This window comes from Cupressus sempervirens, chromosome 6 (assembly GCF_028749045.1).
Source record: "Cupressus sempervirens isolate cs-2001-9-10 chromosome 6, ASM2874904v1, whole genome shotgun sequence".
NCBI classification, from domain to species: Eukaryota; Viridiplantae; Streptophyta; class Pinopsida; order Cupressales; family Cupressaceae; genus Cupressus; species Cupressus sempervirens.
In genome coordinates, this window is record NC_143123.1 from 458,806,266 (window position 1) to 458,878,354 (window position 72,089).

Consider the following 72,089-nt stretch of genomic DNA (forward strand, 5'->3'; position numbering starts at 1 on the left):
CTGTTGGTTGTGGAGAGATTGGGAGACTATTGGAGACTTCTTATGAGAATTGTTCTTGCAGTTTATTAGTTCATGTGTTGTGGATGTCCTTGAGACTACATGGATTCACTTCTTTGAGATGTTGTAAGTGGATTGGTTATAGATTTGACATTATCTTTTGTAGTGGGAGATACTTGGTATATATGTGGTAGGTATTGATCTTGAGGCTTATGATTTTAGGTTACAGATTGGATATGTTGATGATGTGAGATGCAATTGGTATATCTTTGGAGATATATATAGTTGGATGGGTTTTGCACTTTCTTTGGGTGTTATTTCAGTTATGGATATTTTGACAACTATAGATATATGTAATTACCTTTGGATCAAGTTTTTTGTGCTTGGCATTTTAGTTGGTACAAAATTTTATGATATTCTAATGTGACAAGTTGGGTGGCTTTCTCTTTGGATGGCTTTTATGTATGTTTGGTGGCAGTGGCATAATAGAAGGTGAGATCATTCATGTTTTAGATGCTGGATACTTTGATTTTGTTGTGGGTATCAGGATGGAGCACTTTGTGTACTTTGATCCATGATAGTGGATGTGCTAGGAGGGATTTTTCCCTTGTTCATTTATGTGGCTATAGATTGACCCTATGTAATGTATACAAAAAGTGAGAGATTGTTGAGATCATGGGTGTTGCACACATTACATAATATTGTTATATTGTATTATTTTATTTTACTATGTAATGTTGCACCTAGATGGATGTGCAACATATAAAGATTCCCATGGGATATACTTGATGAGTTGTATCATAACATTGTGATAATATTTCATTATTTATTGGGGAAAAGAATTAAATTTTAAATATTAAATGTGGGGTCAATGGGTTAGGTAGCAAATGATTTTAACACATGTTTTATGTAATATCACTTGGTAGTTTTTGTGGAACTTGCTACTATATAAGAAACCAAAAGGGTAGTTGTTGCATGTGACAAGAGAAGAAGGCAAAAAGAAATAGTCAAGTAGGACAAGGCTTAATAGGTTATCCAAGTGATCATTTGTGAAGGTTGGAAGCTGATGTAGGAGCATCTAGAGGTATAAGGGCAATCCTGTGTCACCCAAAAAAATATACTTAGACTTAGTTTCTGTTTCATGTGTTTTCATTTTTGGATACTCATTTGGGTCAAATAAAGGTTCCAACTCTCAGAGTTCCACTATCAGTGTTCGTGTCAATCCCAAAAAAATAGGAGTATGTAATTGAGCCATCATTTTGGTAAAATAGGAGGTGTAAATTGGCTAGATGAATGTAATTTTAATTTAGAGCATTCCAAAAAAAGAATCAAGTCAAAAGGCCCCATGGTTTGAAAGTTATTACAGTTTTTCGGGTTGTGGAGACCTCCTAAGAATGCTTCAAATTCAGGTTAGGGGCATTAAATGACCTTGAAAAGGGCCAAAAAATGGGGGATGAGTGAAGCTGGTCCATAGGGCTATAGAGCGCTTCGAGAGCTTTTCAAAAATGTAAATGGTTCGTCAATCGGAGCTACAGTTCAAAATTTATGCCTCCCAAAAGTTTGGTTACCATTTCTGGATTCTTCTAGATTTGCGCCGACTTCTAACGTAGCTTCTGGAGCCTTCTATTTGGTCAATGGATGCCTACTAGCACCTTCTAGAATGTATTCCTAGTCCTTAAGCCTTCGAGGTCTATTTAAGGAGATTCCTGGCATTGTAAAAGGCAGTTCGGAGTGGAGTTTGAGAGGAGGTACTGACAGGAGAAATTATCTCCAGATTTATGCTATTGTAAGCCCTTAGGGCATGTTTTGAAGTTTATTTTCTCTGTACTATTTGTACTAGCTTATTTTCTCAGTTAATATAATTTCCCCTTTTCTGTTGTATCCATTCTGTTCTTGGGTTGTGTCCCCATCAGAAGCATGGCATGGGATGTATGGATTCATGCTTGTTAACATGGACTACTTGTTTATGGCTATGGATTTTGAAGGATTCCATGGTTGTATTGCAATGGTATTTCTTTTGAATAATACATGGTGATGGATTCTTTTGGAGGTTGGGTTTTTCCCTCAATTAGGGTTTTCCAAGGTATATCTTGTGTCACAATTTTGTGGGTATGTTATATATTCTCTTGCATGTGGATTTTAGTCACATATTTATTTCAAATCTATTATGAGTTATGTTGAAATAGTTATATTATTTTTTGCAAGTTTCCTTACATTATGTTTCAATGGTAATATGAATGTTGTAATGAAACTAATGTGTTAATGAATATTGCTATGTCATAATTCATGAATTTACATCTCATTAATAGAATGAATGAATTTTAGATGTTAACAGGCAATTTAGATGTTGGGGGGGGGGTGTGGGGGGTGTGGGGGGGTTGGGGGTACAAATGAGTTTCCACCTTTACATGGTTGGCCATAATTAGAAGAGAATATTAAACTATTCGTGAAACCAAGTGTAGCTCAACATTAACCTATGATTGCATGAGTATTAACTATGTGAATCTCTTAGTTTCAGGCAGAATGGTGCCATAGTCAAACTCATTTATTTACCAAATTTACTTGTAGTGTATGAAGTATTCGAAAGAATGGATTTCTATGGGATTGCCTCAGATTATTCCTCTCTAAGGTATTATATTATTTCTATTTATCTACAATTGTGTTTGATTGAATTTGATAACTTTTGTTGTAAATCAGGAGACATCAAGAAGAATTTGAATAGTGAAAACAAATGATATTAGATCATTCTAAAGTATACATTGATTCATGAACTATTCTCATTATTTTTTTTGAGTGTGTGGATATGTTGAATAATATTATAGGGAGGAAATAGAGGATCCTAAAGTCTGGTAAAATATTTGTCTTCAAAACATGGTCAAATTAGCAAAGGAGGCCACCACAATACACCATGTACTTAAACCTATCTTTCTTTTTTTTGAGAGTAGGAAACATTACTCCCTTCATAATGGACTCTCTTTGTGTGTTCTATATGACATGCAATGCTTAATGGAGAAAATAGATAATATTTATATTTTAGTTACTATTTCCAAATGCCAAGTTCACCTTTTCATTTTAATATTTTATGATTTTTCATGCTTTTCAATTGGTCAATTTTTAGACCATTCTACTCATTTTCTATTGTCCATGCTCATTAAACATCTTTATCACAAGAATGGGGTACATCAACCTCAAATGCAAATTAATATGAGAAAGAGGAACCTCAAAGCAAGAGACCAGTAAGGAAGACAGGCATCTCCCATTGAAACACCAATAGGTGGAGTGGACATGACATTGCAAGGACCAAGGAAAGGAGCTCTTGTGACACCATCAACAACAAGAAGAGGAACTCAAACTATGATATAAGAAACTGGAACCATCACAATGGGTTCTTGAATCACACAATCTTCTATAGAATGTTGTGAGTTATTAATCATGATTTTAAGATCATACTCGCAATATGTTATTATACATTATTTAGAGGCAAGGGACTCTTGGAAAAAACTCCAAAAAATACATTCATTGCTCACTGATTTTAGGGGATACTTATATAATACTATGTATTAAATATTTTCTATTGAAATCATCTATTATAAAAAAAAACATTTTTTAAAAGTTCATGACTTAAAATTGGATTCTATATCTTCTGAATTGAAACATGTATGATGAATAATGTAGTACACCTTACATAAAAAGGAAAATATAATGATAGAAAGAGAATTTTTATTAACATTATTTTAGGGATTTATATTAATGCAATTGAATTAGATTCTTAGTACATTGATTTTTTAGTACCTCAGATATATTTAGTTTTATATTGGAAAAATGGTGTGATTGTCTTATTCATAGACTAGACTTGCTTCATAACACATTGGAGTTGTATAGACATGGAAGGATTTCAATATCTATTGTAAAGTTTTCATGCAAGATCATATTTTAATGTGTCATAAAAGAGATTCATAGTAATTTAATATTGTTTGTGTTTCCATTGAATATGATTACACCATTCATTTTTTGGTTATAACATTCACATTATTTGCTTAGTTTAACTAAGTCAAATAACTAACTTTGCACTACTCTACTTCTCTGTTCTTTGTTCAATTATTAGTAAGCAATGGAATATATCTACAGCAAGGAAACTTTTAAACTATTTATGAGAAAATCAAGAGAGCATTATGATCAGAACAATTGTATTTACATTTTAGTTCTACAACTCCTTGAAATATGTTATATGCTAATATGAACATTTAAAAATTCCCACTTATCAACAACTTGATGTCTGTGGTCACCTAACCACCATTTGCAATAATTTTTTTTGAAAAATGTGTAGACTACATCACAAAAGAAAATGGCACCTTAAGAATGACTTAATCCTCCAAGTAAATCATTGAACTTAAATCACAAAGACCAAAGTTGATTTGAAAAATAAAACTATTTTACTTAACCGATTCAACCATATGTAGAAGTGAAGCTTGTCATCACACAAAAATCTACTTTCTAGACAACAAAAAAAATCTCACTAGTAACATGTTAGTTTCTTGTACACCATCGTCATCATTTAAATCAACATCGATGCATTCATTAGTCTCTTCTTCAAGAGGTTTAACAAAAATAGAAATACCACATACTTCAAACAATAATTAATCTATCACTCATGCAAAATCAACATGGACATAGATAACCTCAGTTACACCCCAACCTTACACATATATATCAGCTCCATCCTCACCTCATCTACATGCATTCATTTATATCAGTTCCACTCACCTTCTCCATAAGCATACAATTCACTAGAAATTTCACCAAATAAAAATTATCTTCAAGTCTTGAAACTCACAAGGTTGTAAAACAAAGCAGACCCAATTTTGCCCCAACTTAGAGACTCCAAAATAGCTCAAAATACTCAAAATTATTACCTCAATATTGGCCAAGTTTCCAATATGGCCTCACTACAATTTCATCCATAGGACATTCAAAAACTCACCCACAAATGAATAACTTAGCTTTGATTACATCTCATGGGTTTTTGAAGTGTAAAATTAGTAATAGTATGTCACCTTTGTATGTATGCATTCATTAAATTCTTGAAAGCATTTGTTGGAGTAGTGTAGCACCTTGCTGGTCCATATAAGATGATTCAAGTTTTTTTTGCAACTTAGTCAATCTATTTGATTGTGAGCCTTCTAAAAGTCATACATTGACTTGTTAAGTTTTTATTAAAATGTTTCATATATAGATATTAGCGAGATCCTTGTCAAAATATAAAGATGGGTTAAACTCAACCACACCCTTATATAAACTCACATATCAATGGGTGTCAAATAACTTGATATGGAATTAATTATGTAACTAACTATTTATTAGATGGTTATAGTCATTTCCCCACCTTTGAGCTAATATTTGAATGGCATAGACCCTATAGTTTGAAGAGATTTCAAACTTCATAGAACTTGGGATTTTGCTAGCCCCTCAAAATTATTACAAGTATTTAAATGAGTTCACAAACATATCCTCATAAAAGAAATTAGAATCTAAAACAATTTTAAATGCTTATAGACATTACTAATTGCACAAAATAAATTTTAAATGGATAAATAACTTTTTATTTAGGCACACTAAAATGATAGTAAAAAAATATAAAATATGTAGGGGTCCAACATTGAAACCTATATCTTGTTATTAATTGATGAGATAATAAATTGAAAAACCATATCACAACTGCTTGTGAAGATTCAATTTAATAAGACTAAGCACTTCCATAGCTGACAAATGTATGTTTCAACATATGTTTCTCTGATAACCTACCAATATTAATGGAATCAAGTTGAGAGATAGATAACACATGACAACCATTGTGGTTGGGGTTGCTAGACTCACTTATGAAGCCTCCAAATGTCAAAATTTTCTAAAGAATCACTTGAAGATCAAGTCAAGAAAGGGGTTGAATAGATCAAAGACAAACTTTACTGACATACATGTCTCACAAAGTGGTTAATCATCACTTGGCAGCATTTTGGGACCTACCACATAGAATGAACAATGAATATCAAATATTTGTGTGATGTATGCTTGCTACTTAGGGAACATACAACTTTCCATTCGTATTAAGTTTTTTACATAGTTTCTTGAGAGTTGCAGGTGAGTGTTGCATTGCATTTAGCTTCATGTCCGTTGACATGGCCTGCAAAAATATAAAATCATAACAAAATAAAGTTTATCAGGGGAAGAAAATAATATAGAAAGCCAAAACATCCATGCCCATCCACTTTCCCAATCTCTTCTTTATTTAATATTTCAGCAAGACATGGCAATTGTGACAACCTAATCCAACAAAATGTTGTTGTGCTAACAACACTATCATCATATACCTATCCATTGCAATAGATAAATCCATCAGATTGTCATTGCACCCATGGTGATGACATGAAGAAATAGAAGTCTTATTGGCTCTTTTTGTGAACATGTGTCTATAACATACTGAACTTTATCATCTTTTAGTATAAATGTTTTGAACTTTTGATGTATAAAGTATGGACATAGGGCATAAAAATGATAATCAGAGTTATATCTAAAAACAGGTTCATTTTGTGGTAAAAATCTTTCTTCATGAATGTTTGATATGGGTAGATCTTCTTGCAGTTGAAGAGATTGCAAAAACTGTTAGTTGAATAATTAATGCCTTTTCTTTATAAACTAATAAACATAAATAAATATTCACGAGAAGTCTTGTGTGTATTAAATGTTGATCATAGGAATACAAGCTGAGCAAGAGTTAATAAAAAAAAATTACAAAGGAATAGTGCTAAGGCATTGATGGTACTAAAGAGAAGCATTATGACACCATTGCAGCTAGAAGACTTGGCAGCAAAGTTAGAAGGGACTTGATAAAGTGGTTGAGCAAGGAAGCGAGCATCAAAGTGATCAGTTAAACATGCAAGCATGATACCTAGATTCTCACAAGCTATTTAAAGTCAAATAAAAGACAAGATCTAGCATTTTCTATGATCTATATTTATGGGGAATTTAAGGGATAACTAATATCTTTACAATTGCATGCTTGTAGCCTTAAGTTGTAACTAACTTTCCTTCATGAGGAAGTCATAATTTTAGGAGTTTGTTTTTTTTCCTTCCTTCTAAATAAGACCTCATCTATATCTATGAGGTTAACTAGTGAGTAGACAGATAGCGTTGATAGAAATCTTATTATTTTTCCCAAGTTTTAGATTACAGTAAAAGTAGGTTTTGAAGGGACCCTGAAACCTTTTAACAAAAAATAGAAAGATAAAGCAAGACAGCCCAACTCAGAAAAAACCTACAACAAATTGAAGAACAGTATCAAAATCAAGTTTTACAGGGACCTAAAACCACTAGAAAAGTCCAAAAACAAACTAACCCAAGTTTTATAGGGACCTGGAACCACAAACAGTCTAAACTATAAAAAACCAGAAACCAAGACCAGAGTCCCCAACTAGCGACCAATACCAAATAGGCACCAAACTAGAGAACCCACCCTAGTGCCACTATTGTGGCTCTAGGATCAATTTAGCTACTTCCATACAAATTGTAGCAGTCTCTTGAATGGAAACAACATCCATAGTAGCAGTAACTTTCATAGAACTCTACCTCGAGCTCTTCCTTGTTCTTTTGCTCGGACCCTTAGCCGAAATGATATCTTCATTCGCCCTTTTGCTAAGGCTAGAAGTGGCTTCCCAAATACTCAAGGTGACCTGTTCCATCTTAGTGCTACTCTCCTTGATTAACATTGTGAGTTTCTACTCATAGTTGTTAAGTTTGTTAGGGATGTCTCCCATCTGTCCTTCCATATGACTAAGTTTAGCATTAATAGTATCTAGGTTATGTTGCAGAATTTCCACCTTTTTCTTCAAACCCATTATTTCATTGTAGATCCAAGAATCAACCTTGAGACTAGTGTCAACTTTCTCCTTAGTAGAATGTAGGAAGGTAAGAATGGTATACCTCTGCATAGCGTCACAATCATCTTTAGCAGTCTCATGTGGGGGCGAGTAGACATTGTCATTAATATCCTCCATTTCCGTTTGATCCTCCTTTCGACCCTCGGCATAGTCCTCAGGATGAGCAGAGTCCTTCCTTTTTTGTTCCTCTATCCCCTTAATAAGAGAATTAGTAATAGCCATATGGTCCTCCTTATTCTTCTCAACAGGATTCCCAACAGTGTTATCTTCCACTTCATTACCCCCACTAGAAATAACCTGATTACCCTCATTATTAGATTTACTCTGTTCAAAATTAGCTTCACTATTTTTTTCCTCTTTTCCTTTTTCATTATTATCTTCAGTCTTCAGATACTCGTCCAAGTTAGAACTTAACTCTCCAGTTTCAGTATCATCCTCATCCTTAGGTTTCCAATTCTCATAGCTTTTCGAATTATCAGTCTCAGACTCCTCATCCTCAAGAACTTGAGAGGCAGAGGGTTTCAAATTCAAGGCATTTTCTTTACCTTTAATAGAGTCACCCTTCTTACTCTTAATGGGCTCTTTCTTCTTGTCCTTAGAGGAAGTAGAGGCAATGTGCTTAGTTTTACAATATCCCTCAATAAGAAGGATCAGACCTTCATGAAGAATGGGTCTGGATTCCTTTTTCTTATGGGCTTCTAAACTATTAAGTAAAGAAAATTGCAAAAAGAAGGGGAAAGATATTCTATCTTTATATCTGAAATGATTTAAAAAAACAAAATGACATTTATGAACTCTTTTATTTCTTCCATCAAGTATGAAATACTCACGGATGCAGTAGAGGACATCCCTCCAGATCTCCTTTATCTGGTTCACATCAAAGAAATCGCCATTCTTTTCCAAAAGCTTCTCCTCTTCTTCCATTTTAAGAAACTTTTTGTAGGCAGCATTTGAAGTACTAGTTTGCTTAGTGAATTTTATGCCCACTGTAGGAAGCCTCATGATCTCAGCAATAAACTCCTCTATAAGTTTCAGAGTCACACCATGGAGAGTGACTTTGTCATTGGACCAGTTCTTAAAGAAAGCCATAGTGATATGTGGCTTAAAACCATTGAGTCGCTCCATGTAACGAGTCACTTTTCCTTTCTGCAAAATTTTCCAAACATCCTTGTGAGCCTTCCATGCCTCACAGTTTTTTGGTTCTTGTTTGCACAGTTCACCCCCCATCAGCAGAGAATAGTAAACACATTCAAACTAGAAAACCCAGACGCATAGAAAGAGAGGGTTAGAAAGAAATCTATTTTTCTTCCCACCAAAAGAGACACCTTTGTTTGGAGAAATGTGTGAACACCACATCGCATTCATTTGAGTGTACTTCATAGGGGATGAAAATTTGGCAATAATTTGATCACTCCACGAAATCATTAACTTTCCAATCTTTTAAAATCTTACCCACCTACACATGAATAGCTTCATAATGAATAATTGCTTTGAGATCAACTTGATTAGTTAATTCATCAGTCCACCTCACCATTTGCCCCGTTAGGACAGCATAGTTGGCAACCCAATCAGCAGCACCATTGGCCTCCCAAAAGGTATGAGATATGACAACTTTTTCAAATTTTTGAATAAGGTATTTAATCTCCTTGATAGTGGTCTCGATCGACCATGAGATAGCACTTTTATTATTAAGGATATTAATAATATTTAAAGAGTCACCTTCCAACCATAATTTTGGACATCCCAAATCCACTGCAATTTTCATAGTATAAAAGGCCGTCGTAGCTTCAGCAATGTGACTATTAGTCTGACCTATAGGGATAGCTATAGCATCTTTAACTATTCCCATATGATCTCTCAACACACCTCCACAACCTACCCTCCCCATATTTCCCTTAGTAGCTCCATCAAAGTTTCCTTTAATCCAACCATTCAGAGGGGAACTCTAAGTGACATTCAATCTTGGGTTATCAGTTTGAGTCTTAGGGTTTCTAGGAAACATAGGATTATCAATAGGAAAGGTTTGATCAGATATTTTCAGAGATCTAAAATTCTCCTTACAAGCTCTAATAATATTCTGACCAAGCACCCATCTAGGAACCTCTCTATTTCTAAAAATTCTATTATTCCTTTCTTTCCAAATACCCCAGCAGAGATGAGGCAAAGTAATTTTCCATAGAAATTGAACATTAGAATTCTTAGACAGTCATTTCCAGCTTTTAAAAAAAGATTCCACATTTTTATGATGAACCCAAGTCAAGTTCCAATACATTAGGATCTCAGTCCAAACCATCTGGGAATAAGAGCAGTTCAGAAACAGGTGGTCTCTATCTTCAAAACCATTCTTACATAAAATACACCTATTCACCAAATTTATACCTCTTTTCTACAAGTTATCAAGGGTCAAAATTTTATTTTGAAGCATGACCCAAAAGAAGAAATTAATTTTAGGAATGAGACCCTTAATCCAAGCCTGAGACCACAAGGGATGATTTTCCTTCTCCTTAGAAGCAAAGAGAGAAGAGACCTTGTATTGCCCACTAGGATCAGCATACCAAATAATCTCATCCTCAAAAGAAGGGTGGAGAGAAACAACATTGAGAGATAATTGGATGTGATAGAAACTTTGATCAATGTCCTTCAAGTTAACCCAGGAATCATTCTGTCAATAATGACTAACAAGAGTGCCATATCTTTGCTTGCATAAGTCAACTTGATTCAGATCTTGAACATCTTCAATCAGGGGGTGATCCTTAAGCCAGACATCTTCCCAAAAACTCACCCTAGACCCAATATTAATTTTCCAAGAGCACCCTTCTCCAAGCATTTTCTTAGTACCCTGCACAGCTCCCCAAATTGAGGAGGGATGAATAACATTAGCAGAGGAGAAGAAATCAGGAAGAGAAACATAATTAGGGAGGTACTTGTGTTTCCAAATGGTACTCCATTCTTTCTTCTCATGGAACACACACCATCCTTGTCTAGCTAGAAGAGCTTGATTCATGCTTCTGATTTTTCGGATACCCAGACCACCTTCCCTGACCAGTTTACAAACATGATCCCAGGCAATTAAAGGTATTCTCTTTTTTTCCTCTGAACCAGTCCATAAAAAATCCCTCTGAATTTTATCAATAGGCTCAGCAAATTTAGTGGGGATTTTGAAGAGACTTAAGGAAAAAGTTGGTATACTTTGGAGAGAAGCTCTAAGAAGAATTAGTTTACTAGCCTGGCTTAAAAGGTTTCCTTTCCAACCTACCAACTTCTTGCTGAATTTTTTAATGAGGTCTTCCCAGAAGGAATCCGGAACCTTCAAGCCTAAAGGAAGACCCAGATAGGAAGAAGGGAGAGAACCAATAGAACATCCAAGGATTTTGGCAATTTTATGTTGTCTAAGAATGGGGGTATTGAGAAAAAACACAACACTTTTATTCCAGTTAACCAGTTGACCAGAAGCTGAGGAAAAAAGATTTAAAGCTTGCTTCAAATTTTTTGATTCCTTGACTTCGGATTTCCCCATAAAAATGGTATAATCAACAAATTGGCCATGAGAAAAAATAAGAGGATGGGAAGAGGGTTGCAAACCCTTAATGACTCCTCTACACACTAGATCCCCAATGTACCTCCCCAAACAATCAACCATTATAACAAATAGGATGGGGGAAAGAGGGTCCCCTTGTCTCAATCGCGAGAGGGATTAAAAAAAGGAGAAGAGCTACCATTAACCAGGAAAAAAATAGAAGAAGAAGAGACTAACTGATGAATCAGTCCAACAACCTTCTTATCAAAGCCAAAGGCAAGCAAAATATTAGAGAGGAAAGACCAATCAACTCTATCATAAGCCTTAGCAATGTCCACTTTCATTACAAATTCTTGATTGTTAGAACAAGATAAGGAATGAATATTCTCATGAGCTGAAATAACAAAGTTGAGGATTTGTCTACCTGGAGTGAAGCCATTTTGTTGGTCAGCAATGAGCAAAGAGGTCACTAGAAGCAGTCTTGAAGTAAGAACTTTGGAGATAATTTTATATAGAGAGTTACAAAGACTGATCGGCCTAAACTAGTCAGGCGAGTCAGCTACAATTTTCTTAGGGATCAGGCACAGGAAGGTGGAATTAACTTCCTTCAACATTTTTTTTGCCCCAAAGAATTCCTTCACCACATCACAAACATCTTTTCCTACAAGTTTCCAAAATTTTTGAAAGAAAAACTTGGGAAAGCCATCAGGACCAAGAGCTTTATCTCCTCCTAGAGAACAAACAGCTTTGAAAATTTCATCATTCTTAGGAATTGAGCTTAACAATTTGTTCTGATCCTTAGAAACTAGATTGGGGATCACTCTAAGAAACTCAGCCTGATGTTCCAAATTGATGAAGGGATCCACTGCCATTAGCCCTGAGAAAAAATTCACCATTTTGTCCATGATGTCCTTATCCTCCTTAATCTTCAAATCTCCCTTTATAAGATGTGAAATGTGAGATTTGAATCTATGCTTTAGTGTGGGAAGATGGAAAAATTTGGTATTTTTATCTCCTTCAGTCAGCCATATCTATCTAGATCTTTGCCTCCAGTAGATCTCCTCTTTTGTAATGATGTCATGGTATTGAGAAAGCTTATCATTTTCTTCTAAAAGAAGGTCAGGGGTGTATCCCTCCTTCTAAATTTTATCCTGAATATTTTGGATCGCCTCTTTCAAAATAGAATTATTCTCAAAGATGTCCCCAAAGCAATTTTTGTTCCAAATTTTAACTTTCTTTTTGACATTTTTAAGTTTAGAAGTCACTCTAAAGAGAGCAGTACCATCAATTTTGATATTCCACCATTCTTCCATTTTTCTTTCAAACTGAGGGTGCTTCATCCACATTTTTTCAAATCTAAAAGGAAAATTCCTCTTCGAACTAAACTTGATAGCAGAGAAGATAAGAGGGAAATGATTAGAACCAATTTCTGGTGGGCTTCCAGTTTGTAGATGAAATCTTTAGACCAATCTAGAGAGATAAGAGCATGATCAAGCCTAGCCTAAATACAATCATTACCAACTCTCTTATTACTCCAAGTGAACTGAATGCCATGAAGATCCATATCCAATAGGCCATCTTTGTTAATAAACTCCCTTAGGTCCATTCTTCCTTCAAGCTAGGTAACATTACCTCCCATTTTTTCATGATCATAAAGAGGGACATTAAAGTCTCCCATGATTATCCATTGTCCAGAGTAATCTATACTTTTAAAGTTGGATATAGAATCCCAAACCTTCTTCCTTTTGCTTTTCATGTTCGGTGCATATATATTCACAATATACCAGTCCACATTTTGATCAACACTGGTAATTTTAGCAATTATAAAGTATTTATTGGCACTCAAAATTGTCCCAATAAAGCAATTTTTTTTCCATAGCATCAGGGTTCCCCCTGAAGCACCTTCTAAACTACTAGCATTTAAAGAGTAATTTTTAAAAGCTTTTATTTGCTCTGCTTTCTCTTTATTCATCTTTGTTTCCTGTAGCAGAAGAAAATCAGGTTTTTGTTCTCTAACAAAATTCCTAACAACATCTAGTTTATGATAACTGTTCAACCCCCTAATATTCTAGGTAATAATTTTCATTTCCATTTTTTAGGGTTATAATCTAGAATAGTTGCTTGACAACCATCAGCAATATTCTGCAAGCTTTCTATCTCCCTAGTTTTCTTAGAAGATTTCCTTTCATGTCCATTCGGGGACCCAACGTCTGGTTTCAACTTGGACTGCTGATCTAATTTTTTACCAAATTTTACTAGGGTCAAGCCTTTGGGATTCACTTTAGTATGTGAATCAAGTTTACTACTTTGAGTCTCGACCCCCTTTATATTATTCTTTTTTTTAGCCCTTTTCCTTGAGTTTAGTTTAAGTTGTGAGAGACCTCCATCTTCTTTGATAGCTTCTAGGACAGGAAGGTCCTTTATAAAAGTATCCTATGAAAAAATAGGGTCAAAAGCCTACAACTCCTTGGACTGAGTTGGTTTTTCCTCACTATGGGCTCCTGATTCAGCCAAGAATTCTCCTTCCTCAAGCTCAAACTTCTCATCCAGATCACCCCATTTATCCTCCATCTTTCGATAGAGAACAATATTCTTTGATAAGTCCAACATCTCATCTATTCCTTGTTTAGGTAAAATGGGATCAAGTTGTAAGCCAATCACTTCTTTTTTAGAGTTATTTTTCTTTGTATCAGACATGAGCCTAGCCCCATCCTCAAGAAGAGGCTTAGAACCAGTATCCACAATTGGTGGTGGAACTTTTGCATTCTCAGACTCTTTCTTCTCTGTGGGCTGGACATGTTTAGGTTTCCAAACCTTCTTTTGTTGAAACTTAGTCTTATTTGCTACCTTCTCAGTACTGAAGAGATTTTTTCTCTTGGAAGGATAGTTTTTAACTAAATGACCCTGCTTCTTGCAAGCATAACAAGCATTAGGAAGATCTTCAAAAAAGATTTCTTGGGTTTTCTTACCAAGCTTAGAAATTAATTCCACTTTGTCTGGGAGTTGATTCAGATCTGCCACCTTCACATACAGTCTAGCATTGTGGAGTTTGGATCTGGTCGCAGTAGCATTATCTAGAGCCACCAGTTCACCAAAAGGCTGGCAATACCCTTAAAAATGTCCTCATGCCAGAATTCAAGAGGAAGACCGGGAAGTCTAGCCCAAATAGGGGTAGTAAGGAAGAAGGAGTCAGATAAAACCATATTAGGCTCCCAGTTTTTGATAGTAAGAGAACTTTTTCCAAAAGGCCAAGGGCCTCCACAAAGAGCCATTTACATATCTTCCTTACAGTTAAAGTTAAACAAAAAGAAACCATTCAGCATGGGAGCAATATACACTTCTCGACGAATAGCCCATTTCCTCTTAATCATTATCCTTAGAGAATCAATATCTGGTCTTGCCCCCAGAAATTTTCCCACCAGCATAAAATCCATGGAGGAAACAGAGAAATCCACTAAGAGATCAGGGATAAAAACCTAGAACTCACCTTTCTCCCAACTAGTTTTCGAAGTCACCGGCGGGAAAGAAGATTTTCTAGTAGGTTTCCTACCGAAAAGTGAAGACCAAATCTTCTGATCTGAGGACCCTGTCTTCTCTCCAATAGAGGAATAAACTTTATTTGATTCCACATTATCTTTCTTTTCCTCTTTATCCTGACCCAACACACGAGATACAAAGGCAGAATCCAAGGGCAGATCACGGACCCCACAAAAAGTGTCTGAAACATGTCCAAACAAAATATCATTCACAAAAGACATGGAACTCAACCCAACAATCTTCCTAGGCCCCCCCACAGTTCCTACAAGGTCTATACCTCCAGCTAGGTTCTCCCCAACCAGTTTCCTACCTGAAAATGAGCCTGCTAATTCAAAAACTATAAGAGCGTCCATCCATCCCTCTTTTCCCCAATGCCCTATCAATTTTCAGAGTGTTTCCATTGTTTTTCCCAAGTTATTGTAATACTGCATATTTGAATGAATACATGACTTTGCTGAGTTTCTACACTTTTATTTGAGCTTATCTTTCCTTCATTCTTCCATGGGGGCCAACGCAAAAGGTGGAGTTTACTTTAATAAGTAGGAGTTAGACTCAATTTTCTAAGTAAAGATTCAAATTTCTATTCCTTTAGCCACTGGAAATAGAACTAGTCACTGTTCTTGCAGCAGTAGGTGCATAGATGTATGGTTAAATAATTAGAGTTTCCTTCCAAGTACTTGATAGTTGTCTTTCCTTTGGATAAAGTATATTTCCTTAATGGTTATTGCATTCAAGGTAGTAGTGACTTTTAGTGAAAACTAGAGCATATACTTTGCAGACATCATCTCAAGTTCACACTCCCGGATTGACATTTAATGAAAATCAGCATAGTACTTTGGTAATAAGGGATGTCCAATCCTATAACTAAAAAGGTTTTATATTGATTAGACACATGGAATTGATGTTGGATGTTGTCACACATGGGACACCCCTATAAAATTGTAAGATATCATACTTGCAATGATTATCCATCACAATTATGACATCATGACACTGGACTCTTGGCCTTGCATTCTTCTAAATTGTGATGAATTTTGGCATCACAGTAAGGAGATATGAGTTTTTCATCACAATTTCAACTCCAAAAGTTTAATGCCCATTGGATGGAAGCCAATTCTTGATATTATCACTTGGGTAATGGGTGTTTGTCACAATTGCAATGTCCTACCATCACAAATCAAGTCCAAATGTAGTAGTGAAATCTTTGTAAGCAACATATAAAAGAAAACTTATTACTCCTTCCAACCTTGGAACTAGCACAAATGTCTCTCCTTAGTAAACTTCTTCTTGTTGTTAATATCCCATACAAACTAATTTTCATTCTTCTTTCAGACTTCACCTTTCTCATTTAACTTGTTTCTAAGTTCCCACTTTGTTCCAATCACTCTCTTATCCTTTGGCATTGGTACCAATGTCAATTTCTTGCTCTTATGTACTTGATTTGAATCTCCTTATTTATTTCTTTAAACCAATCTTCATTATTTAGAGCATCTTTACCTATTATTGGCTCAAACTCACATAGTAAACATGTATCATTTTTCAACTTATTTCTTATTATGACTTCATAATCTTTGCCTCCAATGATTTGATTTGGTGTATGGTGTCTTCTAACAAATTTACTATGATAGGTTTAGATTTTCTTCCTTCTTATGGTATATCAGTTGGTCCTACTTTATCATCTTCTTTAGGTATCTCTAGCTATGAATCATCATTATCTATCTATTGTTTGGTTTTCTCTCTCTAACATTTGACTTCTTCTCTGTGTGACTTTGGCTCCTACAGCGTGATGCTCGGTAGAGATTTTTTGTTGAACCTCAGTAATGCTCGGTTGCTAATACTCAACAACCTCTTTCTCTAGGTCAAGTAAAGTACTAGGTTTTCCTTCATATAGGTAGAAGAATTTTATGTAATCTTTATGTTCTTTTTTGTATTCCTCTTTATTCTTTTTTGTAAATTCATCAACTCAAATGTTCGCACTTTCCACATTTTTGTTAGTGTTAGTATTCAAACAATTGTATGCCTTGGTTTTAGTGGAATATCTTAGGAATATGATATCACTTGGTCCTTCTTAAAAATATTATTTAGGTATCTTTGGATATAACTTGACATTATCTATCTAGTGTTTGGTTTCCACTTTCTAACATATGGCTTCTTTGTGTGACTTGACTCCTATAGTATGATGATTGGTATCATATTGATGCTTAATAGATTTTTTTGTTAAGCCTTTGTAATGCTTGGCTTTTGATCCTTGACAACCTCTTTTTCTAGTTAAAGTAATATACTAGGTCCTCCTTCATAGATGTAGAAAAATTTTATGTAATCTTCAAGTTCTTTCTTGTTTTCCTCTTCATTCTTTTTTGCAAATTCATCAACTCTAACATTTTCACTTTCCACAATTTTGCGTGTGTTAGTATTCAGACCCTTGTATGCCTTTCTTTCAGGCCCATTTGGTTGTAGGAATTGGGCAGGAATAGGAAAAGTTAAATACATGCATTCCCCAATTTGATGTTTGTTTGAAAAATACAAAATTGGAATTAGAATTCGCCTATCCTAATTTGACCCCAAAATGAGCATAGTAGAATTCCTAAAAAAAGATTTTAGTTTTGATCTTATACTCATTAAAATATCTTGGTTTAATTTAAAGAATTAAATTAATAATATACAATATAATATGGCCTTTGAATTTCAATGAATTTTGAATGTTGTAGCATATCTTTCACTTATAAAGTCAATTTAATTATTAAAATTTTGAAACAAAACTTATTCCAATTCTTATTTAAACTGTTGCAACCAAACATAGAATATGCATATTTCAACTCCTATACCAGGTCAATAAAACAAGTCCAAATGATATTCTAGAACTTATTTGAAGAATGCACAAATATCAAAAGGGAGCTTATTCCAGCATATATGAATACCACATTCAGTAATTCTTGTAGCCAAATGGGCCCTTAGTGGAATATCCTAGGAATATACCTTCATCACTCTTTGCATAAAGTTTTACTTTTCTTACATTTTTCAATATGTAACACTTTGTTCCAAAGTCTTTAAATAGTTGTCATTAGATGTATAGCCATACCAATGTTCAAAAAGAATTTTTTTTTGTACCTTTCTCAACTTGAACTTGATTCAGTGTATAAACATGAGTACTTACTACTTCCCTTTGATACTTTTGTGAAAAATTCTTCTATGTCATCAATGTTCTTGCACAATCCATCATTGATCTATTCCTTCTTTTAGCTATCACATTTTGGGATGGAGTCCATGGTGAACTCATTTGTCTCTTGATTCCTTTGTCATTGGAGAATGTATTGAACTTGTCTAACATGAATTCACCTCCTCTATCTTATCTCAAGCACTTAAAGACTCTTACCTATTTCCTTTTCAACTCTAGCCAACTACCACTTAAAAAATTGAAATACATCAATTTTTTCTTTAAGAAATATTATAGTCATCATTCTAAAAAAATCATTAAAAAAAGGAATAAATTGTTTTTTTTCATAATAGGACCATTTAAACTTGTATGAACCAACTCCAAAATATCATCACAATAATAGGTCTTGCTCTTAAAACTAGACTTTGTCATTTTCCCCATTTGACATTGTTTTCACATTACTTTATTAGGTTTTCTCAAGTTTGGTGATCCTCTTACTCTTTTCATTTTACTAATTCTTACCAAATTATCAAAATTCACATGAAATAGCTTCTTATGCCATACACAAACAACATCAAATTGGGAAAGTAGACAAGTATCTTTAGATAGGTCTAGGTAGAAAAAGTTACCTCTTGTTTTCTCTCCACTTCCAATTAGTTCACCAATAGCATTATAAATATTTTGCCTTCTTCTTGAAATTCAAATTGGTAGCCTAAATTGTTCAACTATGCCACACTCAACAAGTTATATTTCAAACCATCATCCCAATCTGCATTGTCAAATCTTATCTTTTCATTCAATATAATTGATTTGTTACCTTTCACATAACATGGTGCATCTTTTCCAAACTTAACACTACTTCCATTATAATGTTCTATGTAATGCCCTAGCCAAAGATCCTTGGAATAAGGATTCAATACAAGTCAAGATATATATATATATATATATATATATATATATTTCTTCTTACAAGTATGAATGCACATGACAACATCATATGTGGATCAAAAAGATCACAATGAAAGACTTTACCAACAATCCCAACAAACAACGAATCTCCAAATGTGACTGCATAACTAACACACACAAATAGAGAAATGAAACCAAGGATGACCACTATACAAGGAATCTTAGATCTATCAAAGCATGGGAAATTAAGTAAACTCAAAGGGTACTTGAAACACCAAACTATGTTCCCCAAAAAATAGTGAAGGTAGCCCCTATTTTTTTCATGAGGAAAAACAATTGACAGATTTTTATGCAAGGATGTACAACAAGCCACGTGAGGGTCTTACCAATCATATGAGGACTTTCTTGGCCTAGCAACCAAAACACCCCATACTAGCTTTGGGTTTCACGCAAGGATGCACTATAAATCATGTGAGAAAACCCAAAACACCACATGAGCTTTTGCATTCTCATGCAAGAAAGTGAAATTTTACGTGAGGATACAAAAATAGCAAGCTAGAAAACATAAAGATAAAAAGATAGAAAATAAATTTCCTACACACCAGGGAGTATTGGATACATAATTGAGGCATAGCCACTTGAAAAAAATAATTGAAAGACAAAAAATGCATCTAACCATCTAACATAGCAATGAAGGGAAATAACTAAAAGAAACATCACTACATATAGAAGAAACAATGCAATGTACTAAAATAACAAACTAAGTGTGTGGTTCCTTCCAACCATAATAGCATCATGAGACCTTGAAGGTCTTATCCATACCCTACACATAACATCCAAAACTACCAAATAGATAGTCAGAGCTATCTTATGAGGATGTCACTACTAAAGCATAATAACATCACAAGGACAAGCAATCTAACATGCTAATCCAATATCCAATAGATAATCCAACTAAGAAAATCACATCATCTAATCATATGTTAAGCATCATAATAAGGGACTGCATCAAATAAAATAACATCATCTAAACATGATATCCAAGCATTCCAATAAGAGCATAAACCACAATAAAGCATACTTTAGAACCCAAAGTACCAAGTGAAAACATCCCACAACAATTGCATCAGGACAAAAGACCATCTCTGTACACTAGTCCCTAATAGTCATATGGGTAGCTATGCCTCCCAACCATGTAAAACCTCTAGGTCCACTCTTCTCATGCTTATGGAGATAATGATCTAACCACAAACATGCATAAAGCACAATGTCTATGGCTAACACTCATGCCAAATAGTAATGATTACAGAAACCAAGATTAGAGAAAATGTAAGTACTATAGGTCCTAGTCAAACACTCAATTGGCTACTAAGTAGGGGTTGACATCATGGGGAGTCACTTGGCATAAATAACCCCAACCTTAGATCAAGCAATTCAGCTCCTCAACAAAAGGTTCTCAGACATAACAATCTATTATCCACTCATACATTTTATTTAGTTATCACTTGATTAAAGCTCCCTCTACCAACCTATGGTGCCATGATCACCAAGCTATGATATAGAAGCCCCCTCCATATGGTACCCTACCCTACCCATGCTCATCTAATGATGAGTGCCCATAGGTATGCATATTCTCAACCAAACCCCAATGATCATAACTCTGAGAAGAACAACAAAAGATTAGGCCTTAGAAGTCACCTGACAAATGTATACATACATACTCATGTGTGGTGCACCACCATCATGAAGATCATAACACAAGGACTAGATGAGAACACAAAAAAATATCAATAAACTAAAAACAAACTTGGAAGGATAGATTCTACATGAATCCCAAGAAACAACAAAACCATGCATCATAAAACTCACTCAATCGAACACAAAGTTTGGAGTACTAATGTGACATGCATCCCAGTGAAAAAAAATAGTGCAAAAATGGCCTGACTAAAATCTTATAGATAATCCAAGTCCACAACTTACATCATGCCAAGAAAACTTGAGAAAACTAGGTAGCACACAAATTGGGTTAAAAACCCCCAAAATTAGAAAACTGTAAATTAAAACCCATTTGGTCTTTGGGTACAAAAGTCATGAAAATCCAATAAAATATGGATTTGGAGTCTATACGCAAAAAAAAAACAAGCATAATGGTGCAAAACCCCAAACCCTCATCTTGAAAAATAGGGAAATTCTCATACTCACCCAACCAGGTAGAGCTAGTATACAAAAATAGAGGGGAGCACTAGTTCTTAGCCTCATAAAAAATGGATACCAAAAAAAAAAAGTAGAAATAGACCCAAAATAATAAAATGGGAGAGCCCTACCTCATAGCCAAAAGGGAAAAATGAGATCTAAACCATAAAATAAAAATCCTACACAAGTAGTAAAAAATTATTGCAATCCAAGGTCTCCTCAAGCTGGATCTAACGAGATTGATCTTGTAATAATCCCACACCTATATCTCCCACAATGAACAAAATAATAATTCCTCATGATGAGGATTTTGGGTTTTACTCAAACTTTCTAATTCAAAAGTGAGAAATCTGAATTAAATTCCTTTTTGGATACTTATTAACTTTTTGAGTGAATAATTAGCCAACCTAGTTAAACCCTAAATCAATCCAAATGAAATTAGGTTATTCTAAGTAATTGGAATTCATCTATGGCAAAGGTGCCAAAAATTAAAATTAATTAAAATAAATCCTAAAAACTCCAAAATCATAGAATTTCCTTAACAACCTTTGTGACAATGCAAACCTCTAAATAATAAGACATGTTCATAGGTCTAGTCACATAATCCAAATGAGTCCAGATTTAATCAAATCACTGGAAGGTTCAATTCAAACATTTAAAAAGATACATTGACCATACATGGACAATATTGGTAAATATGAACAGCCAAATTACTAAGTCCATGTGTTATTTTGATGCAAAGCATCTTACAAATAAACCAATCAGTGGGATACATGTTGATCCCTCAAAATCTATGAAATAATTTCATTATATAGAGGCATCTCATGAGGCAAAACAAAGCATTTTCCAACACAAAAACATCAATTCTTCTCCATTCAAATATCCTAAGTTATATCTATGATTCCTTTATTCATAACTTTTAATATTTAATATTTATTTCCAAACCCTTTGGAATAATTGTTCCAAATTATCCCTTTTAACTCATATCAAAATCTGATACCCATCTAATAAACCAATTACAAGTTATCGTATTTCTATCAAGACTCATTTTCTTTGTCATTAACTAGAAATAAAACTGGTAACCCTTCCTAGGGCATCAAATAACTCACTGAAAATGACTCCAAATGAAACCATACCAATTTCATATTGATCCTATATAAATCTAGTTTCATACTCTATAATCCATTAATTCATCCAATACATAAATCATTCTATAAGATCAAATATTTGTCTGCACCTTCAATGGAGATCCTTAAAAAGAAATCTTTACTCAACTACACATAACTTACAGAAATCTAAATGAAAATGACTCAAAAAAATTGTAAACTCAAACTAGTTTACATATATTTTCAATGAATATAAATATATTTCCTATTTCAACTAAATGTGTTTGTATTAAACATTTCAATTTGATTGTAGTTGCACATCCTCAAATCTACAATTTTCAAGCTTTGCCAAAACTTGCATAGCTTTTTCATTTCTACATGAAATAAATCCAAACCAAAGAAAAAAGAAATTTTGTTCACTAATACATCCACATATTAAAAAAATTATATGGTTTCCAGGTTGTACATGGCCGTACAATACCTAGAACCAACACTAAAACTGAAAAACCAATCAAAACAACAACTCAGAATATGACCAAAATTATTTCAATGTGTATCTCTTCCTTTAATAAATTCTTTCATTTGACCATACATCCATTTTTATATATTTTTTGGTTGGTTATAACTTCCAAACCAACCCATTACTTTCTTTTAACCCTTTTGCATTTTTGACAATATTTTATGCACTTTATGCATTTTTACATTACAACTTTCACATAAACCCAATCTAGACAAAAATTATGACTCAAATGAATTTAGAAGGATAAAAATAGATCCATTCACCTTTTAAATAAACATTTTTACATTATTGATCATATTAAAACCTCCTTTTACAATTTTGAGAACCGTTTACAAATGGTTTCATATCCTTTACACCTTGACCAAATACAACATAAATGACTCAAATGGATTTAAATTTCTCAAATGAGGAATCTTAACCTTCTAATTTTATTTTAATTTAGGTGCTCTTGCACCATACTCCCAACATTGAAAAGTTACCAAGTCTCATAGAAACATGGAACCAGTAGCGTACAAAAAAAAGTCAGATCAAAAGTCTTCACCTTTTTCTTCATTCAACTTATTTTCCTCTTCATACCTCTATCTTCATCATATCTTCCTTTAAGGACATAGGATTTCTCTCAAAACAACCTTCTCAAATACTCCTATCACTGGAGCACTAATGGCTACAACTTTCATAGTGCCTTATCAATTAGAAATCCACCTTTACCATGTTGCTTCAAACTCACCAAAACCAACTCTCCATGTGCCTCACCTAGGAGTCCTCCTCTTTCCCTCCCTCCTTGGTCTCTTGGCTTTCATTAGACCTTCCCATGGCCCTTGATAAAACTTCCATATCTATCAAATCAACAACAAAAAATATTTCTTATGCAGAACGATGGATGAGAACCTATAACCAAAAAATCATCAACAAATCAAAACCAAATCTTCAAGGTCCTAGTTTGAATTGCCTCATTTGGCACTCTACCCACACATTCAAGATCTTCAAGCTCTAATACCAATCTGATGTAGAGCATCTTACAAATAAACCAATCTATGGGATACATATTGATCCCTTCAAAATATATGATATAATTTCAATATAGAGAGGCATCTCATGAGGCAAAACAAAGCATTTTCCAACACAAAAACATTAATTCTTCTCCATTCACATATCTTTATTTCTATATATGATTCCTTTATCCATAACTTCTAATCCTTAATGTTTCTTTAAAAAACCTTTTAAGGAATTGTTCCAAATTATTCCTTTTAACTCATATCCAAATATAATATCCATCCAATAAACCAATTACAAGTTATGATCTTTGTATCAAGACCCATTTTCTCTATCATAAACTAGAAATAAAATTGGTAACCCTTCCTAGGGCATCAAATAACTTGCTGAAAATGATTTAAAATGAAACCAAACCAATTTTATATTGATACTATATAAATCTAGTTTCATACTTTGTAATCCCTTAATTTATCCAATACACAAATCATTTTATAAGATCAAATCTTTGTTTGCACCTTCAATGGAGATCCTTAAAAAGTAGTATATACTCAATTGACATAACTTACACAAATTTTAATGAAAATGATTCAAACCAATTGAAAACACAAGCCATTTTACATATCTTTCCAATGAATACAAATAAAGTTCATGTTTCAACCAAATGTGTCCATACCAAACATTGCAATCTGACTATAGTTGGGCATCCTCAAATATGCAATTTTCAAGCTTTGCCAAAACTTACATAACTTTTTCATTTCTATATTAAATAAATCCAAACCAAATCCAAAAGAAATTTTATTCACTAATATATCCACATATACAAATTTTACATGGTTTTCAGGCTATACATAGTCATACAAGACTTGGAACCAACACTAAAAATGAAAAACCAATCAAAATAACAACTTAGAATATTACAAAATTTGTTTCGAAATGTATCTCTTCCTTTCATTAATTTTTTGGTTCAACCATAAATCCATTTTTATATATTTTTTGGTTGGTTGTAACTTCCAAACCACCCTTTAAACCAACCCATTACATTCTTTTAACCCTTTTGCTTTTTTGACAACATTGTATGCACTTTATGCACTTTTACATTACAACTTTCATATAAATCCAACCTAGACCAAAATGATCACTTAAATGACTTTAGATGGATACCAATAGATCCATTGACCTTTTAAATAAATATTTTGACATTATTGATCATATTAAGACCTCCTTTTACAATTTTGACAACTTGTTATAAATAGTTTCATAGCCTTTACTTCTTGACCCAAATAAAATGGATTTAAATATCTCAAATGAGGAATCTTAACCTTATCATGTGATTTTACTTTAGGTGCTCCTGCACCACACTACCAGGGATATAAATCATGCACACTAAAATACATGATCAAGTGCAATTGCATATAACAACTTAGCCAAAGCAATAAATGCATTAAATCACCTAATTTAACCATTAATTGAATTATACTAAAATAATATATTTACATCACTCATGTTTCCACATAACATAATGAAGAAAGAATGAAGTAAATAACCATAGCATTAAATCCATCACATAACATAATTAGAGATATGTCCAAATACTAGATAACTAGATATCATCATAAAAACATATTGTCATCTCAAAATGGCATCATCATGCAAATATGATCAACTAAACAACATAGTATTCTAAGATCTATGATATTGAAATCAAAGTATAATACCTAACCCTCAGGTCATCTCAAATGTAAAACATAATATGAATAACAAATATCTCTTGGATCCATATATAACAAGGTAACTATCTGCAACACCTAACTAATGAAATCCAAAATGGACAATCCATCTCTAATTATTTATGCATTTAATACTGGTTGATTAGACAACATGAAAGGGCACTAAAAATACATAAGTGAACACAGCCTTTTACATGACTAACTACTTCTACAGGAACCTAGTCCAATGTAGCAAGATAATAGTATACAATGCAAACTCTACATACATCTCAAGGTAATCACAAAATCACATCATGATACAATATTGATCTTGGTAACCACTAGCACAAACCTCAATGAACCATCTAACACATCATAATATCATAAATCATCCATAAGCATAATCAAAGCAACTGATATAGTAATGTAAATCCAATCACCTCAAAGGTGTAGATCACTCATAGTCCCAATCACAATCACTCACCAAGCAAGATCATTGAGGTTGCATCCATTAGGATGACTTATGGAAATCAAATGGGAGAGGCTCTATATTCTAGCTTTATAAACTTACTTGTATCACCAGTCATATGATGTGAACAACCACTATCAATTACCAATCTTTCATTCTTATTCACATGTAAAATTAAAGTAGTTTTTTCATCCTCATAGGATTCATCTTTCATTACAACATAAACAACGTATTCATCATTTTCATTAGTATCACTATTAGAACCATATTCTTTAGCAATGTAACAATATTTATTATCTTTTCTTTTATAGTCTTTGTTATCTTTTTTGTCTCTATTGTTTCACCTTCCTTATCACTTATTGTCTTTAATTTCCTCTTTCCCATCTCTATAAGGGCATATTATAGCATTATGACCAACTTTGTTACATGTAAGTTAGATAATAGGAAGTTTACCTTTTCATTTTCCTTTTACCCTTGGTATCCTTCTTTCCAATAATATTTCTAACTCATCAAGGGCATCATCTAGTTCACTATCACTATCCACATGCCTATTAATTTTCTTTCTTTTAGATCCATCAAGGGTTATTTGAGACTTGAAAGAGCATTCAATATAAGGTGTATAGTTATCAAAAATTGTCAATTTAAATGTAGTAAGTCTACCAATTAGTCTATCCAAGGTTAGATCATTACCAAGTATACATCTCAATTCTTGAATTGTAGATACTCTAATTACAAAGATATGAAGTAAAATTCTCAAAACCTTTCTTATCATAGTCTCATTATATATGTCTACTCCAACTCCTCTAATAGCATTAAAAACCTCCTTGGCTATGACATAATATACTACAATAGTCTCTTCTTCTATCATTATCATGTCATCAAACTTGCCTCTCAAACTTTTTTCTTTAGCCATTAACACATTTTTGTCTCCTCTATGGATTTGTGCCAACTTATCCTACATTTTCTCTACACTAGTGTAATATTTTACATCATCAAATTCAACATATCATAGGCAAGATTCCAGATCTATCATCATTTCATTGTACTCCTATCTCTCCTTCATTTTTTTAATAGTCATGGTTCTAAGTACTTCAATATATTAATTTTACAAGTAATAAAATACATAATCTCCAACTTGTTGAGCGGTCGCTTTGCACAATGCTTAATAGTCAAAATCCTTTCAAATCTCTCTCTTGAAAAGTTGATCAATGACCAACTCCAAAGTTTTGGATGGTTATTTTTCAACCTATTGGGTAACTAAATTGAATATAAATGTGTATGTTCACAAGGAAGCCTTTTTTGTTACATCAAACCAATCTACAAACTTGTTTCTAAAATGTAACAACAAAAGAGATCTATTTTTGTATTTTTGGTTTTATGATGAATGCAGTTTATCAATGCAACTATATGAGTTTCTATTTTAACCAAGTGTTTGAAAATAAAATAACAATGATAGAGTATCAAGATATTAAAGAAAATTAATTAATGGGAAACTCCTAATGGACATACATCAAAGTAACAATAAGTCTGCAAATCAAATTATCAAAAGGATCCGGTAGGAAACCTATGAAATTAGGAGAAGTGCTTCCTCAACTCCATTGATGCAATCATTGATGGGAACTTCAATAATAAGCTAAAGATGGTTGATATTTCATCAAATCATGAGGCCATAGAAAGTGTAGTCACATGAGACAAAATGTTGTGCAAGAACAGAAATGATCCTTCCTCTAATTTGTGACAATAGCAAAATTTGTTAACATAAGGCAAACACTAGATCTAAAATATCACATATTCATAAAAATGCAATAAAACCATTTTCTCCATTATTATTCATGAACATGCATTCACAAAAATAACACACTCTAATAAGAAAAATTAGACTCAGAATAAGAGTACCTATAGTATTTATTATTGCATCAAAATAATAGCCTAGAGTACATATTACATCCATGTATTTGAAACAAATCCTCTCCTCCCTTTGTGTTAGGAGTGAGATCTCTTCTAATTCATAATCATGCTAAAATCTAATAAAACAAATCTATTTACATACAAAATGTGTCTCTAAATGGTGCTAAGTAGGTCTCCACTCTTGTTTATATCAATTAATTGGTACATGAGCCTGTACATGACTAAAAAGAATGAAAAAATGAGAAGATAAGAAGATAGAAGACATGAAATGATCTTGGAGTCATTGAGAGCTCTAAAAATGGAAGCTCAACCTTCTCTAGTTGTGTCTAGGAGTTGAACCACCATCAAAATGCATTTTTAATGCATGGAATGCTCTAAAATAGCAACCAACAGTTAGTTGATGATGCACTACTTCTTCAAAACTATCAGCCCACCTCCCAAAAAAATTTTACCTTCACACTTGCACACCTACATGATAGGAACCAAAAATCCAAAAATTCTTCCAAGTGTCAATACTAAATTTCCAGCATCTGGGTTTCTTCCCCTTTATACCAAAATGATGTTTGGATGTTTTCTTTTGACCTTCTCTATTATCTTCATCACTTCATTTTCCTCCAATAAATCCAATGTATCATACTTATTTTTAACTACTTGCTAGTAGTTACTTCTATTCGTGAATCCGCAAAATCCTCAAGCTTGGTATCTAGTTCCAATAATGCTTCTTTAGGTTTAAATCCTTGTCATATATCATCTTCTAATGAAGAATTTTAAAATTTATCTTTGAATTATTGAAGCACTATTTACACTAAGGAAAGCTTGGTTTTTTACTCATCTTCAAAAATCTGATGGCTAGCAGCATTGTAAAGCTTATCTACTTCCAGAAATTACTCTTGAGATTTATTCTTAATTAGTTGAATACATTCATGTAATCCCTCCATAACTTTATTCCCTAGTGATATCTTTTCTATCCAATCATCTCACCTATCCAACTCCTTTTTTGAGTATATCTCCATTAGTATCTCATACCTTTTCCCTTTTATATATCTTAGTGCTTGCAAATCATTGGCTCATGTATGTACTTTATCCATTAGCCAAAAATCTTGGTTTATAATAGAAACCAACTTTTTGGCATTAGTCTAGATGTTATGTAATAGGTTCAAATTTCCTTTTATTATTTGTACTCCCTTCTCCTCAAAATTATGACACCATTTCAAACAAGCATCTAAAAATGAATCAATATGTGGTCATGCTTACTTCCTTTCTAGTTCAGCTCCAAGAGTGATCTCAAGATTACCTAGGTCTATTAGTCCAACCACTTCATTCAAGTATCCTCTCAATAGCTTTTTTTTTTTTGTAGCATTATTAGCTCTAACTCATCCCCATCCATATATTTTAACACTTTCTTGAGGCCTGTGGTAAACAAGACCTTTGTTGTATCTACTATGGGCTTTCCCAATATGACCTCCTTCATCTAATTATCTTTTGGAGTCAATTATTTGGTGTCAAGATAAGGAGATGGAATGGTGATATTTGCTACAAAGTCTTGATCTTGATTCTTCATTATGATGGTAAGTGTTCTAGAATCACCCTTAGGTGGTTTAGGCTTCTTTATTGCGTGTATTAGTTCCATCATTCTCTCCTCTTTAGTTAGTTCCATCTGCTTATTCTTCCAAACAATGACCTTCTTCTTCAACCATGATGATATTTTCGCCATTGGTGAAATAGAGAGTTTGAAGTAGTTGGTTTTGAAGTAGGCTCCTTTCCCTTACTACTCCTCTCTAGAGTCTTCCCATGTCAAGGAAGATCTTCAAAGAGAGATTATATGTTATATTGGGCTAAGGACCTAGCCTCTTTATCTGGAGGATCTTGTTTATTTTCTTCTTCTATTTATCCTTCTTTGGATACTTCATCAACATGCAATTGTTCATATTCTCCTTCCTTTATATTTTGACTCTTTATTTCTACTTGGATTATCGAAGGAGGTGGACCTACAAATCCTTTATCCATTATCACTTTAATGCCATGTATTGGTGGTAGAGAAATGCCAACAAGTCCTTCAAGTAGAGGAGGTAATTGATTCAAATCCTCTCCCAATGACTCATTCCTAGGAGTGTCCCTTATTTTATCTACTATCATCTTAGTGCCTATGGGCATAAAATAAAAACTTGAGAGGTCAAAAATGTCTACTCCCTTTCCCTACATTTCTTTAATTCATTTATGTTGATTTTCTTCCAAGGTCTCAACATAGATGGAATCCTTAGGTAGAGATGGAGGTGTTTGAGTATATGTTCTCCTTCTCTCTTCTTTAACCACAATAGCTAAGGGATTTCTTTTATTCAAGGAGACAAACTCAATTTTTTCCCCTTCTTCCTCATCCTCCATGTTAGGGATAGTTTTTGGCACCTATGGAGAGGAATTGCTCTTCTTCTTTATTTTTCTCCTCTTTAATCCTATGACTATTACTTCTATTTCACCTCACTTGGGAACCAATGAGAGAGTCTCCTTCCTCTATGACTAAAGGAGGTGTAACTAATTCCTATTCTAGTAGTTCCTATTGTTTTTAGTGTTGTTTCTCAAGCTGAGCTTGTTCTAATATTTTTTGGGCTCCTACTTGTGCAATAGGGTCTTCTTGAGCCTCAACCAGTTTCTTTCTTATCCTAAGGGCTTACTTTTTCTTTTTACCCTTTCCTTTTCTAATCTCAAAACACTCAATCTCCATACCCAACCTCTTGCTTGTGTTGGTGTACCATTTTTGGCCTCACTAGTCATTTGGCATGGTAGGTTGGTATAGTGACTTTTTTCAATTTCTTCTCTTTGTTCGAGCTCTAGCTTGAAGAGGTGTGGCTTGGGGAACTGTGTCCATTCAAAATATTTTTGGGATCCATTACCTCATGAGTTTGACCACATGTCAATGATCCATATCATCATTCTCCTCACCCCCAATTTCTACATTCATGATGGGCCTATCATAGATCTTATGCCTCTTGTAAAAGGGTTCCATCATCTTAGGGAAATCTTTGTCCCAAGCCTTTATGGGTATCTCCATGTTTAGTGCTTTTTCTACTAGGTATAGACAAATTATACAACAATCCCTAATATACCGCATTCATCCAATAATCTTCCAATATTTCCTCATGTACAAATTTATTCACCACTAGATGTTGGACCATCCCAGTATTATCAAAAAATATGCGAATGCAGCTTCATAATCCTCTAGAGGATATTGATCCCATTCTTAATGGGTAAAAGTACAAAGTAATGTCACCTTTTAGGATGTCTTTTTAGAATGACTGAATTTGAGTATTTATATTCAAAAATTAATTTTGTTCAAACATATGATCTAGATAAATTCATTCTAGCTAAATTATATATGGTCTAACACTATTCCATTTGGAAAATCTATTAAATTCATTTTTTATACTAGTTTGTATCCAATTTCTAAAGAAATAAAATTATTTCAGAAAATTAGCATTTCAATAAGTCTTTCTATTTTTTATGATATTTGTTTACTATCATATAAACATCATTTTATAGAGCTCAAAGTCAAGAATAATTTGATATAGAGTTTATAGTTTTTTAATTAGATATAATATATTGTAATTAAAAATTCTACAAGGATGTATTTTAACACTAAAAAATATGTTGATTTTTAGAAAGAAAAAATATTAAATCATATCAAAAATAATTAAAATTTATATGACATTCTAGAGGAGAGAGTCCTCTTATAGAATGTATCATTTTTCTTTTGGTTAGAATAGATTTTTTTTGGAAAATGTGGTGGGGGATGAAAACTATCAATTTCAGGTGTGTTGAAATTTGAATCATTATAAAAGAGAAACTATAGATCAAAAGCCTATTTTTATTTTTTATTATTCTAGTTATATATGTTATCTATAACATAGTCTAAGTTCACATGGAAATAAGTTTATTTCCATATAGTTTTGTGGTGGGAACTAATCCCTAATTTTCAATGTTTTTCAACAACTAAAAAATTATCTATAAAAACTAGAAAAATATATCAATTATTATTCCAACTAATTTTTAAAAATTATATTCCCAAAATTCATCCATTTCTACACATTTCATTAGTTTACTTCATTTGAAAATTCTAAATAATCATAATATTGGTTTTATGTCATTGAAGGTGAATAGTTATACTTTTGTTAGCCTTTTCCTTTAGAAAAGGGTGACACAAGTTTGTGTTTTTATCCTAATCAAATGCAGGAAAATCTTGCTTCTTCTTTACTTCAAATGCCCCTATGGTGATCGGCAATACCCACATTTTCTTATTTTTTTTATCACTCTGTCATATGTGGAAGTGAAATGGTGAGCTATCTCAAACAATATAAGCATGTCTGAAGGATATCATGGGAGCTTCTTGGGACACAAAAGAGTACTAGCTACCTAGAGATAGGTGAAGATCTTAAACTAGATGTAGTAGGAACCAACTTTTGTTATTGATGTTCAAGTCTGTACTGACATCCTTTTTCCATAATCCCCCTGAATAAACCTAATGATGGAGAATATGAAACCATCATTTACCACCTTGTTCCTCAATTTTTAGTGGAAGCTTCTTCTTCATAGGATATGTGTATACCACATAAGGCCAAGAATTTGCATCTTGCATGCTTCCCTTTCTAATAACCCTGGGTAGTCCATGGTCATTGCTGCTAATAGATATCCCATATAAGAAGTCATGAAAAATGTTGATCATTCTTGACTGAGATTAGTTTCTCATCTAGGTTGTTACTAAGGATAGTGGCCCAATCAGTAGGCATCTTAGCTATCGTGATGGTCTCAATAAAGTTTATCATCCATATCTCTAAGTGTCTTTTCATGGGAAGCACCGTCGATCTACTCAAGAGAAAAATTATGTATCTGATATCATCTATCATATACCCCCATGTCATATCCACTTTTATTTCTCTTTAGCCCACGAGTTTCCTATCAATTAGGTGCTTAAATTGCACCAACTCCTTGACCTCTATCACATTCTCCCTATATCATTTGTAGCTTCATAAGATATTTGACGATATTGATCTTCCCCAGGTAGGTGGAAAACCTTCTCAAAGGTATGTGTTCTGAGATCAAGGACTATCTCTCTTGTCATGCTCTTTACAAGCTTCTCCTCTAGCACATAATATTGGGCTAGTATTATGATTAGCTTAGAGGAATGAATTGATGTAGAGTGTGAAGAAATGTTCACTAACCCACTCCATATCAAAGTTGATACCATAGCTGATTTTTCTCTGGGCTTATTTCATAGGGTGAGGAAAACATTCTAGTCAATGTGTCCCAAATAATTATCTCAAATCTTCATGTTTTCATCCTAGAATCAAGATTTCCTTAGGTCTCCTTAGTATTTGAAAGCCACAAGCTTGTGTGCTATATTTTCCACCATAGATGATGATATTTCCATTACATCTATAGAAGGGGAGAACATTAGTATTCTGATATCAAAAGACATTAATGACATTAAGTCGAGACCTAGACTGACAAAAAACTAAGAAAAAACCAAATAGAACTTAGTAAACATCCCCTTAGTGCCTTATATGCACACCTAGCACACCTAACACACCTATATAGGTGCCCAAGGTGCACTAGTGCACTTCAAAATTCCTCTTTAATCATAATGGGTGTAGTTGCACATATGTCCACATGTGCATAGTTACACACATGTGATGTGGAGTTATTTATATTTTTTAAGGGGGAATTGTTTGATCAATTTAGGTATGGACATGTGCACCTTATGAGGGTGCACAGATGGGCATATGCACATATTCACACCTCCAAGGTTTTCCTTAACCTTAGGCTAGAGTGCAGAGGGTTATCAAAGAAGCAAGCTAGCTGAATTACATGACCAACAAGGGTGCAACTGTGTGATCAAATAGGTGTGCACCTTAGAGGGTTCATGCATGTGCATATGTGCATGTGAACCTCCTTAGAGAGAGGTAATTTGGAATTTGTGCATGTGTGCAGGTGCATACTTTATACACTTAGGGCCTGATAGCTTTATTTTGTTTCCCCATCTCCATACTCGACACTACCTGATCAAGGATTGAGGTTCAACCCAAACCTAGAGGAGGGTCCTAAATGACTAAGGTGCCTAATTGGGTCCCATGTAGGGGGCTTTGAAACTAGGTAGTCCCCATTTTGTGACTCAAAATGGGGTGTGTGTTGTGGGACCACAATAAATAGCCCTAACAAAAGGGAAGAAATGACAAAGGCATTTCTTCATCATCAAGCATTCTTCTAACATGTTTCAAGTGACAACTAGATTCAAAAATTTTCAAGCTACTTCCAAGTCCTTTGGAAGTTGAAACTTCAAAATCTCAAAATTTCTTGTTGATGTCTCAAGGTGCAATCTACCATGAGTATTTAGAAACTTGAAAATAACATTTTTCTTTAATGGCATAGAGATTGAAAATCCTCGCAAACCTATTTATCCATCACTATCAAACCAAATGAGAGAATATATTCTAAGGTCTATTGGTGAGTTATCAATTCCTTTTTTGTGAGTGTTTGGTAATCTTATTTAACTTTATTCTAGGATCTCATGTGTTTCCACCTTATTCTTCTTTGAAGTCTTTTTGTTCATTCTATAAAATAGGATAGCCATTTAGAAACACATATCCCTATATTTGATTACCTTTTACAATTATCTGGAATCTTTAAATGTAACACCTTTGTGATTCTCTTTTTCTTTCTTTTCTACCTTGACCACATTTACATTGTTTGGCCAAGGCATTGGTGTTCTTTTCTAGATCAATACTTAGTTTGATAACTATTGCATTCCTCTTTTTTTAAAAATTTAGGAGACTCTCATGCCAAATAGTGATCTTAGCAAACCTTTGAAGACACCCTTTATCTGAACCAAGAAGTTTTGAATTATCCCTCGCTAATGTCAACCTAGATTTAAAAAAAACCAAGATAATAAATTCTTTAAATTTTAAAAGTTTTGGAAGCAATCAATCTTAGATTCTAACTTCAAGGAAAGAAGTCCTCTCTAACTACAAGTAGTAAATTCTATTTAGTTGGTACAAGAAACAAAATTATTTGAATTCTTTGAAAAATAAATACCTCATCCCTAAAATCTAAACCAAATGGAATGGTCTTGGTTATGCACCAATAAGGAATCTTGATTACACCTAACCCTTGGACTAGCAAGAAAATCAAAATGCAACTTAAAAGAATAAACACAACTAAAAGTAAACAAACATAATAAAAGTAAACACACATGCTAAAAGTACACACATGTAGAAAGTAAAAACACATGTTTTTTAATTTTTTTTTGGAAATTATTTTTGTGATAGGCTTCAAAATAATGTTTTAGAAATTTTTCATTCACTAGTAATGGGACAAATTCCCCTTGTAAATAACTTAGCCTTAAAGTATTTTCTCCCAAACTATCTCCAATTGGGTCAATCCAGAAGTGTTGAAACTTGGTATGAATTCTTAGCTTTTCCTTTGCCTTGTCTCAAAGAAGAACAAGGTCTGAGATTTTGAAAGATTTCATCATGGCTTGCTTGTCAAACCAACATTTTATGATAACCTAACATTTTGGCATGTGTTCTAAAGTTTTTTTCCTCTTCTCATCTAATTCGAGGAGATTTATCAATTTGATTTGGACCCTATCAACATCCTTAGAACATCCTCTCATGAATGTTGTTGGAAATATTTAGGATGAAATGTGTTATTGAGAGGGGAGGGGTGAATCAGTAACACATAAAATTTTGTGCATTTTAATCATTTATCATGCATTCATCTAATATGCTACATAAATGAAAGATCAATAATTCATAACACATGAACACAATGATTTGGTGACCCAGAAACCTTCCAATTAGAAAGTAAAACTAGGGTGGGGGTGATGCCCACAAAACTTCATTACTGCAGTATGAAGTTGGCTAGTTAAAGCTTACAATGATCACTTCTAGTGATCTACCCTATTAGGAGCATGTAGGACTGCTAGATCCACCTTGTTAGAGGATTTACAAACATACAGTGAAGTATGCACTCTGTTAGGAGATTTACAAAAGACTGTTAAGTCTACCTTGTTATAGGATTTAAAAATTGATTCACCTATTAGGATGAAACAGTGAATCTACTTACAACTTGTTTGCTGATAAGATCCTTTTGCATTGATCACCTGATGTGATAGATATAACTTTTCTACTCCTTACGCTGACCCTGCTGTATTCCTTTTGCTCTGCTGCTGATAGCAATACCTTCTTTTCATGCGAACAATACTTTCTTATTTCATGCCAATATGTTCATATTCCATTTCATTTTTCAAAAATGATATCATACATTACATATATACCATTTCAATATTTTACAGTTACAAGGTCGGCCAAAACACAAGTGAACAAAACATTACTCAATCAGCCCATTAGTAAACTTGGATTCACTGAACTAACTTGGTGACCTTTTGATACTCAACATCCACTATGTTACTTGGCATTGTCATGCACTTGGTAGAAGTAGAGACTCAGTTCATACTAGTCACGGAACATTGCTTGGAACTCGGTAGCCATTGGTGACTCGGTAGATGTAGTCTTACTTGGTAGAAATTATCTTCTTCGTTTACCTTGCTTAGCTCAGTAAACATTAAATCCTTTTTCACTTGGCAAACTCTGCTGATCTTTGATTACCTTTTTCACTCGGTAAACTCTGTTGATCTTTGATTACCTTTTTCACTCGGTAAACATTGCTGATCTTTGATTACCTTTTTCACTCAGTAAACTCTACTAATCTTTGATTACCTTGTTCACTCAGTAAACTCTGCTAATCTTTGATTACCTTTTACACTCAATAAACAATACTAAACTTCCTTTACCTTTTTCACTAGGTATCTTCTGGAATGCTCGGTGAGAACTGTTTGCCTGTTGAACTTATAAGGTAACCACTGAATGCTCGGTATATACTTGAGACTAAGTGATGAGCAAGATAAGAATTAAGGATAGAATAAGTGTTTGCACTAATGAATAATATATCATAATTCCAACACTCTCCCCCTTTTGGCATTAGTGACAAAAACACTTATGTACAAAATTTGATGTACTGATTTACATATATCTCCCCCATACAATATGCTCAAAGTATTTACAAATATCTCTATCTCCCCCTCTAAACTCTACATATATCTCCCCCATACAATATGCTCGGATTATTTACAAATATCTCTATCTCCCCCTCTAAACTCTATCTCCCCCTTTGTGACAATAATGCCAAATTAAGCAATATATATTTACACAGAGATACAAAAATGGGAGATGAATATAGAATGTACCTTGACAATAAGAGAAAAAGTCTTATCCCAATTTTCTTGCAAGATTTTGTAGGAAGAGAGTGCTATTTGAACTTTTGCTAAAAGTTCAATCATATGATCTGCAACTGAGAAATTAATGTCATGGATCAATGCTTTGGAGTGGACAATGTATTTCTGCATTGTGTCCATGATAGGAAGGATCAAGTTCTAGATGTCTATTAAGGTAGACCTGATCCTTGCTTCCTCTCTCAGCAATTTTTCCTTCTTTTCTGACAAAAATTTGATTTGGAGATGATGGGATGAACTTGAATTAGGATCAAGTTGCAATATTTGGGCACTGCCCTTCATATCCTCATCAATTTTATTCAATTTTTCTTTGATCTCCTTTGTGTACTCGGTAACATCACAAAGTTTGGCAAAAAGTGAAGTTAGATTATTAAAAGAATTTTCAAAATTGGCAAAAATTGTAGACAATTCTACCTATTTTATTGCAATGTGCTCAAGCACCTTATTATCAAATTTCATTTCAGCCTTTTCAATCAATTTTTCTTGACCAAAAGTGTCCTCATTGAATTTATATACAGCCTCTTCTAATTGAATCAAAATGTGTTGGTTAGAATCTACTTCAACACCTATAGCCTCTGTAATAATGTTCTTGGCATCCTCTATTATTTTGTATTCCTTATCCCTTTCAAATCTTAATTTCTTATACGTAGCCTTCATCTCTATTAATTGACTAGCATACCTCATTTCTTCAATGGTAGCATTTTCATAGTCAATTTTTGGAATAACTACATCTGTGTCTAAATCAATTTCTTATGGTATTTCTTTTCCAGTTATCAGAAGTCTTAATGGTTGCTTTTGATTGACTTCTATGGCTATTGGTTCAATCTTAGAAATAGACACAATAGTAGATATGGAAGGGCTAGCAGAAAAAATTAGGATAGGACTTGAAGAATGAATGCCAATAGAAGTATTTACCAAATCAAAACTAGAATACTTCCCAAGAATGATGATATACCCATTATAGAAATATCTAAACTAGTTATACTTGAAGTAGATGCAGATAATGCTGTCAAAATTGTTGGAACTGGCAAATTTGTAGAACTTACTGATGTGTCGTCTGATGATGTTGGAATAGAGGAGGCTGGCTCAGTGACTAAAGAAGAGGGTTGTAGCTCGATAGTTGAAGTGGTAGACACTTCCACTGATGATACCTGAAGCTGTGAAGTGGTAGGTGCAGATGATAAATCTAATGAAGATGCTATCAAACCTACGGAAGCTAACTCCAACCTTGATGATGTGATAGTTTTAGGTGGAGAGTGAGGAAGAGATGTAATGACTACTACTACAATTTTTACTAGATCATCTTCCTCCTTATTTTCCTCTTTAGCTTCTTCCTCTTTTTCTTCCTTATCTTCCTCCAGGATGATGACAGCAGTGACAGTGATGATACAACTACCTCTCCATCCATCACAGTCTCACTAGGAGAGCTATCTTGGAAGTCGTTATTCTTTCCATATTTTTATTCACCTGTCTCAACAAGAATTCTAACAAATCAAATTCAAGATTTTTCTTTACAATCGTAAATGCTAAATCCACAGCTTCACACAGTACACTATTCAATCTGCTGGAACTATATAACTTATATGCAATCACATAAATACCAAATTTGAGTTCCATGTCAAATATATTGTTAAGCTTTAGTCCACTACCATCCCACTCTACTAGGGTTATCTTCTATAACTCATCCTGACCTAGGGTTTTAGTGGTTTTAGCTTTCCTTAGCATAGGCAAACCCATGATTTTATGAATCATCTTTTTGGTTATCAATACAGGTTGTTCCAACCACAACTGACCAATATGAACATGGCTCAAAACATATCTAACCCATTTAACCTAGAAACTTATTGGTAGGTGCAGAATACGGGTCAAGCCTTTTCCTTCTAAGTGTTTGTGCTCAAGTTTTAGGGCTCCATCAACACATAATTGACCTAGGGAATTATCCATATCTAATGTACCAATTTCTTGAATAGCACATTTGAAATGAGTGCGAATATCATTAACAACAAGTATCTTAGGAGGGATTTTCGATTGAGCTCCATGAATGTCAAGTGATTCTGCAACTGTGGGTACTACTTTGAATTTTGGGGCTTTCCATTCGACTCCTTTTACGAGCATTTTAGAACCCTTCTTCACCTTGCTGCTACTGGTGCTTGCGGATGCCATTGTTGCTCAGTGGATGAAAAGATTTTCAAATGATTACTTCGCAGGAATTTTGCTTCAAATCAATTGGCATGCAATTGGATATCCTTTTGGCTCTGAGAATTTTAAGTTGTGGTGGAAAATGAAATTGAATTCTTCCTTCTTAATGAAATACTATCATTAAGGCTCGGTATGAAGGTAGATGGGATAACATAGTGCATGTCAGTCTATCATTGAAATACTCGGTAGGACCTTGCAACTCGGTGGACTAATAGAATCTTTGATACTCCCGACCTAGCTCAGTAAGGTCCTTAGTCAGCCTTGCTCAGTACATGCAACTCAGTGATTGATACTATTTCTATGATTCATGTATCTGAAATACTATATTGATCATTTGCACCAATTTTTATAATCTAGAACTATTTAAGATGTGGCTAGAAGATGCAGCTCCTGAGTCTTCTTAAGTCTCAATCGGAAATGATGGAGTCACCCACTTCTTGAGTGACATGATCATTATTTGAACTGTCTTGATTGGTAGATTTAGGAATCCACTGTTGTCTCATTTGCTTCTAAATGTTATCAACTTTTGCTTTCTTTTCATCTTCAATTCTTCCAGTATTCATGCAATTCTTAGCTATATGACCAAGTTCAATACATGTGTAACATCTTATGGTTGTATCCTTCTTTCTTAGGTGATGTCTTGCACAGTTTATTCCAATGTGTCCATATTCTCCACAATAGTGACATCTGCACCAGGTATTGTAGTCCCAACCAAATATTGCTTTGATATTTTTTTTTGCTGGATTAAATACCTTTGATTTGCATTGAGATGCCTTGTGACCTAGTTTCTTGCATTTGTGACATTTGCCTTTAAATTTTGGTTTTTCTTTGCATTCATTTGCTTTGTGACCATGCTGATTTTAGTTGAAGCATTTTCCATTGAATTTTTCCTTTCCATTACTCCAACATTTGTTTGATGTATGACCTATCTTACCATAGTGATTACAAATAGGCCTTTGATTTCTTTGTGCACCTTGTTTGGAAGTTTCACCTTCTTCCTTGTAACCAAGTCCAGCTTTTCCTTTTTGTCTATGAAGATTTTTCTCACTTAGATAATTTAATTGAGTCATGTCTTCTTGTGATTTCATCATTCTCTCATTGATTTTTTTTTCAGTGTTTAGGTCATTTTTCAAACTTTCATTGATTTGTCTTTCAGATCTCAAGTCAATTTTTAAGCTTTCATTAATTTGTCTTTCAGTGATCAGGTCATTCCTCAGGTCTTCATTTTCAAATCTCAAATTCATAATTGCTTCATTTGCATTGGAAAGTTGATTTATAAGATCTTGATGCTGAAGGGATTGACTATTTCTTACCTCTAAGTCTTCATTTTCCTTGTCTCTTTGTTCCAAGACTCACATAGCCTCATTAATTGGATTTCTTATTCTCTTTTGAGTTTTCTTACTTCTTCCTATAGGGAACCATTCTTTCCCAGGAGTTCCTTGATTGCCTCATTAGATTCATTTGAACTACTTGAAGGTAAAAGGTCTTCAATTCTTTCTTCAACATACTGATGATCATTCATTTGTCTTGCAAGTTCCTTCCTTCTTTTCAAGGATTGAGAAAGATGCTCCTTAGCTTCTTTGAGTTGAGCCATGATCATTTCTAGATCTAACTTTTCATTTTCAATAGCTTTGTCAAGTTTGAATATCTCCATTGCTCTTGATCTTTGCTCAAGCTGTCAAACTTTGTCCTGAGAACCGAATGCTCTGATACCAATTGTTGGAAATATTCAGGATGAAATGTGTTACTGACAAGGTAGGGGTGAATTATTAACATATAAAATTTTGTGCATTTTAACCATTTATCATTCATTCATCTAATCTACTGCATAAATGAAAGATTAATCATTCATAACACATGAACACAATGATTTGGTGACCTAGAAACCTTCCAATTAGAAAGTAAAACTGGGGTGGGGATGATGCCCACAAAACTTTGTTACTATAGTATGAAGTTGGCTGGTTAAAGATTACAATGATCACTTCTGGTGATCTACCCTATTAGGAGCAAGTAGGACTGCTAGATCCACCTTGTTAAAGGATTTACAAACATACAGTGAAGTATGCACTCTGTTAGGAGATTTACAAAAGACTGTTAAGTCTACCTTGTTATAGGATTTAAAAATTGATTCACCTATTAGGATGAAACAATGAATCTACTTACAACTTGTTTGCTGATAGATATAACTTTTTTGCTCCTTACGCTGACCTTGTTGTATTCCTTTTGCTCTGCTGCTGATAGCAATACCTTCTTTTCATGTGAACAATACTTTCTTATTTCATGCCAATATGTTTATATTCCATTTCATTTTTCAAAAATGATATCATACATTACATATATACCATTTCAATATTTTACAGTTACAAGGTCGGCCAAAACACAAGTGAACAAAACATTACTGAGTTAGCCCATTAGTAAACTCGGGTTCACTAAACTGACTCGATGACTTTATGATACTCGAAATCCACTACATTACTCAGCATCATCATGCACTCGATAGAAGTAGAGACTTGGTTCATACTAGTCACAAAATATTGCTTGGAACTCGGTAGCCATTGGTGACTCAGTAGATGTAGTGTTACTCGGTAGAAATTATCTTCTTCGTTTACCTTGCTTAGCTCAGTAAACACTGAATCCTTTTTCACTTGGTAAACTCTGCTGATCTTTGATTACCTTTTTCACTTGGTAAACTTTTCTGATCTTTGATTACCTTTTTCACTCGATAAACACTGCTGATCTTTGATTACCTTTTTCACTTGGTAAGTTCTGCTGATCTTTGATTACCTTTTTTAGTCGGTAAACTCTGTTGATCTTTGATTACCTTTTTCATTTGGTAAACATTGCTAAACTTCCTTTACCTTTTTCACTAGGTATCTTCCAGAATGCTCGGTGAGAATTGTTTGCCTATTGAACTTATAAGGTAACCACTAAATGCTCAGTATATACTTGAGACTAAGTGATGAGAAAGATAAGCATTCAGGATAGAATAAGTGTTTGCATTAATGACAAATATATCATAATTCCAACAGAATGTTAACACTTGAATCTTGAGATTGAGTGGGAATACTAGTTATTGTCCATAGACTAATAGATATGGGGATGTTTTCAAAGAATTATTTATCCTAACCCTATTTGTCCATAATGCATATTTCAATTGGGCATGCCAATCTTTTGCATTCTCTATGAGCAAGCATTTTATCAATGTAATCAAGTTTTTATTGGTGGATTTGGTCACACCACTCCCTTGGAGATAATAATTAGCTGAGAAATTGATTATAACTTTATTATCCAATATCCATTGAGTAAGAAAAATTAACATAAAAGATGACCTATTATTACACACTAGAAATACTGGCATTCCAAACCTAGTCACAATGTGCTCTTCTAAAAAGTTAATAACCACTTTTTTTGTACAGTTTTTGAAAGTTTTAGCTTTAATCCATACTGTGCAATAATATGTAGCTATGAGGAAAACATATTTCCTATTTATGATGGTGGTTTTACAAGTCTAATGAGTTCCAAACCCACTGGGCAAAGGGGTGTACCACAAATATTGGTTGCAATGGCATAGATTGGTTTCTTTCTCTATTGGAATTTGTTTGACAAGTGTGGCAAAAATGTAAATGTTCAAACATTCCTTTGAAAATTTTAGGCCAAAAGTAACCTAATCTCAATATATAATGGTTCTTAGCCTATGTTGATCCATGTCTAGTACCGTACTTTTCATGATATTGATCCAGTACTTCTCTTGCTTCTTCACATCCTAAACATTTCAAATATGTCTACTCATAGTTCTTCTTGTAAATTTTCCTATCTTGAAGCATGTAGGATTCACATTTAATCTTGAGTCATCTACATTGGGAACTATTCATCCATTGAGAGAATTGACTCTACAAGAGGTAATAAACAATATCTTGATACCAAACATCCATTATTATTCCTTCATTAGTGTCTACTGAGACACTGTGACTTGTTCTTCATTTTCATCTATCATCTTGGTTATCCCCTTTCCTTTCACTAGCTTCATTAGTTGAAATTCAAAATCAAACTCTTGTAATATAATCATCTATTTTCCTCTACTATCACCTAATTCATTCTGCATTAGTAATTATTTCACTGTAGGGCAATAGCATATACCTTGTTCCTAAGTATGTAATGGAAATTTTTCTTGGCTTCCTTTATTTGGGAAAATGATATTTTTTCAAGACTAGAATAATTCAATTCATTATTCTTTATTGGACAGCTCATCAATGCAATAGGTCTCTCATCTTCTTTATCTTTCTTTTGTGTGATAATTCCTACACATGAGTGTTCTGAAGCAAAAATTTTGAAAGGAAACTCATAATCAGGACTTACAAGTACTAGGACTATGGAGATAGCCACTTTTATATCTTCCAATGATTTCTTTGCTTCAAGAATCCAATCATTTTTTTCTCCTTTCTTTAGTAGATCATTGTGGGGGTGAACTATCTCGATAAACCTATTAATGAAGATTCCTATAAAATTAATCTTTCCAAAGAAATATTTAAGCTCTTTGTGACTATGGAGAGGTGATAAATTTATAATCACTTATATCCTCTCAATATCAATGGATATACCAACTTCATAAATGATTTGACACAATGGCTTTCCTTTGGTAACCCTGAATGAATATTTCTTAGGGTTAAGAGATATACCATATTTATGACATCGATTGAAAACTTGTGTCAAATCAGAAATATGAGTACTCCTATCTGTTGAGAAGATTTTTAGGTCATCTATATAGATAACTATGAATTTATTTATCAACCCCTTAAATGCTTATCCGTTTCTCTTTGAAATGTAGCTTCCATATTGATCAATCCAAACAACATCCTTCTCTATGCAAATGTTCCCCATTTTGTTGTGAATGTAGTCTTTCATCTATCTTCCTCATCTACCATCACCTAGTTATATCCTAAATATCCATCTAGAAAATACATCATCTTAGACCCATTCATGATCTGTGATACTTCATCAAGTAAACGAAAAAGGTATTTATCTTTCTGGGATGCTTGGTTCAAATTGTGAAAGTCTATGTAGAGATGAATCTCTTGAGTCTTTTTCCTTACTAGTACCAACTTATCAACCAATGTATAATTTTGAATTGGAAAGATAATCTTGGCATCAAGAAACTTCTAGACCTCTTTTATTATTAATGGCTTGATAATAGGGTTTACTGGTCTTTTTCATTGACAAAATTGATTTGAATTAGGCTTCAACAGAATATCATGAGTGATGATGTCAAGATCATAAGTCTTGAGTTATTCATAACTCCATGAAATGAAAGTTTTTATTTTGTAAGTAACTACAATATACTTTCTATTTCTTGGGGATTGTGTGCCTTCCCAATTCTCACCAACTTAGGATCATCTTTTGTGCGTAGATTGTAAGAGCCACATTCTTCGATACCCTTTTCTTCAATGGTTCTCTTACTATGAGATGATTTGTCTTGACCAAAGATATGTTCTAAATCCACCATCCCCTTAGGAATAGTATTAGTTTTCAAATTTATTATCCCATCTTCATCTTCCAGTTCATCTTTTTGAGATTTTTCATCAGGTGTGTCATCAATTTTTTGTCCTTTGAACAAACCATTACACATAATTAACTCAAGAACATGTTGATCATCTTGGGAGACCTAGAGGTTTGTAATATTATCCAATATATATAGGGTATCCATCAATTCAAATCAAAATCTTTTGAGTTTCATTCTTTCAATGAGTTATAATACACTGGCTAAAATTGTGAGGGCATTGGCTACCATATTTCTTCTTCTTGTGATAGACCTTATGTTTAGGGCTTCAAAATATTTCATCAAATTCCAAAATATCTTCTAGTAAGAAATTATTCTTCTATCATTACAAGAAAAGATTGATTTAACCTATTGAATGACCAATTGAGAGTCTCCTACAATTATTAGAGATTTGACATTCTTCTCTAATGTGAAGATAAGTCTATGGATCAAGGCTTCATATTCTACAACATTGTGCATACACCTAAACTGTAAACAATATGAAGCATAAAGACCTACCTTTGGGATTAATTAGTTCAATACTTGCACTAGCTCCTAACTTTCATTTAGAGCCACCAAACCTAAGTTTCCATATTGGTTGTTCTTTTGGCTTCCTATACTTGTGCTTATTTTTCTTGAAATTTTCTTTCACTTAGACTTTGAAAGACTATTTCTCCAGAACCCATTGCATTCTTTCACGTGTTGGACTTGATGAGTTACTATTGTTTACCTTTGATATGCGGATTGTCCATTTCTTTTGTTCATCTTCAATTTTTGCAATCAACTCTATGATTTTATCAACTTGTGGTTTAGTTGAATGACCATAGAGGTCCATCCTTGACCTTTCACAAAATTTCTGATTTTTAGAACTTTGATCATCCCTAGTGGATGGAAAAAAAAAGCCCCACCATCTAAAGAGGTGTCACTGTATGATCCATTTAGATATTCATTTTCCTCTTCATTATTCATCACTTTAGACACATCCATAGGATTTGAATTACCTTTGGGTATTTTACATGTGGCTTGAACATTTTTTGAGTGTGTTATCTGAGTTAATACCCAAGTAATCTCTTCTTGACAGTGTGAACATTCAAACTCTAAATGACTCACTTTGTCCAACCTACAAAATCCTCAAAGGAGCAAGATTTTTGGGTTAGCTTCTTGTCCTAAACAATGAAAATTTGTGACCATGTAATCTATGAATTGAGTCATGATTTCTTCCCATAGGGTAGGGTTCAATGATTCTTCATCTAGATTGTTCAATTTTTTAACTATTGCTATGTTAAGAACCATTACAGTGTATGAGTCTAAGTCTGATTGATGAAATGCTACTTTATTCAAAGTATTTTACTCAATGATCAATATCTTTAATTTTGGCTCTTCATCTATCTTTATCCAGTTATTCAATCCCTTCCAAGGAAGCCATAATTGAATGAAATAAAATTGATAACCATCCTCTTAGGCATCAGGTCCATTCTCTACTAAGTAATAGGTTGTATGTTTCCATAATTTCCAGCATATGTATGTCTATAATATCTTGAATTTGGGGGTTTATGGTCAATTGTATGTGAACATCTTTCAATACTCCAATAACCTTCACTTTTGTGTTATTGAGTTGAATCACCTTTTTATTCATAGGTTGTGGGTGACCCCAACTTCTGAGCTATCAAAACTAACACGACATTACAAGAAGCTCCTGAATCTATGAGACAAATATGAAGGTTTCTTTAAAAAATTCAAAGACTAACAAAGAAAAGAGGCACTTTGGCCTTGTCTTTATACATGGTTTTCATAACCTTAGAGGTGTTAACCTATTGCAATACCATCTTTTTAAGACCTACATCAGGCATTGTCTTTGTATTATCAAGAGTTTTTAGTAGTGCTTCTCTTTGACTAGGGAAACTTTATAATGTAGAGATTTATTAAACTAGTGTGCAAAGAACATTACTAATTAGACTAACTTTAAAAAATTAAGTAAATTAACTACACTTATAATAAAACAAAGGAAACACCATTGAGGTAGGAAAACCAAGAATGGTAAGCTCACCAAGTGTGACCTTGATTTTATCAATATGTCTAGCAATGGGGGATATGTGCTCATATGTCCTCAAGCTTCAAGTGGTAAATTTGTGATCTAGCATGGAGGTGGATGAAGGATTCAACAATGGAGGTGTGTATGGATTTTGACATGGTGGGGATGTAAAATGGTTGTGTTGTGGTGGTTAATGGGGCATTATAAGTTTGCATGAAAGTTGAATAAATTGTGAGAGGGGAGGGGCTCAATTTATAGGCTAAGGAGTGGAGAGATAGAGGGTTAGGATGTGAAGATGGAGAAAAGGTGAGGAAGGGCTAGGATGCAAGGAAAGGAGAGCACATGAATTGTGCTTCTTCAAAGGTCTATCCTTGTGCCAAGTGTCACAAGGGGATTGGGTGGTCAAAATGGATGGTCAAAGGGAATTATGAGGGAGGAGGAGTGTGGAAAAAGGATGTAAGAGACATTTAAGGGAATTTATGGCATGTAAGAGCCATTAATGCTCTTAGAGAGGAATGTAAATAGGATAGGGAAGACTTTTGACTTTGACTTGGGATAGAAAGTCTTAACCCTTGTTTAAAGTTATGCACATGTCTAGGAGGAGGATTAGGCTTAGCATTGATGAGATGGGTTAGTGAGTTGGCCAAGTGAGGTTAGTATGGGTGAATGGGTTGGCTTAGGGTAATAATAGGGTTTTAGGATTGATTTCTTAAATTTTTTATTTAATAAATGGGGATGTGGAATTAAATTAAATAAATTTTTGCATTTATTTAATTTAATAGAGGAATGGGGATTAAATTACTTTTGGGTTATCATTTGATTTTATCAATTAGACTATAATTAATTAACTAGGGGATGATGATTAATTAATTAAATATAAAATATTTTATCAATATTGTCCTAGAAGATGACTATATTAGGTTACCTAGTGATATAATCAGATTTAGGTGTCTACATTTTGCTCCTCTTCAACATAGTGTTGGGACAACACTATTTCAAAGAAGCTCGCATATAAACAATGTGAAAAAGATTTTTAAAGCAACATAGTTTCCCTAGTCTCAAGTAGAAGACAAGAGAATGGACTCTATGACAACCCCTCAAGAAGGTGGCAAGGAGAGAAATTAGGCTCGATGACTTCTTGAAAAGTTACAATAAGTCAGGGTGAGTAGGAGGATACAAAAGAGCAAAAAGAGCGTTAAAATAGAAAATAAATTGAAATATAACAAGGCTAGAGGTAAAAGGGGTCTCTAGAGGGAAATAGGGCACCACATGGGACCTGTAAGGGCATCTAGGAGGGCTCGAAAGGGTTATTTGCTCATACTTATGGCAAGATTTATTTTTTCAATACCTAATTTAGACAATGTGATGGCTATGCAAGGACGACCAGAGCATTGGGAAAACATGGTACAGTGAGCATGGAAACTAGACCAATTGTTAGATGCTAAAAACTTTGTGTTTTCATTTTTTCATTTTCTTTTATAGCAATCATGAAGTTTAGAAATAGCATTCCCATAGGCACAAGTCTGGGGTGATTGTAGTAGGGATCAGTGGGATAGTGATCCCACAAAAAATTCTATAGGGAAGAGTTAAAAAAGAGGTCAAAAGCCATTTTTGCAAAAAAAAGTGAATTTGGCTAGTAGTTATCATGAGAACACAATTTTGGTTGGGTAGTGGGAATGTGGGTTAGGGTTGGGTGGAATTAGAAAATGTTAAGGAGCAATCCCACTAAAAAATACAATAGAGAGAATGCGGGGGGAAAGATTGTTCATGGGAACACAAATCTACTTCCAAGAATGTGGGGAAAAAAGGGGAAGGTACTAAGTAGGTGAGAAAAAATTGAGATAGAAAGGTTTAAGGGAAATTAGATCTAACATTGTGTTATTTTGTGGATGTAGTGGTCATTAGATGCATTGGTACCATGAGAGCTATGTGTTGCCATATTGCATGGTGGGGAGTAGTTCACACCAGTAGACTAAGTGAGGATTGATGCCATTGGGTTGGGATATCTGACCAAATTACCCCATACATGGACCTATGTGGTGATGGTGACAATATTATTTGAGCACTAACATAACAAGACTAGCATATTTCATCTATTGTATAGGATCTTCTATCTACTAGTGTGAGGTACACTAGTGATGAAGACTAGGGAAATCACAATAGAGGTGGTTGTGTGGTGATTGGTGGGGCCAAAAGTTGAGTTTCATATGCAAAGGGGCCAATTTTCTTTAGATGAGTATTTAGATTAGGTAGTTATAAATTGGAGGATCTATTTTTTATGTATGTGGGCTAGTGTTGGTGTATATTTCCCCAAATATAGGTGGCATAGGCATTAGTTTAGCATTAATATTGACTATCATGCAAATCATCGATAATGGAGTCCCTACAGCATGTGGCTCACTCATGTTGGCTGAGCTATATCAGGATGTTCATTAGATAGTATACCAAGGCATAGCGTACCACCAGGGGAGGAGCATGGAATTCTCCACTATATTACAAGTGTGGGCTTGGGAGAATTTTGTGCCTTCTAGGTTGATCAAGCAGAGGGATAGGTAGTCAGAGGAACCTATGGTTTATAGTTGGGGTGATCCTCTCACCTATCACAATATAGAGGAGGTTGACTACTGGTGAATCTAGTTGGATGAGATTTAGGTTGTCATATAGAGGCCATATATGGGTCTTGGGTGATGGGCTGGGCAAAGGCAGTTATTTCATTATACCATTTCTCCTTGCTTCATTTTTGGGAAATGGGAGTATATTTTTGATAGGATCTATAACATATCACTAATTGATTATAGCCTTGGTTGGGGGGAAACAATGTGCACAACTTCCAACAAGATACTTGTGGGACAGGAGATCTAGGGAGATGCGATGGGTAAGGGGATTAGAAAGAAGAGAAAAGGGGATAAGCTATTAGATTGGATCCAAAGGGATGGGGAGGAACATTGATAAAATGATAGGAGATCTAAAGATTTTTTTAGGAATAGAAATTAGGTAGGTATGTGGGATATATGTGTGTGGTAATAAATGTAGGATTTGATAATATGGATGTAGTAAAAGGGAGATGAGTGAAATTTTATTTTTATTGAACAAGTTGATGGGATGATCAAATGATACCATAACCTTAAAGGTTAGGTACTTTGTAAGGAAGTACCACCATGTAGTTTGAGCACTTAATTTGATATGGGAATATTGGGTATATTCCAAGGTTACTAATAACATCAAGGCCTTTACCCTAATGTTGGGTGATGCAACATGCTCCCCTGCCCATAGGTGGTTAATTATGTATCAGAGCTTGGTTTTGGCTTGGTCATGGGTTCAAATCTCCCCGGTGCCTTCCTGACCCACGTAAGAACCTGGTATGTGCATCAAGGGGGAGATTGTTGGGTGATGCGATGCGCTCCCCTGCCCACAGGTGGTTAATTATGTCATGTTCCATGTTCACTAATAGTCATGGCTTTTGGTGTAACAGAAAATGGGCCCTACAACCAATATTACATAGGACTAACTTGAACAAGCACACAAGGATTTCGCTAGCATCACATAGGAATCCTAGATGAATTAGAGTGGAAATGATACTAGGTAGTCCACGAGAAAATGATATTTCCTAATTGCATCATGTGATCTAAAATGATCACATCTTTGGAACATGTAAGGGTCACATTTGACTAACTCACAAGTAGAAAAGACCTAATCAAAACCTTGCTTTCAAATTGCCCCATTTTTAGTGAACTATGGTATAAAACATTGTAGTGACCTTGAGGAGAGAACAACCAAATTTCTTGGAAAAGATACTTCAAGAATTGAAAAGTAAAATCCAATATCCATAGAAAGAAATAAATCCATGAAAAGGTAACCTTTTTCCAAAGAATTTAGTAGGATGGGATACTAATGGATCAAGGTTAGACATGAGGAAGGATGCATCCTACAAGAACCCATTGGTAGCATTTGAGACTTTACAATCAGTTTGGAAACTATAACCTTTCTTAGGACATTTCTTTGATGACATGGGATTTTTCTATAGGCTTCAAAGAATGACCTAGACTAGGGAGGACTAGGAAAAGTGGATATACAATAAATGGACCAAGATATGTGCAAGGGTTTATACACAAAATTTTAGTGTAAAAGGATAGTGGTATATTGACAACTGGAAAATTTTTAGGATGAGGATATACCATGAATGATCTGATATAGTACATTTTTTGTAGAGTTACAAGGGGTATGGTACACAAATATGGTATGGGTTAACCCGCTTTCCTAGTTTCGATCGAAACTAGGTAGATAGTTTCGATCGGAACTAGGAAAGCGGTTTGCTAACTGCATGGTTAAGCTGCCAATAGTTTTGATAGAAACTAAAAAAATTTGTTTCTATCAAAATTTTGTAAAATAATTTTGATAGAAACTAAGTTTCTATCAAAACTAGCTAGTTAGAAGCCCCTATGAATAGTTTGAAGTTTTTTCAATGATTTCCTTTCTTCGGAGCTAAATTACCAGGTTCAAATGGAGCACTAAAGACCTGAAATTGTACATGATTGAAGTACTCTGAACTAGCTTTCTAATGACTATGAATTTGGTGCTTTTCAAATTTTTTAGGTATATATTTTTTAACATGAATTAAATATAGGTTTATTGTAAAAAATAAACTAAGATATTCAACGCTCATGGAAAAATAGCAAATATAAAAATAATTTTTTTGAAAAATAAGTACAGTCTCCGTATTTGAGTCACCTTTCAATCAAATTTTACTTTTTAAAAATTGGGTAACTATATAATAAGTTACATGTGTCAAAAGCCACGTATGTCTAAATTAGTGTTATGCCAACTTTAAACTACAATAAAATATGAAATACTAATGATAAAGATATAAGACCAACTCTAAGGTTTAGGTATGGATGTTAACAAACTAAGTTCGAAAGAATCACATTCATATCTATTGTAGAAAAAAAGTTTATGTGTGTCAAAAATAGTGTCACTCTTTAAAAATTAGGTTTTTGATATCATACCAATTTTTGTAGGAGAAAAAATAATTCAATAAAATCAATTTTATTTTTATTTTTTTAAAATAGATTTAGAATCTAGAAACAAAATCCTAAAAGACTCTAGTTTACTTCATCTTCAAATTCCTAACCGTTAAACAGGAATTTGCATTTGAAAGTGAACGTTTTCTTAAAAATTCAGAGTTCAATGTCAGTTTAGGCAAAAAAGTGTAACCCACTATTGTGGGTTCACCCGTATAGAATTTAAAATACAACTAATTTAATACATGTGGTAAGGTACAAGGGTATGATACATGTGCTAACCATTAAATAATATATTGTTCTGATGGATTTCCAAGCTTAGGGATGGTGATAGTACGCTATGATATTAACAGTGTGGTAATGTAGTTTTGGAACACCTTGGGGAAATGGGAAGATGGGTGATGAGATGTGGAGGATGATATGGTAGATATAGATCACTGATAGATAATGAAAAGGTCAAGTACACATGGTGTCTATTTTTTATGTTTTCACCAAGGTACCTATCCAAGTAGCTTGAATTGCCAAGTTTTCACCATTGGAAGCTTATTTTTCTTCCACCTTTTTGGATTTTATTTTATTTTATTGGATTTTTTGGTTTTTTCAATAGGATTAACAAGATACATAGATGATCTTAGGCATAGAACTACTTGAGCTAAATGATTCTAGTGGGATCATTTAGTACTTCCCCTTCTAGGATTGATAGTTGGTAGGCTCTTGAGCCAAAAGATGTCATGAAAACATATGGACCAAGCCATGTGGGTTCAAAATTTCCCTTCCTTTCTCAGTTTTCTTGGACTTTCATATTTTCTTTGAAAACCATGTCACCTTCTTGAAACTATCATGGGTGAACCTCTTTTTTGAAGTTTCAGTTGAGGCAATTTTTATAGACTGTGAGATGGTCATAGGCCTATTTCCTTTTCTTGTCAAGTAGATCTAACTGGGTGAGTTTGGATACTCTATAATCCTCATATGATATTTGTCCTTGCAAAGAAATGTACAAGGATGGGAGTTTAACTTTAATAGCCAGTACTACTTTGGCATCATAGACCAAGGAGTATGGGGTTGTGCTCGTGGATATACAGAATGAAGTGTGGTAGGCCCATAGGGTGATGTTGATTTACAAATGCCAATTGTAGACAGAATCACATATTAACAACTTAGTTTAGGATTTTCAATAAGGTTTTGTTAGTTACCTTAGCCTGATCATAACCTTGTGGGAATTAGGGGCTAGAAAAATGGTGAGGGATATGAAGAGAAGTGTACAACTCTTCCATGTTGAGGCTTTCAAAGTTACCTCCATGGTTAGTGAAAATGGTAGCCTAGATGCCCAAGTGACATATGATATGATACAAGATGAATTTGGAAACCTAAACTCCCATGGTGGTGACAAGTGGGACTGCTTCTATCCACTTAGTGAAATAATTAATCATAGTGATTATCCTCTTGTGTCCTTCTAAAGAGAGAGGTGTTATAACACCAATAAAGTCAAACCCCTAGCATGCAAATGGTGATGGCGTTGAAGATCTTGAGCTAGAGCTTGTATAAAATTTTCATGCTATTGATAAGGTAGACATTGTTTGATAAAGTCACAAGCATCATTCTCTAGAGTACACCAATAATATCCATCTCTAAATATTTTCTTACCTAGGACTATAGAGCTCATGTGAGCACCATAAAGTCTAGTGTGTACCACTTTGAGAGCTATTGTAGCCTCATTTTGGTCTAAACACCAAGAGTGTGTTTCATGATAACCACAATGATATAGGTTGTTAGCTACGATAGTGTAGTGGGATGCTCTATGAATGAGGTTATGGCATTGGGTTCATGTTAGATGGGGAGATATGATGCCATTTAGTAGGTAACCATGAATTTTGTGGTACCATGGGGATTAGGCACCACCAAAAAATTCATACATTTGTTGATTCATCATTCTTGTATGTGGACTCATGTAGTTTCTTGACTCAGAATTCATATTGTGTAGCTTCCCAAGGGATCTCCAATTGTGAACCAATTGTAGTCATGGCATTTGTAGCCTTGTTTTGTAATTTGGGCACTTGTGTAAATTGGACTTGAGTAAAGTGTTACTTCAATTGATCTACCAATTCTTTGTAAGGTTGAATTTTATCATCCTTGGTTTGATACTCATCAAGGACTTGCTTAATAATCAACTATGAATCTCCAAAGACTTGTAGCTCTATGATGTTCCACTCAACTGCTATTTTGAGACGTATAATAAGAGCTTCATACTCTGAGATGTTGTTGGTGCACTAGAACTAGATTTTGAAAGACTTAGGAATGTAGTCACCTTAAGGAGTGACCAATAGTATGTCGACTCTAGAACCATGGGATGTGTAAGACCCATCAAATTATAGTTTCAAGGATGGTTGTTACTCTATCAGGCAAAGATGTTCATCTAGGAATTCCATAATGACAGGTTGATCAGTAACCAAGGGTGCATCAACCAAGTGATCTACTATAGCTTGACCTTTAATAGCTTTTTTGTTGACATATTGGATGTCAAATTCATTGAAAAGCATGATCCATTTGGCTAGGAATCCTGTGAGTACTATGTGTTAACATATATTTCAAAAGAATAATATTGGATATAAGTTGTATAGTGTGACTCATCATGTAGTGACATAGCTTATGAGTGGTGAACAATATAGCCAAGAAATGTTTTCCATGGGTTTATAATTAAGCTCATACCTAACTAGAGTATGGTTGATGTAGTAAATAGCCCTTTCTTTTCCTTCATCATCAAGTTGTGCTAGAAGTGCACCTAGTGTTGTTGGGGTACCTATGATGTACAATATGAGTTGTCTACCTAAAACTGATAGAACCAAGATATGTGGATTAGCCAATTATTACTTGATTGGTTCAAAGTTGTGCTAGAAAATAGGCTCCCACCTGAAGTTTTGGTCCTTTTTGAGCAAGTGTATGAATGGTTGACACTTATCTGCAAGTTGTGAGATGAATCTTCTAACTAATTGAAACTTCCCCTAGAGAGAGACAATGCTTCTAAGTGTCTTGGGAGGAGACATATCCATGAATGCCTTGACCTTTCTAGGTTTGATCTCAATAAGACACCTTGATACAATAAACCCTAGGAGTTTTCTAGAACTGACATCGAAGACACATTTAGCTAACTAATTAGACACGTCCTTGAGGTGAGATAAGTGATCAAGGGCATTAAAATATTTGACTAAAATATCATCCATATAATACTCAAGAGTTTTGTAGATGAGGTCATGGAAGATGACCATCATGGCTTACTGATAGGTTGCCCCAGTGTTTTTCAACCTGAATGGCATCATGCTTTAAAAAATTGTTCCCTAAGGAGTAATAAATGATATCTTATGCTAATCTACTTATATTATTTGAATCTAATTGTATCCTAAGAAACCATTCATGAGTGATAAGAGCTCATGGTCTATGGTGAGATTGACAATCATGTCTATATTTAGCAATGGGAAATAGTCCTTAGACAACCCTTGTTGAGGTCTTTGAAGTTTTTGCAAATCATAATATCACTAGAAGGATCTGTGGTAGGTACCATGTTGGAGATCCAATATTATTAGTCAATTGGGAAAATGATCTTCACATCTAGCAGTTTTTATAACTTCTCTTTGACCAGTAGGGAAACTTTGGGATGTATCTTAGGGATTCTTTTCTTGACTGGTTTAGCCTTTGGATCTATGACCACGTGGTATACCACTAACTTAGGGTCCAACCCTATAATGTCTTAATATGACCATGTTAACTATCCTATATTTTCCTAGAGCACATCAATAAGAAGATCTTCATGGTTAGGTGGTAAAGATGTTGCAATGTATGTGATTTTTGGTGTCTCTATTAGACTAATATTGACTCATTTGGATTCCTCTATTAGGATTGATGACACTAGTGGCCTATCATCATGTAGGAGAAGGATGAAATCTCCATCCTCAGGTGACTTAGGAAGATTTTCATTGTTAGATATGTCATTTAATTTTATTTCATCATTAGAGTGATCCAATGGTGCTCTAGAAGAGTTTTCACTAGGGGGTACTTTTTCTTTTCTTTCTTTCTTTTTGTTGTCTTTCTTTTCATCATTTTTGCAAGTAGAGATTTCCTCTTCCCCAAAGTAACTTTTTGGATCCAACTTGTACACATAAACTAACTATGGAGGTTGTTTCTTGTGTGGTGTTTAATCTCACATGAATCTTAGGAGTGCATGCTCCATGACGAATTTGTCAACATGGATAAAACTTGGTTGGTCCCAATCAGTGAGTTCGGGGTGAGTGAGTGGTAAGTCTATGAGATTAATGGAAAGTTCACAGAGTATAGAGGCTCCTAAGGTAAGTTCATCAAGTAAAATATCATCCTAGGCTTTCTTTTTGACTTCCTCTAGGATGTTTTCAACCTTGATGAGATTGTTTTAAATGTCTATAAAGCCATGAGCATCTTTTGTGGTGCCCCCAGTTGTGGAGAGTCCATAGCCATGACCTTTCATTTTCCTTCCTTGTATACCTCTACAAGATGTCTAATTCCCAACTCTTCATGGCCTAGGCCACCTCCTTGATAGTCTCACTAATCAGTAGCAAGGTGATATGAGTGTGGGTTATTATTTTTGAAGTAGTCAAGTAGCTCTTTTCCTTTGGGAGGTGGTTCTCTATATAGCCATGTACTAATATCAGGGGTATTTTCCTCTCCATTCAAGATCCCATTTACAACAAATATGGTGGGTTCAAGTTGTTTGATCTAAGGAGTCATGTCTAGATTTGGCTGTTAATAAGTTGGGTGCCCCCTAGTCTGTGGATCAAGTGGTAGAGTACCAAAAACAAAGGCATCTAAAGGACTATATTTTCCATTACCTTGGTAGTTTATCCTAACTATGGAAATAGTAGAGGCTAGTATGGAATCTAGATTGTGGCAAGTATCAAAGGAGATAGACATGGTGTTTCCAACCTCAATTCTGAAGCATCTACTATATTGCTATAAGAAAATGGTTCGAGATCAACATGGATGGTTATCTCAGTGTAATTATGCAAAAAATTAATGCACTAATGATATGTGAAGGGAATGAACTTCATGGCATGAATCCATGGTTGATTGATGAGGATGATATATGGTAAGTTAAGATCAACTACATGATAGATTATTTCTTGAGTGGTAGAGCCAACTCTGATAGGTAGAAGGATAGTTCCTTCAGTGGTCTACTCTAAATTGTCATATTCCTTGATAGTGATGACTTCAATTAGGATATCCACCTTAGTGTATCCTTCCTATTTGATAATTTTTTAAAGGAAAATGTGTATGATTTAGATAGATAGTCTATTAGGTTGCAAAATTTTGTGGCATTTCTATCAGTAGGGATGTGTGACTCATGAAGAGTACTTTTAAGGATCTCTTGATAAAGTGGGTTTGTGCACAAGAGATCTAAAATGGAGATTTGAGCTGGCACATTTCCAAGGTGTTCCAAGATGTTATATTGTGGTCCTAGTGGGGATGGTTTTGATGGAGGTAGTCTTGATGGGGTAGGTACAAATGGCTCAGCTATATTGAGCCAAGTTCTTCTTGTGGCAATGCCATATTGATTGTTTGGGCCTTTAATATTGTTGACATTTATAAAAGGCTCTTTCTAAGACATGAAATCAATCAGATTTTTATAGTCCAAGTATGTCAAGGTATAATTATGTGTTCTGTTGTAGTTATCACCTTATTTGGTTTGACCATTTTTTGGTTTCTTGGTGTTGTTAGTGGTAGTATCATGCATAGGGGATTTTCTTGCATTATTGTTATGTGGAGGAAATGCATTTTGATATATCAATAATCCTACATTTGGGGAAGTTTGTGCCCCCACTGTGATTTCCTTTTGATCCATGAGATCTTGTACATGATCTTTGATCTACATACATTTGAGGGTGGGATGCCCATTAACATGATGGAATTTTCAGAATTCATTTTCTTTATATCAAGATGCCCTTGACTAATTGTTTTCTAATGATTGAGTTTGTGTGTGTCAGATAAGATTGTTTTTAGCCAACATTTCAAAGATGGAATTAAGTGGTTCCCCCAAAGAGGTGTATACTCATGGTTTCCTCTGCATGTGTGGCCTTGAGCCCATTGAGATAGTAATGGCATTCATCTAATTTAGAGGATTATTTTCATGTGGATTGTGTTGGGTATGTTGTGGTGGGGGTTGTTGGTATGATTGTTGGTATGTGCTCTATTGGTAACAAGACTATTACTATTGTGGCAATTATGGATAAGGGGGATTAGGTACACTAGGTTCTTCCCCTACAACATGAATTTTTTGTGTATTAGTGGCACTGTCAATGATCATGTTTTTACTTTTTTTGCAATATCAGGGTTTTTCATTGTATTGTCATCGATCTTGGGTATTACCTTTGTAAATTTTGATGTTGCCATCCTTAATGAGTCCTTGCTCTAGAACCATTCCCTTTTTCTAGATATCTTTGTATGTTTGTAAGAAATTCATAACCATGTGGTGTGCAAGACTAGGATGTGTGTTGTTAATAAATATCTTGACAAGGTGATATTTAGGTATGGTGCATGAGATCTGAGTTGTGAGATTTTCCCATCACTATAAGTAATCTCTGAGGCTTTCCCCTCCTTTTTTTAGTATGGACTAGGTTCACTATAGATAACTTAGTCTCGACTAAATGAGCATACTGGGCTACAAAGGCTTCCAACAGATCAACAAAGGTACTAATTTTGCCCCAGGGTATGTGACAAAACCATTCAAGTGCGGGGCCTCATAGATTTTTTGGGAAAAGCTGCATGAGGAATATTCCATTATAATCCACCTCTTGGAAGTGCATATAAAACACTTTGATATGGGTGACCAGATTGCCTTTCCCCCTAAATTTATCAAATTTTGGGATTTCAAAGTGTTTTTAAAAAAGCATCATTGTAATAGTCTTGTCAAATGGATATGGATAGTCATTTTCAAACTTGAAAGTCTTGGACTTAGTTCCATCCTTGATTTATTTTAGGTCACTTTTCATCTCTTCCTATTTAGGGTTGATAAGAGTTATGACTCATGCAGGTGAAGTTAAGTGGCTTTGGTTCATATGCGGTGGTGGATGAAATGTGGATTGTGCTACTGTTGGGATAAGAGTGATGTATTGTTGGAAGGGTAGTTTCAATTATTGTAGTGTTTTCTAGATGTAGCTTTGATAGAGTGGTTGTTTTAGTAGAGGATAGGCATGGAACAATTATCCATCTAGAGGATGTTGTAAGGAAGTTTGAACATGCAATGTTACAATTGGATTAGCTAAAAGGGTGTAGGTGGTGGATAGAGTGGCATTGTATTTTGGGATTGAGTGCTTGGATGAGGTGGAAACTAGGAGTTGTATGGAGCCAAATAGTTAGTGTAAGTAAGTGCACCTAATGCTAGTGCTCACTATCACAATATGGTTTGGTCTCTTCCTAGAGGTGGCATAGCAAAATAAATTGTGATGGTAGGTGTAGGGGGGACAGAAAATTGTGTTAGTGGTTGGAAATAAGGTACGAATGGATTACTAGTGAAAATGTTGGTAGGTGGACCTTGTGATTGTATGAAATTCCAAGGACCTAGTAGAAAAGAGGTGGAAATGTTATGACTGGTAGTAAATGGGTTATTACTAATGGTGGGCAAGATAATTGGTGGATTGCTAGACCCAAAAGATGACATTACTATGGTATAATAAGATGTTGATTGGTTATGTTGCTAAGAGGAATAGACTGTAGCACTAGTAGATGCATATGAAGTGGAAGTGGAGGGTGTAGTGATACTAAATGGGATAGAGGTAGATGGAATAGTGAAGGTGGTGGTGTTCACAGATGCAACAAGTGTAGTGGTGGTATGCTGGGATGTGGTGTGGACTAAAGATTGTGCTATGGTGGGTTCATTTCTATATGGAATTGGAGCACCGAGTTGGGTTGACAGTATATCTAGATCTGTGGGTTCTAGCTGTGTTAACTAGTATCCTTTGTTTGGCATTAAAAGGAGGTCATTGGGATTAGATGGATTGATAGGTGGTGGTAGTCATCCAAACAAAGGGTGTCTAGGATCAGTTATGTTGAAAGGTGGAAATCTTCCAAAGTCAAAGGAACTAACATTATCTCTTAAGAAGTTGGCCATGATGGTTTCCCTATTTTGATCTATGATGGCATTGAGGATAGTTACATGTCTAGGTTGATTCATAAAGGCCTTTATGTGTAGTAAAGGATTAGATTCCTTAGGATTCTATAATGGTGGAATATGTGTGATTGTAGATATTCGTGGGTATGGTTTTATAATTAGCAAAACTACCACTAATATTTAGATCCATGTCTTTATTTTTCCTTTTATTCTTGGAAAGATATGTGGTAGGTGGCATGAAATGGTGATGTTCCTAAGGATGAAGTGCAAGATGGTATAAAATTGAATGCAATGATAGATGGGTGAATGATTTTTCAAAAAATGCTGTAATTATATAACAACTATGATGTAAGGATTTTCTAGGATGTACAAAGATGTATGATAGATGCGCAAGAAGGACCTTATGTCTAATGATATGATACCTAGAAAGCCTAAGGATGAGTGATGTGATGCCAAAGTAAGAGATGATATGTGTATGTTGGAGATATGATGGTGATGCTAACTCTAAGGTAGACTTATGACCTTTTGGAAGATAGATGATGATTGAGTGTGGAGCCCAAAATATTTCTCAAGGTGATGAGGGACAGATGAGAAAATGATAATTAACCCTAAATAATGCTTAGTTTGAGGGATAACCAAGATAGTGTGATAGATGTAAGATGTAGGGTAGACAATTCTCAACAAAGTCACACCAAATACTTAAGTATGATTAAGAGGGTGTAGGATTGTGATCTATGATGTTTGATTTGGGTGGGGTTGGATTCTTAAAGCATTATCTAAAGATGATGGTTCTATAAAATGCCTAAGTATGATAAAGACCTATATGGAGAACCAAATCTGTGATAGATGCCTAATATATGATATGATAAGTGTGAAGTATGTGTGGAAGAAGAAGAAGATCCTAATCAAAATGGGTATGGCTAGTATATTTGATAAGGTTTTAATTGACTTCATGTTGTAGGGTTAAGTTTTAAACTTTTTTATACCACTTGATTTGTAGAGAAACTTCAACACCTTATTTCTCAATCTAATCTAACTTGGTGAGTCTTGGATTAGGTGTATACTTTTTGCATTCTGATTTTGTCTCTTTATAAACTATTTTTTATGGAAGCTTGACATTTTTGAACTTAGTTTTGGGTTATTCTAACATAAGGTTTTCTTAATAGGTTTATTGCAACCATGGGTTAAGGTAGTGACTATGTTAAGTATACCTTTTACTCTAGATTGGACAACATAGATCTTATGGATAAAAAAATATGTCTAAGAAATGGTGTTTATCAAAGGAAAAAATGGCTTTAGTTTAACTACAAGGAATAAAATAGAACAAACTATGCTTAGGATTGTTGTGAATAGACTTGCTAACAATCTTCCTTGAGATAGTAAGGATAAATTTGGTCTAAAGATGGATGGTTTTGAATGTAGATGAAGTCATCTTTACCAAAGGATGGTGTAAGGATGTTTTTTTTTGGAATAGGTTAAGACAAACTAGACTAAAGTTGTTTCAAATAGACTTGCTAGCAACTCTTTTATGAAATACCAAGGATAATATTCTTATTGATAATTGGATATGGCATTTTGTGAGCAAAAAACATCTCAAAGGATAAGGAAACTTTGAGAGAGATAGACACATGATCTCTTTAGCAAAAGAATTTTGATAATAACCATAAAAATGTGTATGTTCTACAAATTTTTTTCATAGGTCATTTTTACAAATAAGATAATTCAAGCACACTTTTTTATCGCTAAGGTCAATTTCGTTTCAATGTATTACTCATTAGGCCTATCGAGAGGTTCCCATCTTGATGTTTTCTAGATCTAGTGTGATATTTCCCTCTAATAGAAGAGGTGATTTGATACAAGAGTCAATCAAAAAAATTATAAATCAATGATCCTTCAAGGTATGACAAATAAGAGCCTCCTATTGGTACAATGACTATTGGAGATGAAACCCAAGTAGCCTTATGCCTCTACTAGGGAAAACACGTATGTTAAGTAACTTCAAAGAAGCCTTATATTCTCTTGCACCATGAGTAATACACCAAAGATAAAAGGGTAGCTACTAAATTGGTTCATAATTAGGTCTATGGTGTTAGCCGCTCAGTTGTTACATATATGATCCACTTAAGAATCTATTCTAGACATGCTGAAATCACGGGAAAGTTTTGTCACCTCAGGCTACCCCTAGAAACACACCACTTAAACTTTCCTGATGGAGTAAGAAAGTTTACTCTTCCTCTAATTTATATATCAACTAGATTATTTAATTGTTTGAGCTCCTCTCCAAAGGGGATATACTTCCCAGAGGAGGATTAACTCTCTAGAAACACTCCTAAGTTGTTGTGAATGATCTTGCTAACAACTTTTGGTACATGTGTCATGTATTTAAATGGTCCTAATTTTCAAAAACAAAGAAGTCAAAAATGTGCTAAAAGGCACTATCTCAAGACACATAAGACACTTGATTCATTCTATTTAGAATATTTTAGTGGGGTAAGTGCACCAAGTTACGGTGCCAAAATGGGGGTATAAGTGGCCACTTTTTTTCTAAAATCAACAATTTCTAAACTTTGATAAGAAATCAAAGATAGTTATGCTCAAAATTTTAAGATATGACAAAAACAAACGTAGTAGTCCTTTGAATCTAGTTTATAAACTACTAATTTTTTTCAAAATGATTTAGTTTTAGGTTCTCAAAAAAGGAAGGCCACAGAAAGAGGTACATTTTTTTCAGAAAAATATAACATAGTGCAAAGTGTGGCCCCCCTAAAGTTTTCACTTTTTTTTAGAATTCTTTAATCACTCTGGTTAAAAATTACCTAACACTATGTAGTTTATCCCAAATTTTTTGGGCAATTTTATAATGTGTATTTTTTTATGAATTTTTTAATTGGACACATCCAAAAAAAGTGAAATATCTTGTTGCTCCCCCTAGAAATGACTGAAAACTAATCTAAAATCAAAACTTATTTTTTTCAAAGTGTGTACAATGGAGTCTAGTTTCTAAAAATCTAAGTTGTTGTGAAATCCAATGAATGAGCTAAAATTGACAACCCAATTAGTATGCATTGGTTTTTGATAAAAAATGGACATACATTCAAAAGAAATTATAGTTGAAAGGCTTGAAATAGTTCAAATTTGAAATTAATTAAATGGTTATATAGCTAAGATAGAGATCTAAAGTATCATGTAACCTTATTTTATCGATGCTCAACCACGACGATACTTGAAGGAGAGCACACAAGAAAAATTAATCATTTTTTGTATGCTTGTTGTAAAACATGTCTTAGACCAGTTTAGAGACTCCAAACCTTTGGGTTGGATCCCCAAGGAAAAACCAAGCCTTAGGCTTGGTAGAATCTAAAGCTTTAAATAGTACATACATGCCATAGAAAGTGCATGCTATAGTGTGCACATGCTATTTAAAGCATTTTTAAATTCAGGCTTACATAGTGTGTATGCATTATAGTGTACACACATTTTGTAAGCATGGATTTTAATAGAGAGGGAAGGAAAGAGGCAAGTAAAGAGGGAAGGGGGGGGGGGGGGGGGGGGGGAGAGAGAGAGAGAGAGAGAGAGAGAGATCTGTGAGAAATATATAGTAAAAGAGAGGAGTGGGAGAGATATTTAGCTAGAGAAATATGGAAATGAAGATTAAGATAGATACATGAAAAAAAAAATTATAAAAAATTATTTATATATATATATAGAGAGAGAGAGAGAAGGGGGGGGGGGGAGAGGGAGAGATAGAGAGATTAGGGGATGGGAGAGGGTGGGATAGAGAGAGAGAGAGAGGGTGTGATATATATATATGGATAGAGGGAGATTGTGTATGTGAGAGAGAGAGAGAGAGTAGGGCATGGGAGATGATAGAATGAGGAAAGGGAGAGAGATGGAGGAGGAGAGATAAGGGGGATGGGAGAGGGTGGGATAGAGAGAGAGGGAAGGGGAGAGAGGGGGGGGGGAATGGGAGAGGGCAGGATAGAGAGAGTAGGGGATGGGAGGGAGGGAGAGAGAGAGGGGGGAAATGGGAGAGGGTGGGATGTGGAGAGATAGATTTTCACATAGTAGGGGAGGGAGGAGGGAGACAGACAGAAAAAAAAACAAAGACAAAGACAAAGAGAGTAGGGGATGGGGGAGAGAAAGAGAGTAGGGGATGGAAGAGGGTGGGATAGAGAGAGGGTGGGAGAGAGATTAGGGGGTGTATATATATATATATAGAGAGAGAGAGAGAGGGAGAGTAAGGGTGGGATAGAGAGAGAATGGGATGAGAGAGAGAGTAGGGCATGGGAGAGGGTGGGATGGGGAGAGGGGGACAGAGAGGGAGAGAGTAGGGCACGTGAGAGGGTGGGATAGGGAGAGGGAGAGAGGTAGAGAAAAAGAGGAGGGGATGGGAGAGGATGGGAAGAGAGAGAGAGAGAGAGAGAGAGAGAGAGAGAGAGAGAGAGAGAGAGAGAGAGAGAGAGAGAGAGAGAGAGAGAGAAGGGGATGGGAGAGGGTGAGAGAGAGAGAGGGGAGGGATGGGAGAGAGAAGGAGTGAGGGAGGGAGGGAGAGAGAGAGAGAGAGAGAGAGAGAGAGAGAGAGAGAGGGAGAGAGAGTAGGAAAGAGAGAGAAGGGGGATGAGAGAGAGATGGGAGAGGGTGGGATAGAGAGAGAGTAGGGTATGGGAGGAAGGGAGGGAGGGAGGGAGAGAGTAGGGGATGGGAGAGGATAGGATAGGAGAGAGAGTGAGAGTAGGGGATAGGGAGAGATAGATTTTTCAAATAGTGCATGTGCACTTCGTAGTGCATACACACTATATGAAAACACCAAAAATTGATTGGGTCCCTCCTGACCCATATTCTATTTTTTTCATTTATTTGTTCTATAGTTCAGAAAAAAAAAAAAACACTATTTTCATGCTGTTGGAAGTTAGAAAACACAAAATTCAATCATTGGATACACTATTTGAAGTCTTTTTGAATATTCTTTCATGCTATTGGAAGCTAGAAAACACCAAATTCAATCATTGGATACACTATTTGAAGGATTTTTTAACATTCTTTCTATACAAAAGATTAGTGCAATCCTTTTTAAATATTCTTTGTTACTGTAGAGACAAATTTGATTATAATTTGACAAGTTGTCTAATATATAGTAAATTCATTCAAATTTGTATGTTTGAATGAATTGTTATTTGGAAATGATTAGAAATTTGACAAGTTGTTTAATATATATTGTGAATTCATTGAAATAATTGTAATTTGTATATGTATTTGAATGATTTGTAGTTTACAAATTCTAAGTAATTCAAATGTTTGAATAATTTGACATATAGAAATAATCATCATGCAAGGGAAAAAACAAAAAACTCAAACAATGGAAGAGAGGGAGAGAGATTTGGCTATTAAAATAGATAAAATTAAACTACTCTGTATACAAAGAAAATTTCAAAGCAATAATGAAGAATTATCTTTCAAAGAGGAACAAGAACCACTGATACAAAGAAACAAAGAGGAGGAATTGGAAAGACAAAGAGAATGAATGAGACTCTTATGCTCAAGAAGACAATTGAATTGTGAAGTTACACCATCTTCCAATGTTGGATTCATATCATCATCTCATGTTGTCATAATTAACCACCTATGGGCAAGGGAGCGCGTCGCATCACCCAACATGAACAAAATGGGATTGTTGAAAGAAGGAACAAGTTAGTAGTAGAAGCAGCAAGAGCAATGTTATTTGAGAATGATGTCTCAAAAACATTTTGGAGAGAAGCAATTAACACTGTAGTATATACTCTAAACAAAGTATAGATTAGGAAAGGTGTGAGAAAAATACCCTATGAGTTACGGTTGGGTCATTCATCATCTATCAAGTATTTCAAAAGATTTGGAAGTAAGTATTACATAAATAGAGATGATATTAGTAAGTTTGATCCTAGAAGTGATGAAGGTATGTTTCTTGGTTACTCATTAAAAAGTAAAGAATGTAGATGTTTCAAGTATAGAACTAAGACAATAGTTGAGTGTGCAAATGTAAGGATTGATGTAAATTTTGGTACCAAAGAGAAGATGGTAGATTATAATTCTAATGAAGAAGAGGATAATTTTGGAATTGTTAGATAAAATTCTAAAATTATTTTTTAGACTAACAATGACTTACAGAATGATGTATCTATTGAGCATAGAGAAGAACAAAGATCTAAACCTGGAAAAGAAGTAAGAGTTGAGATGTCAACTCCTACTTCAAGCAAAGACATAGAAAAGAATACCCTCCATAGTGGATAATTGGGAGCAAGGATGAAGGTGTGATGACAAGAAATAGAGTGAATGAGGAATTATGTTCGATTTCTCAACTAGAACCTAAGAGCACATATGAGGCAAGAAAGGATGATAATTGGATGAAAGTAATGAAAAAAGAACTAGATTAGATTGTGAAAAATGAGACATGGGAATTAGTTCTTAGACCAAAGCACAAAAATTTTATAGCAACCAAGTGTGTATTCATAAATAAGATGAATGAGTAAGGAGAGGTTGTGAGAAACAAGGCCAGACTTGTTTGCAAAGGTTATGTTGACACAAAAGCTTGCACCCTTTCTTGAGGGAATACTTCTTAGGTAGCCTCGTGTAACATGGAAATAATATTAAAAGTACAAGACTTTTCAACTTGAAATTGAGTCTTTGGAGAAGGTCGACTTCCTTTACTATCAAGATGCACCTAATTGATTCTTGAGAGGAAAAGGGAGAAGGAATGCATGCAAGAAAAACTACCTAATCTAATCTAGAGGGTGATGCACCAAATAGTATCTAGGTCTACTTCTTTTCCAATGAATGCACTAAAACTTAATAAATTTCTCAAAATATATGATTATCTACAGCTTTTCAATCTCAATATCCTAGATAAGCCAAAAGATAACATAATAAAAGAGGGAATACAATGGATGCACTTGATCTAATTAGTCACCAAATATGAACATTATCATATGATATTTCAACTATCAAAATACATTCAGCTAGTGAGGCCATAGGAGTATATAGACACTTGGCTGATAGAGAATGTATACAGTTGAGAAGATCTCTATTGGGCATAGGAAAAATTGTAGAAGAGCTCTGAAAACTAGAAAAGAGAGAGCCGTTGAGAAGACAACAAAACTTTCTTTTATAGTTCAAGCATAACTCTGATTGCTTCACGATTCCATTCATGCATTTAAGAATGTTAGAGGGTGATTGGATGAAATTAGGATGATCGATCTGATCTAGTACATCTTTAGAGGCATGGATATCATCAAAACCCTAGCTAGAGAAAATGCTAAATTGATGGAAATGATGCCAATCAATGCAAAACTCCCCAAAATGGATGATCAAATGGTGGAAGGGATATTTGTACATCATTTGTAGCATATAAATAACTTAGGAGTGGTTGGAATCAATTAAAAGATTGGATCACACAAGAAAACCCTAGTTTGCTTCATGTATGGCTCATGAATCAACATGTTTAGTAGTCAAAATAGGTCCTACAAGAAGAAAATGCCATGTGGACGAACCATGTTATTTCTTTTTGCCACCAACGAATTCTGATGTGTTTGACCATTTCTTTTAACTAATTGTGCCAACCTTCAAAATTTGACCATGATGGCTTATAATATTGTTAACTTTAACTATGATATCAATCTAATTATGCCTACCAAACTAGGCCTACTTAAAAACATGGAAAGACCTGCTATGTCACTATGACTACAAATTAGTCATTTTTTCCATAGTGACATAATGAGATATGTCGATTAACCATGATCTGATGAATCCAAAAAATAAACAAAACATGTTAAACATATAATTGAATCAACCAATGGAAATGTGGCCCCATGCCAGCTCATCTAAAACCTTGTCCACATCATCTATGGCCCACAAAATAAAAAAGGACCCACTATCAATAGAAGCACAAATTAGAACCCGCTAGCTAGAACTCACTCTGACAACTCTAATAGTTGCAAAAAGGAAGGCCTAGCCTAGACACATGGTATGACATCACTTTTTTACTCTAACAAAAGAGACTGTTATTTCTGACAGTGACAAAGTGACAATCATAGATCCATTTGCATCAAACAGTAGATGAAACATGGGCCTGCAAGAAAATTAAATCGCACATAGTTAGGAAATAAAATATAACCCAAGGTTTCAATATAAATTATTTTTTGTGTGCCCTAAATTTGCATATTTCAAATATATGTGACTATTAGACATTTTTCCAAACATGAAATATGAATTTTGGTAGGAGGGAAAAATACCTAGAAATTTTGGCAACTCATAGGGGATGCAAGCCTTCTATCCATCCATTGGGCAACAGAGTCATAGAAATCATGAACATCCACATAGAAAACGCTAAAATTGTAGAAACATTCCTAGTAAAATGTCAAAAACTTAACCATGTACATGAAACCCTAACCCTCTTTAGAAGAAGGGCTTGAGATGAATTCCATTGACTAGAATTGGAAGAACATTACCATGAGGCCTACTTAATTAAAAAGAATTTGACTATTTGCAACTGATGATCACATATGGACCACTCCATAATGCATCAAATTTTGAGTGCCTCCCTAGCTTTGACCTATCTGCATCCCATTGAGCACAAGGTTACCTTCCTTGAAAACCCTAGCCTTGGCCTTCTTGTCAAAGGAATTTTTTTATCTACTACTAGTGTGTTTCCAAGGTCAACATAGCTTGTTACCTTCTTCTCACTCAATTAGTTCTACCAACCTAACTGTCATGGTGTCATGTTCTTCTAGCTCCAATTGATGAGCTAACTCAAGAGAGGGGAACTCTAATGAGATATAAAGCTTGGCTTATCTAACATATACCATCATGAAAGGTGAATTCCCTACTACTCTCTTAGGTGTAATTCTATTAGCCCAAAGGGTTGTCTTCAACTTGGCATGCCAACTTCTCTAGTTATCTTCAATTTTCCTCTTCATAATTATGATGAGGTTCTTGTTAGAGGATTTGGCCAAGCCATTACCTTGGGGGTAATGATTTGAGGAGGTATTGAGATATATCACATGTTCTAGAGCCCAAGAGCATATATGAGCTCTAATAAAACATTTGGCATTATCAGATATAATTTTGGAAGGAACCCAAATCTAGTTATAATTCAACTAAAGAATTCAACCATAGGAGCCTCTGTTGCATCCATGAGAACCATTGCTTATGTCCATCTTGTGAAATAATCTGTGGCTGCCAAGATCCACTTGTGAATAGCACTAGAGTGTGGGTTTATTGGACCAATAAAATCCAAACTCCATTGAGTAAAAGGTTGATCAACCTAAATAAAATGGAGGGAAAGGGCAGTTAATCTTTCCTTTATAGAAAATAAGGCACAATTCTCACATTTCCTTACCCACTTATTGTTGGAAATATGATTGAAAAGATCATTGATGAAGAAGATTGATTGAAGGAGGAAGTTAGTTGATAAAGAATGTTTTCAATCATTGTTTTGTCATTGATGTCAAACCTACTATTTGTAGGAATGAAAATTTCTTATAAGATCCAATCACTATCACTTAATTGATTGATGAAGATGATTTAATCAATAAGATGTAATAAGAAAACCTAAGGGAAAGGTTAAGTTATGGTTTTGTAATGAAGTACAAGGCTCAGTTAAGACATCAGTAAAATGTTGTATTGATAACATACTTGAAGATATAGAGGTTGGCCACACTTAGAAACATTGGAGGAATAAGTTGTAACACGGTTGACTAAAAAGCTTAAATTAAGTTCATTAGTGGGTTCTAAGAAAGCTAGTTTAAGCCGAGAAAATTCTCAGTTGGAGCCAAGTAAAAAGAAATTCTAGTGTGTGCCAAGTGAACTTCAGGTGCTAAGAGAAGTTCAAGTGCCAAGCATAAAAAAATCTTAGTAGGTGCCGAGTAAACTTTAGGTGCTAAGAATCATTAAAACACAATTGATGCTGAGTAACACAGTATGTGCTAAGAACCAGTATTTCAATAGTGTCAAGCTGCTACATTATTTTAAAAGTTGAAGATTCACCAAATCTAAGCTTACATAGTTGTTACCTTGAATTTTGTGAACAAATTGTAGGATAAGGATGATGAGCTAGTGGCATAGAATTCTACGTAAACCATTTTTGAGAAAATTCAAGAGGATTCTTCAAGATGTTTCTAGAAGAGACAAGATGTGGGTTAGATTCAATGAATCCTACCTAATCCATTCAAATTTATATTAAAGGAGGAAAGAATTGAGCAAGAAAAGCAATTCTTGACTTCTATTTAAGGATTCATAGACCAAGAAGCAAGAGCTACTAGCATGCCAAATTGTTAAGTGGTGGAAGGGTGTCAAGGATAAGGCATCTAGGAGAAGGAAGGATAGAGTATAGAGACTCTGCTTTGATAAGTGGTCAGAGAAAGATGATTGCACTGGTACATTGAGCATGAAGACTCAAGGAGACAAAGATTAAAAGGAGGGTAAGTTGTCAGAGTTGTAGTGACTAAAAGCCAAGTAATGTTATGAGCTGAGAAGTTGTCTGAAATCTACAAGTTAAATTGTATGATTTAATCAGGTCAAAATCCCTTATTGTTACTCTCCAGCAATTGTATCAATTAGGGTAGAAGAAAATCCTATGGACTTCGGTTAGCCTAACAGTCATTTGTAAATCCTTTAACAGTGTGGCATTCCAAGTGAATGTTCTAAATTCCTCTAACTAGGCCCACTTCTAATAGGGTGGATAAATCCTTTAACTAGGTCGCATTTAACAATGTGTTGTAGCCTTTAACAGGGTAGGCCTTTAATAGGGCATCACTTTAGAAGAGTGAGAATTAAGTAGCATGTTACTAGTGGTTTTTTTCCAAATTGGATTTCCACATAAATCATTGTGTTATGTGTTGATCTTTTTATGTGTTATGCTTGCATGTTGATATATAGTAACTTGTTGAATAGCAAAGTTAAAGTGTGGATGAATAAATAGTTTGATGGGCATATTTTATTTGATGAAAAGTTTGAATTGGGCATTTGGACCTTGAATAACTAATTCACCCCCTCTCCCCCCCCCCCCCCCCTTCTCAATTATTCTAAAGCATTTCTAGTAATTGGTATTAGAGCCATCTACTAATTTAGTTTCAAGGTACTAGAAGTAGAAAGATCAAGATGTCCAAGAGAGAAGTTCCCAAGCTCAACAAAGAAAATTTTGTTGCATGGAAAAGTTTGATGAAATTGCACCTTGAATCAATAGGTGACTATGCAAAAATCTCAATTAGAGTGGAACATGTAAAACTTGCTAGACCTCTATCCATAGATGATTTGAACAAAATGAAGGAGCACAATCAGGCAATGTTGGAGATTGTCTCTACACTTAGCTATGCTTAATTTGATGACATCAAGGGATTTTGTACTGCATTCAAAATTTGGAGAGCCTTAATAGATATCTATGGAGGAGATCAGAATGTTCAGAGAGCAAAGAGAGAAAGCCTCAGAGGAAAGTTTGACGACATGAAAATGGAGGAAGGAGAAAATGTTGCACATTATTGCTCTAGAATGAAAGAGGTAGTAAGTGCAATAAGAAGTTTGGGTGGTCAATTGGAAGAAGAGACTATCAATAGAAAGTACTTAAGGACCTTTCTTTCTATATATGCTATTAGAGTTTCAGCCATCCAAGAGTTAAGGTTTGCACAAGGAAACACACTAACCTTTGGAGATATAGTAGGAAAACTCACTACATTTGAACTGTCCAACTTTGACAACTACAGACCTGAGAATGTTGAATCAGCTTTAAAGGCCAAGCTAACATTAAGGAAAAGGTAAATTCAAAGGTAAGCTGCCTATCATTTGTTTTAATTGAAATGAAGTAGGCCATATTGCTGCAAGATGTACACAGAAGAACTTCAAGGAAGGAAACAAGTACAAGAACAAGAGAGAAGAT